Source organism: Pinus tabuliformis, chromosome 6 (genome assembly GCF_031772625.1).
Source record: "Pinus tabuliformis cultivar Carrire ecotype Pingquan chromosome 6, CPIR1, whole genome shotgun sequence".
Lineage (NCBI taxonomy): Eukaryota > Viridiplantae > Streptophyta > Pinopsida > Pinales > Pinaceae > Pinus > Pinus tabuliformis.
This window is the reverse complement of record NC_142292.1, coordinates 1,910,712,572-1,910,784,660: the sequence shown is the minus strand read 5'-3', so window position 1 is coordinate 1,910,784,660 and position 72,089 is coordinate 1,910,712,572.

The following is a 72,089-nucleotide window of genomic DNA, read 5'->3' as shown; positions in this document are numbered from 1 at the left end:
TGTGTGATCAGTGATGCATGAAGCTCACCAACTGAGAAATTTGTGAGATCCTTTGTCTCTTATATGGTGGTGACAATCACATGGAACCTTGAGGGTAGGCACCTCAATAGTTTCTCCACAATCCTCCTTTCTTCAAGTATCTCTCCATGAGATCTTATCTGTGTGACCAGGCCAATTACTTTAGTGAAGAATGAGTCAATATTGTCTGACTCCTTCATGCACAGGTTCTCAAAATCTTTCCTCAGCAACTGCAGTTTAACTGTCTTCACTTTCTCGATGCCTTGATAGGTTGTCTTGAGAGTTTGCCATGCTTCTTTGGATGGCTTAGCTGCTGCTAACCTTGGAAACACACTTCCATGCACTGCCTGATACAAGAAGAAGAGGGATTTTGAGTCCTTCTTCTTGTAGCTCTTTAACAGATCCTTCTCTCCTTGAGTTAATCCATTAAACTCATTTTCATCTGCTGGTTGTTCAAAACCATCCTCAACTATTTCCCATAAGTCTTGGAAAGCAAACAAGGCTTTCATTGTTATTGCCCAATAGTCATAGTCTTTGCCATCAAATAGTGGGAGTTGCATAACAATGCTATTGCTGGTGCTGGTACCAACCATTCTTGCACTACTTGACTGTGCTTCAAATACTTCACTGTGTATTTAAAATAACAAACTGTCTTCAACAGCAACACAAAAAAAACTTGAAAAATACTTTGGATTCTTTTCCCTGAGTCTTCACACTGCTGGAGAAGTTGCTACAGTAAGAATCCTTCCTTCAGCTTCTTTGAACCCTTCAAAGAGCCTGTGCTGGCTCTGATACCAGTTGTTGGAAATTTCAGGTGATTTCAAACTCAAAAGACCATAGAACAACGCTTTGATACCACTGTTGGAAGACTACAACACACAAAAAAAACTTGAGAAATACCTTGGATTCTTCTGCCTGAGTCTTCACACTGCTAGAGAAGTTGCTACAGTAAGAATCCTTCCTTTAGCTTCTTTGAACCCTTCAAAGAGCCTGTACTACCAGTTGTTGGAAATTTCAGGTGATTTCAAACTCAAAAGACCATATAACAATGCTCTCATACCACTCTTGGGAATTTTTCTGGTAAAATTCCAAAAACAAAATCACAGAACAGAGAACAAGGAATCTTTGTTTGAAACACAGGATCTTTAACACAGTGGAAACTTAAAAAAAAATTATTTGCAGCTGACAGAGTTCTCACACACCAACAAATTTCTATTCATTAATAAAGACAATTGTTGCTTACAAACTTCTTCCTCTCTCTTAGAGGGATTCACCAGTAACACTTCAGTTCCAGTTTTCAATAAACACTCATTGTCTCTCCTTTTGAAAAGGATTTACACTGCATTATGATACGTTTTACACTGCGGTGTATATTTTCATAGGCGCTGCATTCTTCCCTCTTCTCACTTCAACACAAAAAAAATATTACATATATATATGACAACAAAAAGAACTTACTTCACGTTTTCACTTGCCATGCTTCCGTAAAAGAAATAATAAAAATTAAATAGTTTTACCAACTTTTTATTGTGCCCATACTCCCGCTGAAATAAAATTAAAATCCTTACCAAAACTTACCAACCCACATTAAATTGCATTTAATGTTCTACTGACATTTACTGGCGGTAAAGAAACTTTTACTTCATGTCAAATTCATTTGATGCTGGCCTATACTTCAACCATTGACTTCAATTGGATCGCATAGAAAAAGGCTATCGGGAGGCTGAGACAAGTTGAGAGATGAGATAAGTTGAGAGATGAGCAATCAGCGATGTGCGATAATATCGCATCGCTAAAACATATAGCATTGTGAGAGACGTAAGGCGAAACTTGTGATCTGCGATTTGCGATCGCATCGCAAGATCGCATCCCAGAAAGGCGGAGGGCTTAGCATATAGGTACTGCAATTTGCCATCTGCGATCTCATCACATCGCAAAGATAAAGAAAAAATTTGCCATCTGCGATCTCATCACATCGCAAAGGTAAAGAAAAATGGTTTGCTGCAGTTGCAATTATATTTCAACACAAGAACCCACGGCCGAATTGATGAATGAAAGAAACAAATGCATCCGTTTAAAGCAAATTCTGATAAACCTAGGATGGCCCTCACTAATAACCACCAGGCCAAGGCCTAGGCCCACCTATTCCGACGGCCCCACTTCATCCATCCATAATTTGGCTTCCTCATCATAACCAGCTTGTTCGTATGCAGAGGCAATTGCTGGTGAATGATGAGACGTTGAACAACTGCAGGACGCTCGCTGGTGAACAAGGAATCATTCGAGCTCGTTCCTGCAAAGATGGCTATTCAGCCTGCTGCAAAGGCCACTATTCGTGGGCGGAGGAGAGGTTCCACATTAACATTAATGTCTAATAACTAATTTTTATTATTTATTAATTAGTCTTTATTTTATATTTTTTTGTAATATTTTTCTGCACTGTAGGGGTTTTTTAGTAATGTTTTTTCTTAACTGTTTTTCTTTAATTTGATGAAGGAGCATTGTTAATTCTTTTACACTGGATCTTACAGTGAACAATAATACAGAGTAGCCGCCAGCGTAATTACCTATATTCAATACATTAATACCTAGTTAATCCTTCAATTTCTCAATTTAACATAATAATAAAACGACTCACTAAACTAAATCAATATGATATATATTTTAATTTTTAATATTTTTCAATCATAAAAAAATCATAATCGTGTGATAAAAATCCCAATTGTACAATGAAAACAATATCAAACACAACTTTGAAAAGCCAATGCTATGTTTGCCAGTTATCTATTTACGGATTAAAAACCCGCAAACCCTAGGCAGCTATAATAAAAAAAATTGTTATGATCTTTTGTTTCTCACAATCTGCTTTTGAACAAATGCCCCTTCAACTTCTTTACAACCAATAGCCCGATGCTGCCCAAGCAAGGGACCTTCAGCATTCCGGATACTTCGCCTTCCAAGGAGATCATTCCGTGGATGATAAAAGATTGCCAAAACCCAAATGGAGACAGAGGCGTTATGTGCATTAGAAGTAGAAGTAGACTATTGACTAATTAGTGCCTCCTGTAAGTCGAACAATCGCTACTCAGAGAGGATTTTTAAAACCACTTCTCTCGGGACAAGTTAAACAATACGAAGGTATAGGCCTGGCTTGTTATCCATGAATTATTTCAGCCGCCTGAAAAATCGAGAGTTGACAGGTAAGATACCAAATAGTAATTGGGATTACTATCTACAACCCTGCCGGTATCAAAGGGATCCTGTAAGCGCATTGGTCATAGCAGATGACAAAATATTTGTCGCTTTTGTTGGGAGGAATAGATGGTACATTATTCCATTCGGCCTACATGAAATCTCACCTCTCAGGCGTAAGGATGGGACATCCATAATATTGAGTTGTGAACTGGAATTTGAATACATATGTTTCAACAGCAATAATAATTCTTTGATAATAGTTCTTGGAGATGAAGGTGAAAATCAATCTCATAAGCTAATGGTTTACAGCATTCCAATTGAACCAATTACAGACGGAAACCCTATAACGTGTACTGAGCTTTTTGCAGAAGACACCAGAATAGTTTCATGTGATTTTGATATTCCAAATTGTAGGGGTATCATTCGTAATCTGCCAGACAATGAATACAAAGTTTTCGAATTAGATGAGTACAGGACGCTGTTTACCATACCAATTGAATCGGGCTATTGGGCCGCTGTTTACCATGCCAATTTGTCTCGGGGACGTACGGATCTTAATCGTGATAGCCTTTTGAATCGAGGATATGGGGATACGGATATGGGGGCCTTTTTGTGTCCGGGACATAGGGATATGGTGATGTGTAACTATGGCAGAATTGATCGGATGGATAAAATTACATTGAAAATTTATTCCAAACACCATCAAAATCTTCGCTGGCAAACTGAGATCCATCTCCGTAGTCGTCATCTTATTGAATTCATTGCTCTCTGTGGCAGTGACAGAATACTTCTGCAACAAGATGGTTTGGGAATAGAAGTGTTCGATGCATCTACTGAAACCCCCCAACTTATAAAATCCACAGAACTTAGGGCAGTGCGGACGCCTTACTATTTGGAAAAACATGATAAGTTCTTGCTAGAGACCAATGACAGAAAGGTTCATGTTTGTGATCGGCAGGGGTGTATTAAGGTCACATTTGACGAGGACCAGATGTGTCTAAAGCACGAGTTTAAGTACTGCCTTGTCCGTGCTGATACAATTCCAGGTGGTATTTTCATTTCTGGTGAACAGCATTATGCCATTTCTGTTTGCCTTTCAAATGAGAATGGCGGTGATCATTGGACGATCAACGTGAGCAACTTAGTTACGGGAAAATTGCTGGCAAAGATTGAACCTAATGCTTACAACGGTTCTGAATTGAGAAAGAGGGTATTGAGATCTCCGATAACGGCACTTACATACAACGAAAACACCGGCGATATTTTAACCGGTAGTAAGAGCGGAATTTGTTGCCTGTGGTCCATGAAATTACCGTTTGACATGAGCGAGTGATGAGTGAACAAATCAAATTATGTATATCCGGAGGAAAACGAGAAACTGTTATATTAAACTTATATTGGGTTATGCTTAAACCCTCCACCAATAATTCTCACAAATGGACAAAAATAATCGTTTCTTGCTTTGATATTTATGAATTGAATTACAAGTTATTTTTCGAAAAATGAGATATATAGTCCAGCAGAAAAATGTCTTGATTCGGCAAAGTATTGTGTTAAATCTCGTTTGGAAAAATAAACTAATTTTTCTTAACAGTTAATTTAAAAATTAACTTTATTTTCATGAAAATCAGTTTCAGTATTGTAATTAATTTGAATTAGATAGACAAAATTGTGGCTGGATGATGTTTCTGATGATTAAGAGATTTGATAAAGTTACATTAAGTGGTCATCTTTATTGTTAATTGATTTTTGCATATTAATTCTAGATAACTGAAGTAGATTTTTTAATTACACCAAGATCTTGAAAAATATTATTTTTAAACAATAGTCATAAATATTGAAAAATATTGTTCTTAAACAATAGTCATAAATATTTTTGTTTTATCTATTTATTTTAGGAAATTGTCATATAAAAATATAAATATTTTGTTTTATCTATTTACTTTACGAAATTATCATATGAAAGTGAATGATTTTTTTTTCTTTTTTCGGGTAAAGAAGAATAAAATCTTTTGTAACTTAAATTTATTTAGTAATTTTTCTTCTCCTTTTTGCCCAACTCTAATAATTTAGTATTTTTTATTTATTTATTTTTGTTTAATTCTATTTTTTCTTTATAAGTTTCTAATCAATCTCCTATACCTAGAAGTATCAACGAATTCTGTATGTTCAAATATTGAAAGTTTCAAATTTAAAAATGTTTACAATCTTCCATAACAAATTCCTTCAACCATTCAACAAATTCCTTCAACCATTCAAGCACATACATCGTGTGATTAAGGAACATTTGATTAATATAACTAATTACTTCAGCTCCAAGATAACAATGAAGTGACACCCATGCTAGCATATTGAAGCCAACCCAAAGTTCTTCCATAACCACTTTGATTCAAAGTTCATTATTTCTGATCATGATTAAATCAACAACGCAGGATACAATTATAACAAACCTATTATGTTACATTCAAAAATATAATCTATTGTTTCATTCACTTGTTCAAAACCTATATGTGGAGCATAAAATTATATTGATTAATCTTTTTGTCACTTTCAAGGTGCTTAACTATTACATTTGTATTAAAGCTTATGATCTTAGTGTTTAGTTGTTTAGCTAGCTCATTCAAGATGTTTAGAAGTTTTTGTTATAATGTTTTTCTAAAAGTTTCTAGATAGTGAAATTTTGAATAGATTGAGTGAAAATGGTGACCTACAAATTAAAATTTCAAGTCCTCTTTTGGTATGAAGCTAGGGTTGGTGACTAATCCTTAAATCACTCTCAAACTAGCCATCTCATCCAAAAAAATGCAACATCCAATAGATCCTAACCAATATCCAACCACATGGTCGCAACAACTCAGCTATCACTAATCCAACCACATGGTCACAACAAGTTTAACGCCAAACCTATATGAAATCACACTCTATTAACAAAATAATTAATCAAACATTACACATAAATTCTCACGAATTTTAAACTTGCTATATCATAAAAATCGAATATACCAAAAATAATCCATAACACGTATAATAAAAAAACCAAACTCATAATACTAACTAAAAAGTCATAACAATAACTAAAATGTCTGTTAACTAAGAGTATAACTCATCCACCAAACAAATAGCAATTCTAAACACTGCATTATTCTAATATAAAAGTCAACTATTTAGTATGCACCTTTCAATCTAATGGGAAGCATCGCAGTCTGCGCAATTTCTCACCGAACCTAATGGGAAGCATAACCATTACAGTCTGCGCATTCTTCTCATCAGATACACCTAGACCTGTTATCGTGTTTCAATAACAACAATCCCGTGTGCTTCAGTAATTGAAGTGTCGGTTAATTCAATTCCCATAATGCTATATTTTATATATATCTTTCGCATTGTCGATAAATTCAATGTTCTGCATCTTCAACTAACCGTCAATGAACTCTGTGTTTGCTTATTGTATTATGCTTTGAGTAACATTGACAGCTACACTGTGATCTAACAAAAGAACTTCATATGAATCTAAAGATCACTCTAACGCTGCCTAATCTCTAATCGGTTGTCGACTGATCATGAATATCGCATCATATTTGGACGCAGCCTCCCATAGAAATTTTTCTTTCGAAAAGTTTTCTTCAGTTGAAATACGCTTTATTTCTCATGTTGCACGTATTATTGAAATATTATTTTCAACTGCAAGGCCAATTCCTTGCCATAAACCTGTACTGATGAATCTGTCGCCATACCTCTCTATTGATAAATCTGCCATTAAACAACTACAGCCCCAGTCCTTGCCTGAATCCACCATCACACAACAACTTATTACGGAATGGTGGTCATTCAAGGAATGATGGTAATTTACTTCGATTGGTAAAAGTAGGTAAAATTTTTAATTTTATTTTTTTAATTCACAGGTGTAGTTTTGTGTTTTTAGGACAAGTAAAACAAGTGGTTCAGTTCTGTTTTTCCAGAATATGGAAATGTAATGTGAAACACAGCAGTGTGTCAATTTTTGTTTTAAAAGAGACAGAGTTCTCTTTGTACAGGTTTAGTTTTGTGTTTTTAGGACAAGTAAAACAAGTGGTTCGGTTCTGTTTTTTTCAAAATATGGAAATGTAATGTGAAACACAGCAGTGTGTCAATTTTTGTTTTAACAAAGACAGAGTTCTCTTTGTAATGCGCAGTAGTGCAGATTTTTTTGTAATACGTATGTATGAATGAAAATTTAGACACAGTAGTGTAAAATTTTTCAAGAAAGAAACAGAGTGTTACAACAGCGTTAATTTTGAGTAAAAACAAAGTGTTTTGTAGATGCACAGGAGTGCAGACACAAAAATCCAAAGTGCAGACACACAGCAGTGCAAAACATTTGTCGATTTTCAGAGGACAGAATATTTTTCTTTCTGTAATGTACAGCAGTGCAGACACAGTAATGTAATTTTTTTTTACAGCATAAAGTTTTTGAACTATCTTTAAAACAGCCCTGTAGTAATCCCTCTGTTAGAGGAAGTATTGTTAATGAATACAAAGTCCCTTTTGTTGTGCGTTGTTGAAACTTTTTTTTCAAAAACTATTTTTTTTGTTACATTGCGTCAAAACAGAGTGTTGCTGAAACACCGTTATTGAAACACTGCATTCAACAATTGACGAAACTACGTTGCTGAAACACCGTATTCCGCAAACGATTTTTAGTTTTCCTCTGTGTAAAACTAGAGCATTTCTCAGTTTTTTTTTCTATTATGGAATTATCATAAATTCTCAACATGGTATCGAAGCTTGTCTAGGCTCTTTGAAGGTGTCAAAGAAGCTAAAGGAAAGATTTCTTACTGCAGCAGCTTCTCCAACAAAGTAAAGACTCAGTCAAAAATCCAAGGTATTTCTCAAGCTAGTTTTCTGTGTTCCTGTTGAAAAAAGTCAGTTATTTTAATATACAGATAAGTATTTTGAAGAGTGCAAGAATGGCTGGAGCCAACACTAGCATGGGTATTTTTAATACTCAGTTCCCACAATTTAATGGGAAAAACTATGACTATTGGGCAATAACCATGAAGGCTTTACTTGCCTCACAAGATTTATGGGAATTTGTTGAGGATGGATTTGAAGAACCAGGAGATGAAGAAGAGCTTAATAACTTAACTCAGAGAGAGAAAGGTCTGTTGAAGAGCTATAAGAAGGATTCAAAAGCCCTCGTATTGTTGTATCAAGTAGTGCATGAGAGTGTGTTTCCAAGGATAACATCAGCCAAGGCATCCCAAGAAGCATGGCAAACTCTCAAGACAGCCTATCAAGGCATGGAGAAAGTGAAGACAGCAAGACTACAGTTGTTGAGGAGAGATTTTGAGAATCTTTGCATGAAGGAGTCAGATAGTATTGACTCATTCTTCGCACATATAATTGGTCTGGTCACACAGATAAGGTCTCATGGAGAGATTCTTGAAGAAAGGAGGATTGTGGAGAAACTATTGAGGGTCCTACCCTCAAAGTTTGATGTGATTGTCACCACCATAGAAGAGACAAAGGATCTCACAAACTTCACGGTTGATGAACTACATGTATCACTGATAACACATGAGCAGAGATTGAGTAGAAATGAAAACTCATCTCTAGAACATGCTTTTAAGACCCAGATGTCCTTTGGAAGAGGAAGAGGTCAAAGTAGAAGAAACAAGAGAGGAAGAGGCAGAAGCCAAAACAGAGGTGGAAGAAGCAGTCCAACAAATGCTCAAGAAAGAGGTAGCAATCTGTTGGGTCCCTATAATACTAGTGATTACCCCATTACTATTTTAGTTATACCCCTTATTTATATTGTTGTGCCCCCATTACCCCCATATTGTTATTAATGTGCCCATAGAATCCCTCTATTGTTATTTTTGTGGCTTTATATTATTATTGTTAGGTCGGCTGGATTATATTGTGACTCCATAGACTCCTATATATAGAAAGGAGGTTTTATTATTTGAATCATCCAAGAATTGTTCATTTATGTAATGTAAAGGAGGTTGCCCCCTCAAAGAGGCTGAATTATAAGGCGTGGATCTCTCATTTATATCTTTTTGTGAGCTGGTTTCATAACATTTGGTATCAGAGCTTTGGATTCTAGGGTTTCGCTGCTCCAAACAGGTCATCGTGGCATTTTCGCTATAACGTTTTTTCTGTGACGTTTCAGAAGTAGCAAAAAAAACCCATTTGAGAAGAAATCGCGCTGACCCTTGGGTCCGAATTTCGGAGCTTTTGGCTTGATATTTTCGGAGATGTGATCTCAGGAAGTTGGTATTTTTGCAGACTCCTGAATTACACTCAAAACAAGTGACCTGGGGAAAATCGTCATAACTTTCTTTCTAAGCATCGGATTGAAATTTCGTAAGAAGGTACAGAAAGAGGACAGAATTTAGTTTTCTTTTATATATTTTTCAGAGTCAAAGGTTGAAACAGTGACACGTGGCACTTCATAAACTTTTGCTCTACTGAACTAGTCTATAATCAGGTCACTGCGGGAGATTGTGCATAACGCTTTCTTGGAGAATCCAATTTGGTTCAAACTAGTGGCATTGGAAAGAGGACACAGAAGGCTACTACAGGTCACAATTTTAAAACTGGAGGATTCTAAATTACAGAGGTACATCATATTCAATATGAGGCTTCTACAAAGTAAAAAAAAGGTGTGTAGTTTTTATTTTTTATTTTTTGCATAAGCTTGGTTTGAAGGAATTCAAAGGGCCTAGTAAAGCATTATTATCAGTAAGTGGTGCCCCGAGGAAAGAAAATGCAAACACCTAGTAAGGAACCTGAGAGCTCTAGCATGACTCATGAAGAATAGGAAGAAATGCTACATGATATATCAAAATTACAAGAACAAGTGCAACAAATGTCACACTCACAAAAGCTAATAGATGTTAAGATAAATGGTGTGGAATCTAAGATAAAGGGCATGGAAGCTAAGATGGATGATTTGAAGATAGATTTGAAGAAAGACATGGCAAGTTTGAAGACAGACATGGCAGATTTGAAGATGGATTTGACAAATTTTCTACAAGAGATACTTACTAATGGTGAAAAGGTTGTAAACGAAACTCATGATGTGAACAAAAGTAATGTTAATCATGATTCCATAGATTCTAATGTCAGATCGAAGACCCACCATATTCCAAAAATCGATATGAGGAAGTTTGATGGCAAGGATCCCGCCACATGGATATTACAGATGGAGCAGTTCTTCGATCTCAATAATGTGAAAAACACACAAAAGGTACGTATGGAAACTTTATATTTGGAACCAAATCAATTTGTATGGTATCAATGGCTTTGCTCTCGTAAACAATTTATCACTTGGGCAATTTTTATGGAAGAATTGATAGCACATTATGAGGATACAAAAAGAAACACTTTTTTTAGCCAATTGATAAGTCTCAAACAAAAGGGTTCAATAATGGAGCACATTGAGGAGTTCCAAAAATTGAACATAAGGGTCAAAGATATTCCAGAGGAGCATAGGATTGATGTGTTCATAGGGTCTTTAAAGGATAATATCCAACATGATGTTCGACTTTGGGAACCTGATTCATTAGAGAAGGCATTCAGGTTAGCAAGAAAAATGGAAAGCAAAATTATGGCAACCAGGAAGCATACCACTCACAACTATAAAGACGGAAGTGCAGTTGCCCCTAGTCTTCCACAACCTATAAGGTTGACACCACAACAATTGGAAGAAAAAAGAGCAAAAGGGCTTTTTTATAGTTGTGATAGCAAATACACTAAAGGTCATAAGTGTGCTGAGAAGAAATTATTCTACATAGATTGTGAAGAGGAAGAAGAAAAGGAGCAAGAAAGGTCAAAAGAAGAAGATATACTCCAGGAACAAAGCCTAGATGAAGAACAAATAAATCCAACCATATCTTGTAATGCATTGGCGGGAATTACCACTCCTCAAACCATCAAGATAGAAGGACAAATCAAGAAGAAAAAGGTGATAGTGTTGATTGATTCAGGAAGCACCCACAATTTTATTCATTGTAGGGTAGCAAAAGAATTGAATTGCTTCCTATATCCAGCACCAGAGTGTCAAGTGATGATTGCAAATGGAGGAACAATAAATTGCTCTGGAAAGTGCCATAATATCAAGCTATCCATGGGAGAATATGTATTGACTAGCCCAATGCTTTCCATTCCAATGGGAGGTGCTGATGTTGTACTAGGAGTCCAATGGCTACAATCCTTGGGTACAATAGCTTTTAATTTTCAAGAAATTTTCATCAAATTTTCTGTGGAAGGAAAGGAAGTTGAATTAAGGGGTATTGCAGGGAAACCAGGAAAGATAATCAGCTCTAATGGTATGACAAAGCTTCTAAAAAAGGAGCAAAGGGGTGTAATTGCACAATTATGTTCGCTAGATGTTTCCACATTAGAATCATCTATTTCTCGAGATCTCCAAAAAGTCCTGGACAAACATTTCAAGGTATTTGAGACTCCCAAAGGTCTCCCACCTATGCGTGATCATGATCATGCTATTCATCTGATTCCAGGAAGTGTTCCTCCAAACATCAGGCCATACAGATATCCCTATGTCCAAAAAAGTGAAATTGAACGTATGGTTGCAGAAATGCTAGAGGCTGGTATAATTCAACCGAGTCAAAGTTCTTTCTCTGCTCCAGTAGTATTGGTGCACAAGAAGGATGGATCATGGTGCATGTGTCCGGATTATAGGGAGCTCAACAAGCTCACTATTAAAGATAAGTTCCCCATTCCTGTCATTGATGAATTACTGGATGAATTGCATGGATCAATTTACTTCACCAAGTTGGATCTTCGTTCAGGATATCATCAAATCAGAATGAAGATTGAAGACATTCCGAAAACGACATTTAGAACTCATGAGGGTCATTATGAATTTTTGGTCATGCCTTTTGGCCTTACCAATGCACCTTCAACATTTCAAGGTTTGATGAATTCAATTTTCAAACCATTCCTTAGAAAATTTGTGTTAGTATTTTTTGATGATATACTTATCTACAGCAAGTCTTGGAAGGATCATGTTGAACATGTTGACAGGGTGCTACAACTATTGGAAGAGAAACAATTATATGCCAAAAGATCCAAATGTTTCTTTGGAGTCCAAGAGGTGGAATATTTGGGTCATATTGTATCTCATGAAGGAGTTAAGGTAGACCCTACCAAAATTAAAGCCATTAAGGAATGGAAAATCCCCACATCCATAAAGCATTTGTGCGGATTTCTTGGGTTGACAGGGTATTATCGCAAGTTTGTTAAGAATTATGGGAGAATAGCAGCACCTCTAACGACATTATTGAAGAAAGATGCATTTTCATGGACTCCGGAAGCAACAAAGGCCTTTGAACATCTTAAAGAGGCAATGTGCCAAGCACCGGTCTTAGCTACACCGGACTTCACAAAAACCTTTATTGTGGAATGTGATGCTTCAGGAAATGGAATTGGTGTTGTTCTAATGCAAGATGAAAGACCCATTGCTTTTGAAAGTCGTCCAATCAAGGGAAAGTTTCTAAGCAAAGCTATTTATGAGAAGGAAATGTTGGCAATACTCCATGCACTTAAGAAATGGCGACCCTACCTAATGGGAAGACACTTCAAGGTAAAAACAGATCATGATAGCCTTAAATACTTTTTAGAACAAAGATTATCCTCTGAAGAGAAACAAAAGTGGGTCACAAAGATGTTGGGTTATGACTTTGAAATCATCTACAAAAAAGGGAAGCAAAATGTGGTGGCAGATGCACTCTCAAGGAAGGATGAGGATGTGGAAGCATTGTTGTGTGCTATTTCTATCATCCAACCAGATTGGATAAATGAAGCAAGGGAGGAATGGAAGAATGACGAAGAAGTGTGGGCACTTATTCGAAAGCTACAACAAGATTCCAGTACGTCTGATACATTTAGCTGGAAAAATGATTCGTTATGGTACAAAGATCGCTTATACCTCTGTAAGAATTCCCAGCTAAAACAAAAGATTCTTATGGAATTACACACTTCTCCCTTAGGAGGGCACTCAGGATTTTTAAAAACCTACCACAGGGTTAAGAAGGAATTTTTTTGGGATGGCCTTAAATCAGATATTCAAAAGTTTGTGGCAGAATGTTTGGTTTGCCAACAAAATAAAGTTGAAACAATTAAGACACCGGGTCTATTACAACCTTTATCCATTCCAAGCCAACGTTGGGAGGAGGTATCAATGGATTTTATCACAAGTTTACCCAAGTCTGAGGGAAAGAGTGTCATCATGGTGGTAGTTGAAAGACTTACCAAGTATGCACACTTTTGTGCATTATCACATCCATTTAAAGCCAGTACAGTTTCTACTGCATTTATGGAAACAATTCAAAAGCTACATGGAAACCCAAAGATTATTGTACAGAGATCCCATTTTCACTGGAAATTTTTGGACACAATTATTTTCTTGTCTTGGTACTCAGTTAGCTCATAGCTCATCTTATCATCCTCAATCTGATGGGCAAACTGAGATAGTAAACAAATGTTTGGAAGGATATCTTCGTTGCTTTGTATCTGATAAACAGACACAATGGGTCAAATGGTTGCCTCTGGCTGAATGGTGGTATAACACTTCCTTTCATACAACAACAAAAATGACCCCATTTATGGCACTTTATGGGTATCAACCACCATCCATCACATCATATTTAAGAGAAAATTCTAAGGTTCAGGCAGTGGAACATCACATCAAACATCAACAACAAGTCCTCCAACTCTTAAAGGATAACCTCATGTTGGCACAGAATAGAATGAAACAACAGGCAGATCAACATCGCAGTGAAAGAAGTTTTGATGTAGGTGATTGGGTATTCCTATGGCTACAACCATATAAGCAAATGTCCCTCAAGCAAGCTAAGAAGGATAATAAATTATCACCAAAGTATTATGGTCCGTACAAGGTGTTGCAAAATATTGCTACTATGGCATACAAATTGGAGCTTCCTGCAGCTTCTCGATTGCAACCAGTTTTCCATGTTTCATGCTTAAAGAAGGTTATAGGCGACAAGCTCCCAGTTCAAACAATATTGCCAAAACTTGACGAGGAAGGAAAAATTATATTGGAACCGGAAGTAGTTATAGAAACAAGAACTCGACAGCTACGAAATCGAACAATTTCAGAGTACCTTATCAAGTGGAAGAACTTATCCGCTGAAGATTCCACATGGGAGGATGAGAATTTTATGCAGAAGTATCCTGAACTACTCAAGCGTTGAGGACAACACTTTTTTGAAGGAGAGGGGCATGTTGGGTCTCTATAATACTAGTGATTACCCCATTACTATTGTAGTTATACCCCTTACTTATATTGTTGTGACCCCATTACCCCCATATTGTTATTAATGTTCCCATAGAATCCCTCTATTGTTATTTTTGTGGCTTTATATTATTATTGTTAGGTCGGCTGGATTATATTGTGACTCCATAGACTCTTATATATAGAAAGGAGGTTTTGTTATTTGAATCATCCAAGAATTTTTCATTTATGTAATGTAAAGGAGGTTGCCCCCTCGAAGAGGCTGAATTCTAAGGCATGGATCTCTCTTTTCTATCTTTTTGTGAGCTGGTTTCATAACACAATCCAAATCAGAACCAAGGCCAAGGTAGTAGCCAACAAAGTGGACAACATCATGCTCAAGGACAAAGGTATGAAAAATCCAATGTCCAATGTTATTATTGTAAAAAATATGGGCATTATGCCAATGAATGTAGAAAGAAGCAGCATGATATGAATAATAGAACTAGTACAAATTTCACTAAAGAAAATATCAGCCAAACCAATTTGTTTTTAGCCTGTAATATTGCTGAAGAAAAGAGTGAAGATGTATGGTTGCTAGACTCTGGTTGCAGCAACCATATGACAGGAAACATAGCCCCGTTTTCTATGTTAGATCGGAATGTGAAGTCACAAGTCGCACTAGGGGCTGATAATAAAGTTTCTGTTATGGGAAAAGGTGAAGTAAAAGTTTTGACAAAGAAAGGAGAAAAGAAAACCATAGCTGATGTTTAGTATGTTCCTGGAATGAAATGTAACCTCTTAAGTATTGGACAGCTTGTTCAAAAGGGTTATAATGTTTTCTTTGTGAATGATGTATGTACCATCATGGATAGAGCACCCAGCAAACAATGTATTGCTGAAGTAAAGATGACAAGGAATAGGATGTTCCCTCTCAGAATGAAGGCAGATTTGAAAAATAAAGAAGTGATTGCAGCAGTGACTCAAGAGGCTTTCCAAAGCGAACCAAAGGATGAAAATTGGTTGTGGCACTTGAGATTTGGACATCTCAACTTTGGAGGTCTTAATTTGTTGAGTAGAAAAGGAATGGTAAGAGGATTACCATTGATAGAGAAACCAGACACCCTTTGTAAAGGTTGTGTCTTGGGGAAACAACAAAGAGAAAGTTTTTCATCAGGGAAAAGCATAAGGGCAAAAGCACCCTTAGAAATTGTCCACTCAGATTTATGTGGACTGATGCAAACTCCATCACTTGCAGGCAGCCACTATATTCTAACATTTATTGATTATTTTACTATAAAAATTTGGGTTTATTTTTTGAAGAATAAAAGTGAAGTGTTTGAAAAATTTTGAAATTTTAAGGCACTTGTGGAAAACCAAAGCGGGCTGCATATCAAAGTTCTGAGAACTGATAGAGGAGGTGAGTATATCTCCAAGGAATTTCTACGTTTTTATAGAGAAAATGGAATTCATATGCAGTTTACAGCTAGGTACACCCCATAGCAAAATGGAGTTGCTGAAAGGAAGAACAGGACAATCATGGATATGGCGAGGAGCATGTTGAAGGCAAAGCATTTGCCAAATGATTATTGGGTTGAAGCTGTACACTATGCAACATACATTTTGAATAAATGCCCTACAAAAGCAGTCATGAACAGAGTGTCGGAAGAAGAATGGAGTGGGAGAAAGCAAGGAGTAACCCACATGAAAGTTTTTGGATGTGTGGCTTATGCACACATTCCAGATCAGCTAAGGAAGAAGTTGGACAGCAAAGGGGATAAATGTATTTTCATTGGATACAGTGAAGAATCCAAAGCTTACAGGTTGTATAACCCATCCACCAAGAAGCTTTTTGTGAGTAAATATGTTCAGTTCATTGAGGAGGAAGCTTGGGATGGAAGCATAGAGAAAACAGTTAATGTTAAAAACTATTTGTCTCATGATGAAGATGATGAGGAGATGGCTGAAACACTCCAAACAGTAGCACCAACACAAGGACAACAAGGGACACCCTTGAGGAGAAATGAAAGTGCTTCTCCAAGCACACCACAAGGAGGAAATTCAAGTGCTTCTTCAAGCACTTGTACACCAAATGAAAGAGGTAAGAAGTTCAAAAATTTAAATGACATTTATGAACAAGAAGCAGCAAATGAAGGTATGAATTATTTATTTGCTTTATATTTTCATGTTGAAGACCCTATTCATTTCGAAGATGCAATTAAGGATAGGAAATGGATAGAAGCTATGGATGAGGAGATTAATGCCATAGAAAGAAACAAGACATGGGATTTAGTTGAACTACCAAAGGGAAAAGAAGTCATTGGAGTTAAATAGGTTTAAAGACCAAGAGTAATGCTGAAGGCAAAATAGAAAGACACAAGGCAAGACTAGTTGTCAAAGGATAGAAGCAGCAGTATGGGAGAGACTATGAGGAAACTTTTGCACTGGTTGCTAGAATGGAAACAATGAGAAAGGTGTTGTCCATAGCAGCACAAAACAAGTGGAAAGATTACCAAATGGACGTGAAGTCATCATTCCTAAATGGAGTGTTAATGGAAGAGGTTTACATTGAACAACCTCTAGGCTATGTGAAGAAAGGCCAAGAGCAAAAAGTGTGTAGATTGAATAAAGCTCTTTATGGGCTGAAGCAAGAACCAAGGGCATGATACAGTAGGATAGATTCCTATCTACTAGAAAATGGATTTGAAAGGTGTGAAGGAGAACCCACCCTCTACATGAGAGAAAAGGATGGTAAAATACTAATTGTTGTGTTATATGTTGATGATGTTATTTTCACAGGTAATGATGATTACCTTATTGAAAATTTCAAAACAATCATGAAAGAAGAATTTGAAATGACTGACATGGGTTTGCTGAGATACTTCTTAAGAATAGAAGTAGAGTGAAATAAAAATAGGATTTTTAACTCACAGGAAAAATATGTTAATGAAGTGTTGGAAAGATTTAATATGCAGGAGAGCAAAGAAGCAATCACTCCCACAGTGATGGAATTAAAACTCAGCAAAGAGGACAACAGCAAGGATTTTGATCCTAGTTTGTACAAGAGCATAGTTGGCAACCTCATGTATTTGACTGCAACTAGGCCGGACATAATGTATGCTATTAGTCTAATTTCCAGATTCATGGAGAGGCCAAAAAAAGCACATTGGCAGACAGCAAAAAGATTTTTGAGGTATGTTAAAGGTACTAAAAGGTTTGGCATTTTATATACTACTTCAAAATGTTCAGATTTAATTGGATACACTGATAGTGATTGGGCTGGAAGTGTAGATGATCAGAAAAGCACATCCGGTTATGTTTTTCACATGGGTTCAGGAGCCATTTCATGGGCTTCTAAAAAACAGCCTATTGTAGCATTGTCTACAACAGAGGCAGAATATGTGGCAGCTACAGCAACAACATTTCAAGCAGTTTGGATGAGAAGGATGTTAAGGAGCTTAGGCCAAGAGCAAGCAAAAGGAACTTTGATTTATTGTGACAATAGCTCAGCTATTGCATTATCCAAGAATTCTGTGTTTCATAAGAGAATGAAACACATTGACACAAGGTTTCATTACATCAGAGAGTTGGTAAACAATGGAGAAATTGTATTAGTACATTGCAGAACTCAGGAGCAGGTTGCAAACATTCTAACCAAGCCTTTGGGATAGAAAAGTTTTGAGTTTTTGAGGAAATGTCTGGGTATGACTGATAACTAAGTAGTTGAAACTAAAGGAGAGTGTTGAAATATTATTTTCAACTGCAAGGTTAGTTCCTTGCCATACCCCTGTACTGATGAATCTGCCACCATACCTCTGCATTGATGAATCTGCCATTAAACAACTGCAGCCCCAGTCCTTGCCTGAATCTGCCATCACGCAGAAATTTATTATGAAATGGTGGTCATTCACGGAATGATGGTAATTTACTTCGATTGGTAAAAGTAGGTAAAATTTTAATTTTATTTTTTTTAATTCACAAGTGTAGTTTTGTGTTTTTACGGCAAGTAAAACAAGTTGTTTGGTTCTGTTTTTTCAGAATATGGAAATGTAATGTGAAACACAGCAACGTGTCAATTTTCGTTTTAACAGACACAGAGTTATCTTTGTAATGCATAGCAATGCAGAAGTTTTTTTTTTTTGTAATACGCAGCAGCGCATATGTATGAATGAAAATTTACACACAGTAGTGTAAAATTTTTCAAGAAATAAAAAGAGTGTTTTGTAGATGCACAGGAGTGCAGACACAGCAATCCAAAGTGTAGACACAGCAGTGCAAAAACAATGTGTTAGATGCACAGGAGTGCAGACACAGCAATCCAAAGTGTAGACAAAGCAGTGCAAAAACAGTGTGTTGATTTTCAGATGAGACAGAATATTTTGCTTTCTGTAATGTACAACAGTGCAGACACAGTAATGTAATTTTTTTTACAGCGTGAAGTTTTTGAACTGTCTTTAAAGCAGCCTTGAGGTAATCCCTCTCTTAGAGGAAGTATCGTTAATGAATACAAAGTCCCTTTTGTTGTGCGTTGTTGAAACTCTGTTTTCAGAAAATATTTTTCTTGTTACACTGTGTCAAAATAGAGTGTTGCTGAAACACCATTTCTGAAACACTGCATTCAGCAATTGACGAAACTGCGTTGCTGAAAGACTGTATTCTGCAAACGATTTTTAGTTTTCTGCTATGTAAAAATAGAGCATTTCTCTCTGTTTTTTTTCTGTTCTGGAATTATCAGAAATTCCCAACAAGTATTGAGGATCTTGATGGACGGTTAGTTTTCAAGTGATGATGGAGAGTGAAAGTTGCGAGTTTAATATTGTAGCAGGGATCGATGGAAGGGAGAACACCATGCATATGGTCGTGAATTTGAAGATTGTTTAAAGGTCAAATAATCATACAGTCTGCCCGAGAGCGAGGGAGAATTGAGAGCAGCATGAAGGACTGAATCACCAACCTAATTGTGGATTTGTTTGATTATTTAAAAATGGTTAATAAACGTTCAACAAATTCACATTCCAACCAATGTTAGAATATGGTTGGTGTTCTCAACTTCATGAAATATTGTGGGGTTTACTGTCGACCTAATTTCGGATTTGTTTGATTATTTAAGAAATGGCTAATAAACATTCAACAAATTCACATTCCAACTAATCTTAGATTCTGGTAAATATTATTGGGTTTATTTCCGGCTCCGTTTATTTGAAAAAGGAACCAAAAAACAAGTTGAGAATAATGGAGAATGTGTTAAGAGAGTGTTTGTTTCACAATTGTGTTTTATTAGTTGTTATTTTTTAGAGTTAGTTCTAATCTATTTAAAATGATGTAAATTTATATATTTTTAAATTTTATGATTAATTGAAGAGAGAAGAAGGTGCACTTGGTGCATTTCTGCTCACTTTTGAGCTGATAATTTCATAACATAAATGGTATCTTTTATTTTTTAACATGGTGCAAGAGTTGGTGAGCCTTAGTAGATGAAGTGAATGCTTTAGTGACAGAAGTGAGTCATGATGGTTCGAGAGACCCAGTGGCAATGCGGAGCTTTGGTGGCTAGATTCGAAAGCCTTAATGGCTTAATGGTGTGCCTTGAGTGGCTTAATGGTAAGCTGAGTGGCAGTGCAGAGCCTTGATGACTTGAGTGCCTTGAAAGCATTGATGGCTCAAAAGCCTTAGTGGCTGCAATGGAGCCTTGCCTTAGTTGCTGTAGTGGAGCCTTTGTGACTTTTTCGAGAGCCTGGGTGGTTAGTTGTGTAGTGAGCCTTGGTGGGTGAAGCATGGAACCTTTCTTCTCTTGTGCAGAGGTGGAACAACGTGGAATGGAGCCCTAATCTATATGTTGGTCAACGCAACAAACAATTTGGAACAATGTGGCATTTAGCCTCGTCCCGGTGCGTTGATGGCTCCTTTCCTTAAGCAAATCACTTCCAGCGTAGTCAAAAGCATGGATTCGATATTTAATTTCTGCGTTGGTGCTCCTGTCGTGTTTTTGTTCGAAGCTGAATGTGCCAAGTGGATTGTCGATGTGTTTTGAGAGTCATGCATGCTCATGTTTGATGCGACTTCAAGTCAGAGCTGAGAGATCATTGCGTATGGTAGATTTCTAGAGATTATAACCTACAAATCGTGTTTTTTCGTTGATTGGAATTGTAGTGGTTTGGTATCACATAGAATGTTACGTGTATCGCTGATCTTCCATTTTCTTAACATGATCTTCCACTTTTAACCATCACTGCCTCATTTCTTGTGGTCGGAAGTGGAGGCCGAGGAGGATCCGCCCTTCTTCCCTATAGAAACTCTTTCGGATGAGGGAGGACGAGCGTTTCTGCTTTCCATTTCGGATAATGGGGTAGAGGCGATGATTTGTGCGCCGAGGTGTATTGAAACCTGATATTTCTTCGTATAGGCTGATGTGCACTGAAGAAATGCTAATCTATTGGAGAGTTTGAAGCTGAGATCACTCATTTGGTGAGTTTTGTTTTTGGTGCAGTAAGATCACCAAGATCGTAGTAAGATTGCTCCTGTGTTGTTTTTTTCTATCATTGAAAGCATCTCTATCAATTGCTGGAGATTGTGGATTATGCGGTGGATCCATAGCCTGATCCTATCACAAGGAATAACCATATGGTAGAAGAATACGTGAATGAGAGCAATAAGTTCTGTTGAAATTATAATTTGCAACTACCGCATTTATTTCCAGAAAAACCGCCAGTACACTTCCCCACAATGCTTTTGTTGAACGACGGTATTCCTTGGAGGGGCAGTGAGCAGTGTGATCTGCCGACACGTGGCCACAACACTGTTTCAAAACCACCATTTCCCCGACACATAATGTTCGTGTGATTTTGACCTCCGGGGGATTGCCGTCAACCGTCCGATTAAATCAATGGGCCTGCACCATTTGAACTTGACGTGAAGTAAATTCTCATTGACTGCCAATTTTTTGTCCGTAAAACAATTATGAAATTTATTATGGTTGTAGAATGATTGGTAGAGTTTTTAATTTTAATGTTTTTAATTTTAACAAATGTAATTTTTTTTTACGGCACAAGTCAAACAAAACGATATGTTTTTGCCCTATTTTGAAATATATCGCAACGTAAGGGAAGCATATTGGTGTGCGACTGTAATTGTTTTTTTTTTGTTGAAAAAAAAAGGCGAATGTACAATAAGCAGTGTGAATGAAATGTGTATTGCAATATAAGGGGAAACACACAAAAGCGTGACTGCAAGTTTTTTTTTGTTTATTTTTTGAATGTGAATCAAATGCGCAGGAGAGCGAGGTTTTTTTTTTATTGTTGAATTGAAATCTCCAGCAGTGTGAATGAATGTAAGGTGTGAAGGAGAATAGTTTTACTGCAGTGAATGTAAAGAAAATATTTACACACACAGTAGTGTAAAATTTTCAGAAAATACAGAGTAATTTGTTTTGTGGAAGTTCTTTGTGAATCCCTCTGGCAGAGGAAGAAACTTGTAACTGGCAATTTTGATTAATGAATACAAGTTTATTTTGGTGTGTGAAACTCTGTTCTTCATCTCCAGCAAACAATTTTTTTGCTTCCATGTGCTAAAACAGAGTATTATTTTCTGGGCAAAAAACAGAGCATTTTCTCTGTTCAGATTTTGTTTGAAATTACCAGAAATTTCCAACATGGTATCAGAGCTTGTCCAGGCTCTTTGAAGGTGTCAAAGAAGCTGAAGGAATGTCTTTTTTGTTGCAGCAGCTTCTCCAACAGAGTGAAGACTCAGTCAAGAAAGATTCAAAGGTATTTCTTAAAAAAAAAAATTGTTGCTGCTGAAGAAACAGTCAGTTATTTTAAATACACAGTCAAGTATTTGAAGCATAGATAAGAGTGCAAGAATGGTTGGCTCCAACACTAGCACTATCATGGGTATCTTTAATACTCAACTCTCACTGTTTAATGGGAAACACTATGACTATTGGGCAATAACCATGAGAGCTTTGCTTGCCTCACAAGACTTATGGGAATCTGTTGAGGATGGATTTGAAGAGCCAACAGATGAAAAAGAATTTAATAACTTGACACAGGCAGAGAAAGATCTGTTGAAGAGATATAAGGAGAAGGACTAAAAATCCCTCTGTTTTTTGTATCATGCAGTGCATGAGAGTGTGTTTCCAAGGATAGCAGCAACTAAGACATCCAAAGAAGCATGGCAAACTCTCAAGACATCCTATCAAGGCATGGAGAACGTGAAGACAACAAAAGTACAGTTGTTGAGGAGAGATTTTGAGAATCTATGCATGAAGGAGTCAGATAATATTGACTCATTCTTCACACATGTGATTGGTCTGGTCACATAGATGAGGTCTCATGGAGAAATTCTTGAAGAAAGGAGGATTGTGGAGAAATTGTTGAGGGTCCTACCCTCAAAGTTCGATGTGATTGTCACCACCATAGAAGAGAGAAAGGATCTCACAAACTTTTTAGTTGATAAACTACATGCATCCTTGATAACACATGAGCAGAGATTGAGTAGGAATGAAAACTCATCTCTAGAACATGCTTTTAAGACCCAGATGTCTTTTGGAAGAGGAAGAGGTCAAGGCAGAGGAAACAAGAGAGGAAGATGCAGAAGCCAAAACAAAGGTGGAAGAAATAGTCCAGCAAACACTCAAGGAAAAGGTAGCAATCCAAATTAGAACCAAGGCCAAGGCAGCAACCAACAAAGTGGACAACCTCATGCTCAAGGACAAAGGTATGATAAAACCAACGTCCAATGTTATTATTGTAAAAAATATGGGCATTATGTAAATGAATGTAGGAAGAAACAGCATGATATGAACAATAGAACTAGTGCAAATTTCACTAGAGAAAATATCAGCCAAAATAATTTGCTTTTAGCTTGTAATATTGCTGAAGAAAAGAGTGAAGATGTATGGTTTGTACACTCCGGTTGCAGCAACCATATGACAAGAAACATAGCCCTGTTTTCCATGTTAGATCAAAATGTGAAGTCACAAGTCACACTAGGGACTCATAATAAAGTTTCTGTTATGGGAAAAGGAAAAGTAAAAGTTTCAACAATGAAAGGAGAAAAGAAAACCATAGCAGATGTTTATTATGTTCCTGGAATGAAATGTAATCTCTTAAGTATTGGACAGCTTGTTCAAAAGGGTTACAATGTTTTCTTTTTGAATGATGTATGGACCATCATGGATAGAGCACCCAGCAAACAATGTATTGCTGAAGTGAAGATGACGAGCAACAGGATGTTCCCTCTCAAAATGAAGGCAGATTTGAAAAATAAAGAAGTAATAGCAGCAGTGACACAAGAGGCTTTCCAAAGCAAACTGAAAGATGAAAATTGGTTGTCGCATTTGAGATTTGGACATCTCAACTTTGGAGGTCTTAATTTTTTGAGTAGAAAAGGAATGGTAAGAGGATTACCATTGATAGAGAAGCCAGACAACCTTTGTGAAGGTTGCATATTGGGAAAACAACACAGAAAAAGTTTTCCATCTAGGAAAAGCATAAGGGCAAAAGCACCCTTAGAAATTGTTCAGTCATATTTATGTGGACCGATGCAAACTCCATCACTAGCAGGCAGCCACTACATATTAACATTCATTGATGATTTTACAAGAAAAACTTGGGTTTATTTCTTGAAGAACAAAAGTGAAGTGTTTGAAATATTTTGCAATTTCAAGGCACTTGTGGAAAACCAAAGCGGGCTACATATCAAAGTTCTAAGAACTGATAGAGGAGGTGAGTATATTTCCAAGGAATTTCTACGTTTTTGTAGAGAAAATGGAATTCATAAGCAATTTATAGCTAGGTACACCCCACAGCAAAATGGAGCTGCTGAAAGGAAGAATAGAACAATCATAGACATGGCAAGGAGTATGTTAAAGGCAAAGCATTTGCTAAATGATTATTGGGCTAAAGCTATACATTGTGCAGCATACATTTTGAATAGATGCCCTACAAAAGTAGTGATGAACAAAGTGCCGGAAGAAGCATGGAGTGGGAGAAAGCAAGGAGTCACCCACATGAAAGTTTTTGGATGTGTGGCTTATGCACACATTCCAGATCAGCTAAGGAAGAAGTTGGAAAACAAAGGGGAGAAATGTATTTTCATTGGATACAGTGAGGAATCTAAAGCATACAGGTTGTATAACCCATCCACCAAGAAGATTATTGTGAGTAGAGACGTTCAGTTCATTGAGGATGAAGCTTGGGATGGAAGCATAGAGAAAACAGTGAATGTTAAAAGCTCTTTGTCACATGATGAACATGATGAGGAGATGGTTGAAATACATCCCCAAACAGCAGCACCGAAATAAGGACAGCAAGGGACACCCTTGAGGAGAAATCAATGTGCCTCTACAAGCACACCACAAGGAGGAAATTCAAGTGCTTCTTCAAGCACTTGCACACCAAATGAAAGCGGTAAGAAGTTCATAAATTCAAATGACATTTATGAACAAGAGGCAAGAAATGAAGGTATGAATTCTTTGTTTCATTATGTTGTCATGTTGATGACCCTATTCATTTCGAAGAAGAAATTAAGGATAAGAAATGGATAAAAGCTATGGATGAGGACATCAATGCCATAGAAAGAAACAATACATGGGATTTAGTTGAACTACCAAAAGGAAAAGAAGTCATTGGAGTTAAATGGGTCTACAAGAGTAAGAGTAATGCTGAAGGCAAAATAGAAAGACAGAAGGCAAGACTGGTTGTCAAAGGATATAAGCAGCAGTATGGAAGAGACTATGAAGAAACTTTTGCACCAGTTACTAGAATGGAAACAGTGAGAGCAGTGCTATCTATAGAAGCACAAAACAAGTGGAAAGTTTACCAAATGGACTTGAAGTCAGCATTCCTAAATGGAGTGTTAATGGAAGAGGTTTACATTGAACAACCTCTAGGCTATGAAAAGAAAGGCCATGAGCACAAAGTGTGCATATTGAAGAAAGCTCTTTATGGGCTGAAGCAAGCACCAAGAGCATGGTACAGTAGGATAGATTCCTATCTACTGGAAAATGGATTTGAAAAGTGTGAGGGAAAACCCACCCTCTGCGTCATAGAAAAGGATGGTAAATTACTAATTGTTGTGTTGTATGTTGATGATGTTATTTTCACAGGCAATGATGTTTATCTTATTGAAAATTTCGAAACAGTCATGAAAGAAGAATTTGAAATGACTTACATGGGTTTGATAAGATACTTCTTAGGAATAGAAGTAGAATAAAATGAAAATGGGATTTTTATCTTACAGGCAAAATATGTTAATGAAGTGTTGGAAAGATTTAACATGGAAGAGAGCAAGGCAGCAATCACTCCCATAGTGATGGGATTAAAACTCATCAAAGAGGATAGCAGCAAGGATTTCGATCCTAGTTTGTACAAGAGCATAGTTGGCAGCCTCATGTATTTGACTGCAACTAGGCTAGATATAATGTATGTTGTTAGTTTAATTTCCAGATTCATGGAGAGGCCAAAGCAAGCACAATGGCAGGCAGCAAAAAGGATTCTGAGGTATGTTAAAGGTACTAAAAGGTTTGGCATTTTATATACTACTTCAGAATGTTTAGATTTAATTGGATACACTGATAGTGATTGGGTTGGAAGTGTAGATGATCGGAAAATCACATCTGTTTATGTTTTTCACATGGGTTCAAGAGCCATTTCATGGGCTTCTAAAAAACAACCTATTGTAACATTGTCTATAGTAGAAGCAGAGTATGTGGCAGCTACAACAACAACATGTCAAGCAATTTGGATGAGAAGGATGTTAAGGAGCTTATACCAAGAGCAAGCAAAAAGAACTGTGATTTTTTGTGACAATAGCTCAGCTATTGCATTATCCAAGAATTCTGTGTTTCATAAGAGAACGAAACACATTGACACAAAGTTTCATTACATCAGGGAATTGGTAAACAATGGAGAAATTGTATTAAAACATTGCAGTACTCAGGAGCAGGTTGCAGACATTCTGACCAAACCATTGGGACATAAAAGCTTTGAATTTTTGAGGAAATTTCTGGGTATGACTCATAACCCAGCAGTTGAAATTAAAGGGGAGTGTTGAAATTATAATTTGCAACTGCCGCATTTATTTCCAGCAAAACTGCTAGTACACTTCCCCGCACCGCTTTTGTTGAATGTCGATATTCCTTGGAGGGGAAGCAAGTAGTGCGATCTGCCGACATGTGGCCACAATACTGTTTCAAAACCACCATTTCCCCAACACATAATGTTCGTGTGATTTTTACCTCCGGAAGATTGCCGTCAATCGTTCGATTAATTCAACAGGCCTGCACCATTTGAACTTGACGTGAAGTAAATTCTCATTGACCGCCAGTTTTTGTCCGTAAAACAATTAATGAAATTTATTATGGTCATAGAATGATTGGTATATTTTTTAATTTTAATGTTTTTTATTTTCACGGATGTAATTTTTGTTTTACGGCACAAGTCAAACAAAACAATATGTGTGTGCCCTGTTTTGAAATATATGGCAATGTAAGGGAAGCACGCTGGTGTGCGACTGTAATTTTTTTTGTTTTTGTTGAAAACAAAAAGGGGAATGTGCGATCAGCAGCGTGAGTGAAATTTGTATTGAAATATAAGGGGAAGCACGCAGAAGCGTGGCTACAAGTTTTTTTTGTTGATTTGTTCAATGTCAATCAAATGCGCAACAGCGCAAGGGTTTTTTTTTATTGTTAAAATGCAATCTCCAGTAGTGTGAATGAATATAAGATGTGTAGGAGAATATTTTTACTGTAGTGAATGTAAAGAAAATATTTACACACACAGTAGTGTAAAATTTTCAGAAAATACAGAGTAATTTGTTTTGTGGAGGTTCTTTGTGAATCCCTCTGGCAGAGAAAGAAACTTGTAACTGGAAATTTTGATTAATAAATACAAGTTTATTTTGGTGTGTGAAACTCTGTTCTTCATCTCCAGCAAACAATTTTTTTCTTCCCTGTGCTAAAACAGAGTATTACTTTCTGGGCAAAAAACAAAGCATTTTCTCTATTCAGATTTTGTTTGAAATTACCAAAAATTTCCAACAAGTTCGATTGGTTGAATTATACAAATTGTAAATTTAAATTGTTTGGGAGAAGAGGAAAACAAAGTGAAAGTGTTGTTGAAGATGTGAGTGAAAGATATCATCATCCCTCACATCAGAGAGTGGAAATATGTTAATGGTATTTTGGTGACTGGCAAGGATCTCTATGAGATGAAGAATACAAATCATCTATTTTTCCTTAAGAGTAAGAATCTTTTTATCACAATTACCTTGAATGGTATGAGTAATAATTATTGGATAGGGGTGGCATCCAAGGAGAAATCTCCCACTTTCAAAGAATCGACATGCATCTTGATGCAGGAAGAAGAAAGGTGCATGAATTCGAACCCTGAGAATGCAGATCTAGCATTGATAGTGAAGAGAAAAAGCCATTTCAATGTATGATTCTGGAACCAACTATTTTTACTGTGGTAAATATGGTCACATTGCTAGAAAGTGTTATAAGAAAAATAATGATGAAGCTCGACGCAGACATAAGAGACATACAGGGAACTTTGTTGACAAAGATGAGAATCATGATCTCAAACTATTTTTGTCTCATTCTTCTCTCACTGCTAAAATTGATGAGGGCAAAACGTGGTTTTTGAATTCTAGAGCTTCAAGTCACATGACATGTAATAAGTACTAGTTTGAAAGTATTAAAGACACCAACAGTGGTGCTAATATCTACCTTGGTGATGATAGAGCTTACGAGATTAAAGGGTATGGAGATATTCCTATGATATTGCCCGATGGTAATATTAAGCGCATCAAGAATGTCATGTATTTACCCGGAATTAAAAATAATTTGATCTCTGCTTCCATGATTGTAGATTAGAACTTGAAGTTAGAAGTTTTCAAACCCTGTTGTGTCATAAAGGATTTGTTGGATCATCAGAAGTCGGTTGCATCTGGAATACAAGTTGGATGCCTGTATAATTTTAATGTTGCAAGCATGCCATAACAAGCTTTAACTTCAACAACTTTGACATCAGAGAATAGTCGGCATAAAATATTTGGACAAATCAGTCTTCATGACATATTATTGTTATAAAAACAAGGTATGGTTAATGGACTTTCTATTTAAAAAAATGTTGATTGTGAACGATGTGCACTTGGAAAAATGCATAGGGATGAATTTCATCACATGTAAATAGAAGAAAGAGAGATGTACTCGAACTTGTGCACAATGATATATGTGTACCAATGCACACAAGATCATTAGGATGAGATTATTATTTGTTGATGATTGCAGAAGATATACATGGGTATGTTTTATCACAAAGAAATGTCATACTTTTCAATATTTTAAAGAATTCAGAAGTATGGTTGAAAAGCACACAAGGAAGGCCAAAAAATTTCGCGCTTACAACATGGGTGAGAATACAAGTTTGGAAACTTCATCAAATATTGCAGGTACCATGGAATAGTTCAGCAGTTTATAACACCCTACACCCCACAATAAAACATTGTGGAGAGAAAGAACATAACTCTCGTGGAGTGTGCACGCAACATGTTGAAAGCTAAGAACATATTTAATGGTTTTTCTACATAAGCTGTTAATACTACAGTCTATTTAAAGAATAAGAGTCCAATGAAGAGCCTTGATATTAAGACTCCATTCAAGGCTTTTTATGTTTATAAGCTTTTAGTTAGTCATTTAAGAGTATTTGGTTCGAAGTCATTTACAAATATTCCTAAGGACAATAGGAAAAAATTGGATGCTAAGGACATACAATGCATATTTTTGTAGGGTATTGTTTTGATTTTAAAGCATGCAAACTATTTAATCCATCTACTCATAAGGTATTTGTGAGTAGATATGTTATATTCCATGAACATGTTGATGAAGGGAACAAAGAAAAAGGTTATGAGGAGTGGCACATGCCTTTGCTAATTGAATATATAAATGATGAAGCTAAAGAGAACCATGTGCAACAACAACAACAAAAATAATAATCCAATGATCCAGGTACAATTAGCAATCCAAGTCCACTAAGGGGTGAGAAAGGAAGATTTGAGGCAATTCCACTACCAAGGAGATCAGGTAGGCAAACTCATTGACGAGGAAGGTATATAGACTATGCTATAATGACGAGTATTTTAAATTTTCTTGAGCCCTTAAATTATAATGAAGCAAGTCAATATGATGAAAGGAGGGAAACTATGAAAGGAGAATATTTGTCAATAATTAAAAATAGAACCTAGGAATTAGTTGAACTGCTAGAAGGGAAACAACCCATAGGTTGTAAATTGTTATATAAACTAAGTTCAAAGTAGATGGTAGTATAAAAAAATATAAATCTAGGCTATTAGGTAAATGGTACTCGGAAAAAGAAGGTATTGGTTATGAAGGGACCTTTTCTCCTGTAGCTAAGTTAAACACTGCTAGAACATTAATAGCCTTAGCTACAAAACATCATTGGAGGGTACACAAACTAGATGTGAAAACTCCTTTTTTAAGAGCAAAATTGAAAGAAAAGGTATATTTGACATAATTTGAAGGGTTTATTGAAGAGGGGCAAGAACATATGGTCTGTAGATTAAAGAAGGAATTGTATGGATTAAAACGGGCACCCAGATCATAATATGAAAAAATAGACTCTTTTTTCCTGTAGAATGGTTATAAGAGGAGTCAAAATGGCCCAAATTTATATACTTTGTTTGATTTAAAGGGGCATATTGTCCTGATTTCTTTATATGTTTATGATCTGGTCGTTACTAGAAATGTTGATGACTTCATTAAATAAATCAAACTACAAATATCAGTTTTTTAAGATTAAAGAGCTTGGAGAACTACATTATTGTTTGGGTCTTGAAGTCTTGAGGGATTCTTGCTAGAGTTTTCTCACTCAAGGAAAGTATGTTAGGGGATTATTGAAGAAATTCATAATGGGTTAGTGTAAACTTGCCTCAATGCCTTTACAAAAGAATGTTAAACTACAAAATGATGATGGTTCTAAAAATGTGAATGCTACACTGTATAGATAGCTAGTTCGAAGTCTGATTTATTTGACTACAACTAGACCGCACTTAGATATTTCACTCAGTGTCTTGAGCTAATTTATGTCAAACCTCTTGAGAATAATTAGGTGTTGTTGTAGAGGTTACAATCACCATCCAAAACTTTTCCTTAGCTTCATTTTGGAGTGTCGTTACCAACCATCATCAAGCACATAGGCCTCATCTATTTCATAGAGTCTTGTGACTGTGTTCATGAAAAATTGTTCCACCTCCTTCACAAGTTTCTTTCCAAATTAGTATCAGTCGTTGGTTGAGCATCTCCCTCTAAGAATTGCACAATTATGGAGGGGAACCAACCTTCCCTCCAGAAATTGCAAAAACCTCGTTGGACACGCAACTAGGCTCTAGAATTGTGCAATTCTTACTGATAGTCTTCCTCTCGAAAATTTTGGAATTCATCCCAGGACAGCTGCTTAGCCCAGGAATTACACATTTTTGGGAAACAATCACCTATTACTCCCAGAAATTACACATTTCCTTTGGGAGAACCAGCCCATCAACTAGCTGAAATTGCGCAAATCAACCATGGGGCTTGTTGGGCTCAGAAATTGTGAAATGTAGTCAAATAGGCATCCTGGAGGAAATTATGCAATATTGGGAGACAATCACCTATTCCTCCAAGAAATTACACAATCCCCTTGGGACAGCCAGCTCTACTCAGCCTAGGAACAAAGCCGATTTTCATCTTAGGCTCACATACTGATGCATGTGCCTTCATGTTGATTGGTTCTCTCCTGGACTGACCAAGATTAATTTTCATGCATGTACTACTTTTCCAAAGGTAACGTGCAAAGGTATCCCTAGATTTAGGAATATATTTTTAGCAGCTAGAGGTTACACATAAGCATCATTTCCGAAACCTCCCACTAAGTGTTTCTTTTCCTAGATTTGTGGCATGTGTGTCATAATGTGGATTTTATCAAAACTTAAGAACTGGACATTGCGAAGCTCATTCCTTGCATCTTTGGCATCCCACATCGCATCTCAGAGTCATTGGCACATTCAGCTCAGTTGTTTCGGGGTAAGCCCAATTCGCATGTCTTGCAATGCATTTTTGTCTCTTTTTATGTTTCCGCTTGTGTGAATGTTGTCTGCTTGATTTCCATGAATGACTTCTTTGTTTGCATGCATGTTAGCTTGTACAAGAATCATTTTAGTTTCCATTCGCATCTCACTGTTGTCACATGCATGACATTGTCTTCACACCGACAGTCACCGTCACGACAACCCACTTCACACACATGCATGTGTCCCATGTTCTAAATCCTAAACTTACTTTTTGTATGCATAATCATTCAGTCCTGTTTTCTCTCATCTCATCATGCATTCAGGCTTCTCATGTTTTCAGTCACCCATCGATGTGTTTGGACTGCCTTGGCATGGACCGTGCCTTGCCCAACTAACATTACGCATTTCTGGAAGCGAAGGCTCTTCCTTCCCTCCATAAATTGCACAAGTCTGGCCCAACACTGACCTCTAGGCTTGCATTACACAATTATTGGAGACAATATCCTCCTGGCCCGAGAAACCGCACAATGCAATTTGCTGGTTGCATGTCAATGCTGACTGAAATTTCACATTGCAGAGTTTTAGTCGTTAGCAAGCTACGGTGGACTATCAATTGTGGAGTTACAAAAATCAGTCAGCCTCTCGCTAGCTTGAGATACATGTCATCTGCAATCTTGACAGTTAGTCTCCCAGCCTCTCAACCAAATTTGCTCATTCTTCACATATAATAACCAAATGTGTTGCATGTCAATCTTCTAGTTTGTTTTGGTTTTCAACTAGCAGATTGCTTGCCATGAATATTTCTACATCTCCAGGTATCATAGGTATCTCCTGCATCTTAGCAGCATAGGTGCAATGGCTTCTACGAGAGAAGAGACATTGTTAAGAGTGCAATTGGGGTTGAAGTCGATGAAGTGTCTATGAACTTTCCTATCCATGGAGACATCAAGTTGTTGATGGACAAGGATATTAGGATGAATGGAAATGACATCACAGTGAGCAACACCGTCAGCAATAGTAGGAGTCAGCACACCTGCATGTAATGAATGCAAGAGGAAGGTTGTTGATAGCATAGAGGTGGAGAAAAGCTAAAATTTCAAAGCACACCCACTCATGATGAAAGCAGCTTTTGAGATTGAGGCTATGAGGTGATGATGCGACATGAAGATCACGAGAAGGCAGAGAGAGAAATAGAGAAGTAGTTTCATGCGTTGAAGTAGCAACTCAAGAAAGAATAGGAGTTGCACAAACGAGAGAATGAGTTATAGTAGAAACTGGTACAACAGGAAGTGCAACATGCATAGACAAATGAAACTCTACCCATACAAGCTATAAATCCATCCCAACAGCTAGCATGGAGAAAACAAGGTGTGTAGTGTTGTTGATATCATGCAAGGGTATTTAGGAGCATGGATTTGGCACACTCACTAAGGCAAAGACAAGAAGCGAGTTTGACTGGAGCTCATCATGTATTTTGACAAGTTGATGTGCATGGTCACTCGCACACACTTGGAGATGAACATACACCCTATGCATCAGTGTGTTGCTGGTCGAGGTGCACTCAAGATGATGATGAGCATGTTATCAGACGAGTTGGACAAAGGATCCATATCAATGTACCCATATACAATAGAGACAAGAGTTCTCTCTTAGCAGGATGTCACCATTGAATGCATAGGCACCATCACAGACAACCAAGCTTCTCATTAGTGTGCCACTGTTGATCATCACAAGTATGTCAAAGAGTTGGTCTTACCACAACTTTCCGAGTGTTAGTGATATCTTGCATGGCTTACTCAAGCCTATCTTGTCTAACGTGCGTACATGTGTAGATTGTATGTAACATGTTGTCATGTGGAAGTTCAAGTGTTGATAGTTGAATGTAACAATCATAGAGGAGTTGTAGAATCATGAGGGTAGGTGAACAGTCACAAACGGGAATGTTAAGGGTCACCCAACCCTTTTCTATATATAGTACCCCATAACTCAATGTAGAGGCTTTTGGTCAGCCGAACTTCTGATACGAGTATCTTAGAGAAAGCTTGGAGAGTATTGTAACGAGCCTTGGCTTCTCGACTATGCATATCTAGTATATCTCATTAGAAGAGTAGGTGGTAGAGACTGTAACGTTTCACTGTCGGAACTAGTGGCTGGTTATGCTTGTATTGTATGATTATAAATTTGACTTCTTAATATAATAGAGCTAGCATGTTTCATACATATGTTGTATTTTATTTTAGCTATCTTGTGTACTATAAATAATATGTGTATATGTTTTCTTACACATGCATGTATGGATTTCCTATATAAATATGTATGAATCCTACTAAAATATGTTCTTGGTTTAACCATCACTTTGGATTCCTAGCTCACTTTCCTTCCAATTTGTGATGCATCTTTTCTTGTGTGTTCCCTTCTTAACTCCATGCTTTCACAAGGTTTCCAAGGGGCGCACTCACATCACCCTCCATGTGTTAGAACCGTTCATGCACCTTCCTTGACTTGTTGCATATGTCACACCCTTGCTACCAACAGGGACATATTACTAGCCCCTGCATGCAACTACGGTCAAGGCAATACCATATGACCCAGTGCTAGGAATCCTACCCCAAACTGTCAGAGGTCTAGTTGGGACTTCTTACTAGGCATATCCCCTGACATATTGGCGGGTCAAGCACCGTCAACATTTTGGGTCTAGAAGGAGGGCCAAATGACAAGCTGAGTCCTCACATATGTTTTGAATCTCTACATATCTACCATAACTAACTACAGTCTTTCTCTTCCAAAGTGTATGTCTTGTGGAAACAACTTCATTATCTCAGAAACGATCTCGGATAAATTGTCACATAAAACATATGATGGTGGAGGCTATATAGCCTTGTTTAGGCACGCAATTAGTGTTGTAGGCTCATGCAAAAGACAATAAATATTTGATGTAATAGACCTCTTTTTCCTACCTGGAAATTTCTCCTTTAGGCTCCACACAATTAACAAATTTTTCATTTACAACTGGGTTTTTAATGGCCATCACGAATGTATTAAATCAAACATTACAGGTACAGTGATCACAATACTCTTTACATAAACCCTTAGTGATTAAGACACAACTAGGAAAAGGGTTAATTTATAGCATACAATTAATATAACTCTTTGATATCCCTATCTCATAATATTTGGAATAAATGTTTGAGTTTTTCTGTAGCTAAATAGGCTAAGAATAATGATTAAAAATCCAAATACGCAAGACATGAAATCATCAGTTCTTTAAGCAAAATGCAACAATCATCAACAATTCTATGGGAGACATCTCTTCATGACACTTTCACATACATAAACCTTCAAATATAAAGACGATCATAATATCTTTGGCATGCATATGCATTCACATCTGAGTCACACGCATTACTCTAACCATCATTTCATAAGAGAGGGAATTAAGCAATCCATAATGATTTAACATCATATCAAGTAAGGATTTAAACATGATAACCTACCATGCAAGAAAATCTTATTTGAATAGAGGGAACATCATTAAATCCATTAATGTCCAAGCATATGTAATTTCTCAAATATTCTCAGAACTAAGAAAAATACTCATAAGGAAATTGGAACAGTAATAGAGAGAGAGAGAGAGTAAGAATCAACATACAACCATTACATGTAAATGACAGCAAATAAATCTCACTTAGAGGTAGGAGCACCACCACCTATCCATAAATCACTTATGATTCCACTCGAGCCAAAGTTCTTTCCAAGGATCAACTGCCCTCAGTTGATCGATGCACTGGGTGTTTAATACCCTCTCATGATTGAGTTACCACTAGCGGCGTCCCACTTTATGGATTTTTCCATTTGCCTAGGACTTGTCTAGAAAGGCTTGTCTTTATCTTCACAACACGTTTCCACTTAAAAGCTTGCCTTTATCTCCCACGAAGCTTTTATGTCTGATGGATCTTTATCTCCCATCCATCTGATGGATATCCAATCCATCCAAGCTTATCTAGAATCACATCTAGAAGCTTATCATGAAAGATTCATCTCTATCTCATTCCTCATGGGATTTTATAATCATCTCCTCTCTCTTCGTGCTCCAACATCTAATTGATTTATTTTATAATTTATTTGATAATACATTTTATTTTCACATTACATATCACCTATCTTCCTCATATTAGGTGTAGAATAGTTTAATCCACAAAGGAGGGTAACAAACCTATCTCTCCCCAGCTTAGGTCTACAGCCTTTAACACACAAGGGAGGATATCATATCTAGCTTTAACATAGCTTAGGTTTACAATAATTTAGTACACATGGGAGGGGCATTACATAATCCCCCCCTTAAATTTAACACCATCCTCGGTGTATCACTCCATCATATCCTCGTTCACATGTAGTTAGTTTCCAAATCAACAGCTTTCATGGCTCTGCCATCTGATGCAAATTTTTCGATTTGAAACTGCCAAGAGGAGTGCTCTCAACATCTCTCCTTCCATAGATACATCAGTCTCAAGGAGTCCTATAGCTACCTGTCACACATTTTTTTCAAATCATTTGTGAGAATTTACCGATGCAAAGTTTAACTATGATAAATATCATAATCTGTTACTATTAAAGAAACTATTTCTTATCGTTTATTTTATCTAAAGAATGCATGTCCTCTGTGTGCATTCTTTCAAGCCTTTGTGTTCTTGTTGAACACCTGATTGTTTTAGTTTCCCTGCATACAATACATGAGTTAGCATATTTTCCACATTAATATGCCTGCAAGGTCATAATAGATTATTTCATATCACAATATACTTTCATATATATATATATGTATTCATTGTAATTGTATGTATGTTAGACTGTGATAAACCATAGTTACCTATACCAAACTTACTTTCCTTCTTTAGGGAAATCTCCTGGTTTGTTTACCTGGCAAGACATCCAGCTAATGACTAGTGCATACCTGCACACAAGGTATGTTATACACACCAATAAACATTTCATTTTTCAAACTTGTAACATATGTAGTCATATGGTCCTATATGTATTGTTATACATTGTTTAGCTATGGTACAACCTATAATACCATCCTCATGGTATCACCTGCATGACATAAACTTTATCAACATTTTTCAACCATGTTAGTATCTTACCAACATTCATTTATCATGTTTCATCTATGTAATTAAGAAAGTTTCATGTCATGTGTAAATCAATTCCAGATGTCATGTAATAATAGTATCATAACAGTCATCATGCACACTATAACTCAATCATACCCATAACTTTTAGTTTTGGGATTAAATCTGTCACTTGTACCAGGTTTTAACAACAATGAAATGTACCATAAGGCAGACTATTGACTATGATACTCAGTCTATCATAGATATTTGAAGTCTCGTGATCATCAAAACAAATTTGGTTAGTTCTTAACAATTATTCCACACTTAAACAAATTATGTCATAGGATTGACCATTTTCCCTTTTTATACCTCTACATCTTGTTGGTCATGCATACTTCAGTGTAGGTATGACCTCATTCAATAAACATTATGCATCTGCATAAATCTCCAATATAGAAGTTATAAGTGAAATCTATACTATTCATCACTTCACACCCTTTAAATTTTTATGCGAGGTGTGACCCAAGGGTATTTACACATTAGTGCCTTAAATCACCCTTAAATCAACATATCAGTTATGAATTCATGGTTTATGAAACAATCATTAGGCCACCCTGAATTTTTCTAATGCATCAACCCCATAATGTTCAATTAAGTATACCTTACTTGGTTAAAAAGATGTTGATCATTATTAATGCATGATGACCTTTTTAATACATATACAACATATTGTATTACATCTATGCACCCACTTGACAATCTCATCCTATGAATTGGTATTTTATTTATGCCTCTTTCATATCTTGGTTAAGATATTAACTTACTTAACTAAAATCCCTCAGGTTCCAACCTATGCATGCTTATTTACTTATGCATAATGTCCTGATAAGGTTTTGTTTCCTCAAACAATGTGTAATTGGAACATCTTCTTACTAAAATAAATCCTATATTTACAAACCATATAGAGAGTAATTTACATCATTACTTTGCATGTGAGTTGATCAACACAGCCACATTAAATTTGAAAGACAACTTTGGGGTATTTAGTCTTATAAAAGACTTGTCTTTCACATCCTCTATCCCTTCTTGGGATATTTTAAGCACAAATTAATTTCTTTAAGCTATGTTCTTAACTAGAAACCATACAAATCATCATTTTATTTTGAATGCGATTAGAATGAGGTGATGATATTACTAATTTAGCTCAATGAATTTGTATTGTATTACCCTTTTCCCTTGCATAGCATTCATGCCATCTCAAAACAAATATGAGTAAAATGTTGACCATATTCACTCATTAACCATAGCATTAACATAAGTGTAATGATTAAATCTCCACTTTGCCTTTATACATAGGCATCTATTTTAGAGGTTTGTTTAATGATTTTGAAGATAAACATAATTTACTATTTGACCTCAATTACACCACTTCTTTAAGCATATCCATGCAATGCATTGCACCCCCACAATGAGGTCTACATGTAAGGCATCCATGTATTTGTGTACTTAAATACTCATTTATTTTTGTACATGTATTATCTGTTATCAAGATTTAGTATGTATTAATATGATGGCCATGTCTTATCATGGTTTCCAATTGTTTAATTATTCTCTATGCATATCTGCAATCATCACTTCCCAATCATGACATATAGTTATCGTGTCCTCATAGGAACGCTCAACTATAGCCTAAGCTTTAAACTTTCACAATATACGATAAAATTTTAAGCTCCTTATCTTAGAAATGGTCTTAATAAAGGTAATTTATTAACCATAATAACATGTTAATCCTTCAATTAGCAATGTTTTATGCATGTAAACATACCAAAACAACTTCTGGTAAATGTGTTATGTATACCAAAACAACTTCTCGTAACCATATACTAGATAGGCTCCCCTTTGGGCATCATTTGATCATTACTTATAATCAAAACCTATTTTCTAAATAGTCTATATGATAGCAGTGAAATATCAACAATATTATATGTGATACTCCATTGTTGTCTCAATTATCATCCTTCTGATTCAAGGAAACCATTACGCATTCTAAACCAACAAATCAATGATTTTATCCTTTAATACCATAAACATAAAAACATGGTCCTTCATTTTTTTTTTCACATGTTTAAAAACATAAGAACGTGTTATAGCATATTAAATAACATATTTAATATGATGATACTTTACCCGAGAATTTTGTGAATAGTCACACTCCTTATGTGGGTTTCGTCTTCTGGACAAATTGTAAGAAAGCTTTTCAAAGCTTAATTTCTGACCACTTATATACTAAAATAAACTAGTCATCTCTTTAATATGGTGCGCACATATGCACAAAGTCACATAACCTCAGGACATAAGATATGTGCACTTGTGATCATTTACAAATTACAATACAGAAATAAAATGTAGACATAAGGATCCAATTCTTTTTGGAAAATACAATGTTCTCAAAACAATTGGAAATCATTAAAAACCGTTCTCGTTATAAATCATACCTCTGCAATTTGTAATACCAAATACCAAAAATTGTTTTCTTCTTGTCGAAAGAGTTCTCTTTGCTTTGGACATTGTCCTCCTGTGATAGATGCAATGTCAAGCTAAAGCGTTCTAAGCTTAGACATTCCTTCGACTATCAAATAAACGATATGGGTTGGTAAAGTTTCCAATTTATATAAAAAAAGAAAAATCAAGCTCCTGCGGTTACTTGAGTGGACAAATCTCAGTTGATAGAAATGATATCGAGAAGTGATAATTGAGAGACACGTGAATGAAGGATCTCCAACTCGAAATCTCGTTGTGAATATTAAAGACAGAAGAGTGTGAAATAGCAAAAACAAAATGACAGTGTCATTTGCATGAATCTTCCAACTACAAGTAGAGATACAAGGGAGTGGTGTTACAATTTTCTTTGAACAGGTCGTGAACAAGCAATGCGAAATTTCGACATGGATATAACATTCTGAGTAGTGGGTAGTGACCAGCCCGATACTAGTGTTGAACATCAATCGTGGTTGAAGAAAGGATGCAATATGTGCTTTGACAATGTGAATGTGAATGTGATGCACAAAAAATGTTTTGTCATCATAGGTATTGTTTTCGATGTTTGGATCTATACATAAGGCCATGATGGCTCATTATGGTGGTCTGCCTAAGTGCCTAGATCGCATGTGTAATTCCAAACTCACAATAGATGATTGCGAGAAATTCTTGTCATCTAAATGGCTAGAAATTTTAATAAAGAGGTCCGAAGAGGAAAAAACTTGCAAATACAGAGAAAGTATATTGTCCATATACTGATTGCTCCTTTTTTATGGCTTTATTGGAATTAAATAATTGCCTACAAGTTCCTTCCCCCTTTCTTTCCTTGTCACATTCTTCTCTAATAATAATGAAAAAAAAATTCCAGAAATGATACCGCTCGTTTTTTATTAAGTGTAAGGTTCCTTGGCACACAGACATGTCTTGCGAAGAATATGCCCCTCAGTTAGGCATTGTAAATGCAAAGTTGAATTTCTTTGTAGAGAACAAAAAGTGGAAGAGGTATCTGAACTCCAAACATATTATTGAAGGCACGGACAGTTGCATGCACATAATTTGTAGGTACGCGATACAAGGGGCCCAACACAAGCATGCCATAGCTCTGAATTAAGATTTCTCCTTTCCGCTTTTTCATGCTGCTAAGAGAAGCCCGAGGAGCACAACCTTGTTATGTGTATCGACTCTCAATCTCTTCCCAACAAAAGACAAAAAATCCTTCAAGAGAATCTACTCTTCAGATTTCCTTCCTTAATTCCTTACTTGCATGCTTAATTATATCAAAGAATCAACCTACACTATGCTTTATTGAGCAAACCCTTAAGGTAGGGCAACACCATACATTCACTCCTTAAGGAAGGAGAACACTCCACAAGCCATATGCCTGTTCATACAATAATAATTCTCTTCATCTTCATATCCCTCCATGTGGAGTCTCTAGCCTCTATATAGGCCTCATACATACAATACCATGCATCATTACCATGGTTTCCTCATACCATCAACTAATACCATGGGCCCATTACATTATTATTAACTACTTGTGGTCACTTACATGACATGGGTTAACCACCTTATTTATTACTATGGCCCATCCCATTATTACATTGTTACCTTGGGTACCTCCCTTGGTACCCCATATTATCCCCCCTAGGTATATAACATTCCACCCCCCTAAGCATGTTTCGTCCCCGAAACATGGGAAGAACATAAATAATAAGATATACTCAAAAGAGTAGTCCACTGATACCATGCACGTGCATCTAGCCATCCAAGAGAAAGGTGAACCCTCGTTCTCGCTAGTGCCTCGCTCGCTTGAGATGGAAGTTGACCGTGGCAGCTCTTCTGTGTTGATGTGCAGTGGGTGGATCTTCTCTCCTCGTGATCCGTCATGTGACGACTTGGTTTCCATCTTGATGGTTGTCTCGTTGGGTGATGTGGGTGATGATATGTTGAAGTATTAACCCACGATGGTTGTTTCTTTACTTCACCCTACTATGGTGCCCGTTGTGGTGTCTTCTTTTTCAATATGACTTCAACCACTGAGCCCTCGTCTGATGTATCATCACCTGTAACGTTTTCTTCTGCAGCCTCTGTTTGTGTTTGATTGTTGATCATCAAAGGCTCATCATCTGATGTGTCAGTCCCTTGAACGTCTTCTGCTTTAGCCTCTTTGGACTCTACCTACTTATTAATGGAAATATCTTGTAATGTAATTTTCTTCTTTTTATACCAGAGCTTCAGGAATTTCTTCTGCACATTAATATTTATGGTACCCACTGATTTCATCCAAGGGTATCCCAAAACAACATCCATGTTATCCATATCTGAAGCATAAAAATCACCAAGCAACACATATTTATCCATAGAAATCTTCAAATCCTTGTACACTTGAACATCCTCATTATCAACTTGTGCAGTTTCAATGAGTTTTTCTGGAACTTGCAATCTTTTTGCCAAATTAACACTTATAAGATTTTGCTTGCAACTAGGATTTATAGTCACAACGATTTTCTCCTTTTGAATCAATCCATGCACCTGCAATAAAGATATACCAGTAGGAAATAACCCTTTACGTGGTTCATTCTCCTTTTTTCTAGCATGAGACCATTTGTCTAAAAGGACTTTTTCAAATTCTGCATCTGATAGTTTGGTCAATTGTTTGTTATCAAGTGAGAGATACCATTTGTAAGCCTCATCTTTGAAACCAAACCCCCATGAATTCCTCCAATTTTTTTCCCATGCTGACTTTTGTTGTTTTATGTATTCTTCAATAGTAGGACCATCATCTTTTCCTGTAAAGTATAGAACCTTGCTAGAAGCCATGAATGGTTTGGGAAAAATTCAGTTACTTGGCGAAAATTTGAAAATGTCACAGTTTCGTCAATATTGCTCAGAATCTCTATTATAACCTATTTTTGGAAATGGAACAACCATTCTGCATCTGCGCATGTGATAGAAATCCTGATTCAGACACTGGAATTTCAGATCTGTGCTGCTATTCTCCCGCCGTCACCCAAAATTTCTGAAAAAAGAGCTGATTTTAAATCAGCGATATCTCCCTCATCCGGACTCCGATTCGACTGATTTTTTTTTTTAAGTTGGGTATTTTTTCCCAAAGAATCCAGATCTGCAATTAGATTTTGCAGATCGTGTACCAAGACGTCTATATTGGCGCCGCAAAATTGCTGCCCTGAAAATTGTCTACCACCCCACTGATTTTTAGATCAGTGATATCTCCTTCATCCGGACTCCGATTCAACTGATTTTTTTTTTGAATTTGGGTATTTTTTCACAAGGAATACAGATATGTAATTAGATTCTGCATATCTAGCACCAAAACATACAGATCTGATCTGCAATTTCGCCACCCAAAAATCCCTGCAAAACTAAAAAAAAAAATTCCACGGTTTGCCCAAGAAAGTGCTCTGATACCAATTGTTGTAGATCTAACCCAAGAATATTATAGATCTGATATGAAATAGCTCTGATACCAATTGTTGTAGCTCTGATACCAATTGTTGTAGATCTGATCCAAAAGATATATGATAACAGAAATAACCCAATAAATAACAATATAGAAATAGATAGAAAGGCTTCTTTATTGATCAAACCCTTAAGGTAGGGCAACACCATACATTCACTCCTTAAGGAAGGAGAACACTCCACAAGCCATATGCCTGTTCATACAATAATACTTCTCTTCATCTTCATATCCCTCCATGTGGAGTCTCTAGCCTCTATATAGGCCTCATACATACAATACCATGCATCATTACCATGGTTTCCTCATACCATCAACTAATACCATGGGCCCATTACATTATTATTAACTAATTGTGGTCCTTTACATGACATGGGTTAACCACCTTATTTATTACTATGGCCCATCCCATTATTACATTATTACCTTGGGTACCTCCCTTGGTACCCCATATTATCCCCCCTAGGTATATAACACACACAGACATGTCTTGCGAAGAATATGCCCCTCAGTTAGGCATTGTAAATGCAAAGTTGAATTTCTTTGTAGAGAACAAAAAGTGGAAGAGGTATCTGAAATCCAAACATATTATTGAAGGCATGGATGGTTGCATGCACATAATTTGTAGGTACGCGATACTAGGGGCCCAACACAGGCATGCCACAGCTCTGAATTAAGATTTCTCCTTTCTGGTTTTTCATGCTGCTAAGAGAAGCCCGAGGAGCACAACCTTGTTATGTGTATAGACTCTCAATCTCTTCCCAACAAAAGACAAAAAATCCTTCAAGAGAATCTCCTCTTCAGATTTCCTTCCTTAATTCCTTACTTGCATGCTTAATTATATCAAAGAATCAAACTACACTATGCTCATAATCATCTCTAGATATCCTCTTAAGTGACGAGGTTTCTGGAAGTTTCTAATTCCCACAAATAGCTTTCACTGCGTCCCTCTGACTGTGTAGACAACAAGAAGTAAGGAGTAGGGTGTACATTCTAGCATTTTGGTGTATCCTAAAGCCACAACACCTAAATGTGTTGAATTCCTTCACAAATCTATTGTGTCTTTGTATCTGTTAATATAAACCAGTCCAAAATGATTATTATTATAAAGGTAGATGATTTTTGGTGTTTTTTCCTAGAGATTAGAGTGGAGAGGGAGTCGAACCACCACTACCAAGCCCAAAGAGTGCATGCATGAGCTACATCACTTCAAAAAACATGCCTTTTTTCAGTTTACCATGAAAGAGTATGTGTTGTGTGATTTCCCCTTCACCAGATGGGCCAAATTGACAAAAACATTAAAAGCCCCTACCAAGATGCCACTACTGCATAATCTGCTACCCCATGCCCATCACAATGATGGTGCTGAAGAAGTGCTTCAGTGACCTTTCTGTGACACTTCCATTTTCTGGACTCATTCATAAAAGAACCAGAAAAGCCCCCATCAAGAAAAAAGGCGTATCCAACATTCACTCTTTAATTTCTTTCATTTTGTTCTACTTACTGATATATTAGTGTAGCACTCACTACCTAGAGTACAATATTATGACCTAGACTTAGACTTGTTACCCATCAAGTGTGACGGTAGTTGACAACCATTCGGGTAAATTCTTGGCATTACACATGTACACAATCCAGCCATGGCCACCAGCCAGATCATTCCCAACCATCCATCGCCGTCGTTTCCTGCTCATATTTTTAAACCAAAATTTCCTCTCTGCCAACTCTACAAAACAACCACAACCTTTATATTATTATTTACTCCTGCAATGTGACCCATAAAATTCCTTTTTCTCCATCTGTGGCCCTGCCCATGGTGGCTACAGTTGAATCTTCCACTTTGTAACATAGATACAGTTTAATTGGACCTAAAATTGTTGGATCCTTCGTAACATACAGAACTAAAATTACTAATAAATGAAAATAGTAATGTATATGGTATTGCTTCTCAAACAAAATCCATTATTGTATTAGCGTTCTACAATATAGGCATGCATTTGCACTGGGTAATAGCATGAAACCCAACCATTCTTGCCTTCTACACTTCACGGATAACCACCATCAAAATGGAAACAATTGAGTTGCAGATTTACTTTCAACATCTATGTTTATTTTAGGATAAGGTTATAACCCACTATGGTATAGATGCCTCGGTTAGACAGCCTTACTACTGTTTTCCTTGATTGCTTTATGTAAATGGTTTCAGTTGGATTTGTTGCCAATTTACCACCTCAAACCTGTAATAAATATACAAAAAGCAGCGTTTCAAAAAGGAAACAAGGAAATAATAGTCTTATCCTTTATTTAAATTATAGAAATGCATTATGACACATTACCTCTTTTTCCAGTGTTTTAATGGATAGCCTCACTCTATCCATAAGCCAAAAAGGTTGTCTTTTGGAATCTAAAAATTTCGTTGAACTCCATATTACTAGAAAAGTTTGAGTTTTTTCGCTTTTTCCTAAATAAGAAGGTCTTCTTTTGTAATCAAATCCCTCCAAATCATTGGATGAGTTCAAGCAATCTTCGATGTTTCCCATGATTTGGATGCGCTCGGACCTATCCTAAACACTACGTTTTAACTGTGAATGGGGAATAAAGTATTCCATATATGAGGACAGCTGACGCATCCAGTGCCCAGTCACAAGGAAGGAATACTCGTCATCTATTTTAATTGATTTTCAACTCTTAACTCTCTCGTTGGCCAAGATTCACACCACTGCATGAACTTATAACTATGAAACTTGGATGCAGCCAACTTCATCTTCATCTAGCTGTATTTGCATCAAGCCTTTATGAAAGTTTATGCCTCCTCTCGATTAGTTCCCAATATAATATAAGGAATCATAACACCAAGTATTTATTCATGAAGTGTCCCTACTAATAGTTCTTGGTGGTTTCTGATTTCCATAACCCTCATTTTCACACGAACGGCAAGTGTGGAAGGCTATTATACCAGGAAAGATACCATAGTAGAGTATTCCAGAAACCACTATATATTTGAAGCATGCCCTTAGAGTATTAGCAGTGTTGAAATGAATGGGGTTGTGGTCATGGCTAATCTATGAATAATTCAACACATAGTGTCCCATTCCTTTAACTCGGTAATCAACAAGGTTGAGAAAAACAAAACTACTCAAGCAACTGATATTGTGGTGGGTGGGGAAATGCAGAGAGGTGTATTCCAAATTGACTTCAAACACATCGTAAAAAGAAGGATTGGTGTACTCTATTGATTTTCTATTTAGATAAATAGACACGAATTTACAATAGCTTGAATTATCTCATAGTTTTATCAATGCAGTATAAAGGGAAAGTAGCTTGTTCCTCTAGATTCTTATGTGATCCTTTGACAAGTATTAGAAAAAACAATTTTGGGAAATCATATTATAACAAGAAAGAATTTATGTCTTTAACTTTCTATTAACACTATGTTTTCACATTAGCTCTTTCTGTTTAACTACCAATTTGAAAATGTCAAAGAAGACGAGAATCGCTTTCGTCCATAGTTGAATCAAATTTTACCACTGTAATTTTACTATAAGAGTGCTTGATTCGATTATTCAGTTATTAGATTTCTGCAAATTGGAATAATGACAAGTTTGAGAAGAAAAATGAATGATATAGTTTCCCTTACCACTCCTTCATTTTCACAATTCATATGAAAATATTTTAATATTCAATTCATCCTTAAGGAAATCTAACTTTCTTTAAGAAGTTAATGTGGTACTCACATGTTTTACTTTACTCCCCTTATGGATGTGGGTTATTTTCTTTCCTTGTAATTTTTTTCTATAACAAACCTCGTTATGTAATTAGTTTCCTGGCAGCTTAACAAATAAATTTAAGATCTCTCTCTCCTCATTAAAATATTGTTCTTTAGCTCATAACTTTCCCTTAGCTCATGACATGGGATTTAGGACAAAGGTGGATTGGTCCATAGGCCTTAGTGTTCGAACCTATTACTTTGATACCATTTGTAAGGAACCTCTTTTGAATAGCCATAAATTTCAACTTTAGGCTGCGTACAATTAACGAATTCTTAATTTATAGCTGGGTTTTTACTGGACATCACGAATGTATTAAATGAAAAATTACAGATACAATGATTACAATACTCTTTACATCAACCCTTAGTCATTAAGACGCAACTAGGGCAAGGGTTAATTTATAGCATACAATTAATATAACTCTTTGATATCCCTAACTCATCATATTTGGAACAAATGTTTGAGTTTTGTTGTAGCTAAATAGGCTAAGAACAATTATTAAGAATCCCAATACTAATGGGAGACATGACATCATAAGTTATTTAAGCAACATGCAAGAATCATCGGTAATTCTATAGGAGACATCTCTGCATAACTCTTTCACATGCATAAACCTTCGAATATAAATATGATCATAGTATCTTTGACATGAATATGCATTCACATGTGAGTCACATGCATTACTCTAACCATCATTTCATAAGAGAGGGAATTAAGCAAGCCATAATGATTTAACATCCTATCAAGTAAGGATTTAGACATGATCACCTACCATGCAAGAAAATTTCATCTCAATAGAGGGAACATCATTAAATCCATTAATATCCAAGCATAGGTAATATCTCGAATACTCTCAGAACTAAGAAAACTACTCATAAGGAAATTTGAATAGTAACACAGAGAGAGAGTAAGAATCAACATACAACCATTACATGTAAATGACACCAAATAAATATCACTTAGAGGGAGGAGCACCACCACCCAGTCATGAATCACCTCTGATTCCCCCCAAGCCAAAGATCTTTCCAAGGATCAACTGTCCTCAATTAATCAACGCACTGGGTATTTAATGTCCTCTTTCATGATTTAGTTACCATTAGCGGCGTCCCACTTTATGGATTTTTCCATTTGCCTAGGTCTTACCCGAAAAAGCTCGTCTTTATCTCCACAACACTTTTCCACATAAAAGCTTGCGTTTATCACCCTAAAAGCTTTTATTTCCGATGGATATCTATCTCCCATCGATCTGATGGATATCCAATCCATCGAAGCTTATATAGAATCACACCTACAAGTTTATCATGAACGATACATCTCAATCCCATTCCTCATGGGATTTGGAAATCATCTCCTCTCTCTTGGTGCTCCACCCTCCAAGTGATTTATTTTATTAGTTTATTTAATAATACATTTTCTTTTCACATTACATGTCACCTAGCTTTCCTCAGCTTAGGTGTATAATAGTTTAACCCACAAAGGAGGTTATGAAACCTAGCTTTCCTCAGCTTAGGTCTACAACCTTTAACACACAAGGGAGGATATCATATCTAGCTTTAACTTATCATATATTAGGTTTAACTTATCTTAGGTTTAAAATAACTTAGTACACAAGGGAGGGGTGCTACATTTGAAGATTACATGGCCTACGCGTTGTTCATATACACACTTTAAGGGTACCCAATGCACTGGTGTTCCACACTTCTCAAAAAATCTATTCGTTCTCTTTCTCATATGCTTACAGAAATAGATTTTGCTTTCAATCACGACTGCAAAGCACTCAACAAATAAATTGTGGGATTAGAAAAAGCACTCGATTAATCTGTTGAATAGTTTTACACATGCTTTTGGAATCTGGAATACCGATTCCACGAAGATGAAATTGATTGGTAATTTCTCGATGGAAGACTTGAGTATCTTATTTACATATCTGAAGATATGCAATTCTTGAAATAACTCTGAACCCCACTCGGCACACTTTAGTGATGGAGTTGTGCAATGATAAGCAGACACAGTTGTTGTCACAAGTGACCGTCTACCTTCACCTCATCAAGCAACTCCACCACCACGAAGAGATGTGGGAGATTATGCACACACATCTTTTGAACTATCTCTTCCTCTCACACCATCTTCTCTTGATATCTGCACAAATTTGTCTTTAAAACCTATTGGTTGTCACGTGGATTCATTCCCTCAACCTTCGTTCCTGCGTTCTATTGATCCTCTTGATTGTAGTCTATTTTGTTCTTCCATTCCACACTCCTCACCTATTGTGAACATGGATTAAGCTATTAACAGAGTTAGCATTGTGTATCGAAACTGCGTCATCTTTCATGATGAGTATGTGCATGAATCTAAAGAAGAAATTGCGGTGAAGGATGACTCCCTTCTAGCCACACCTCATTCTCTTTATCCTGACATCCCTTGTGATTCTACCACTACTAATTTCCCCTGTGAAAACTCATTTCTCAATGATTTTAGTTCTAATCGTTCAAAGGACACATTGGATGTCAATCTGTCATTTCATAGCGGAGAGGACATATCTTCTTCTGAAAATCTCTCCAATCTGTCATTTGTCATTTTTAAAAACAAAGAGGGTGAACATCCTTGTTTCTCATCTACCCCTCAACATGATTATTCAAATCATGAGGATGCTGACAAAGATCGTGAATTTTCTGATCTTGGTTGTCATGATCTCTCTACTTCTTCATCCAATCGCGATGTTCATTCACTCATTGTTAATTTGTCTAAGCCATAGGTCTATGATGATATATCTATCGAAGAAGTCAAAACCCTGCATACTATTGAGGCACTTGAGCTTGACCTGATGGTTATGTCAAGCCCTTGCTGTCCCAAGGTTGGTTTTTCTTCTGATCAGGATGTTGTTTAAACACAAAAGGCTCCTCATCACTCTCTTCTTTTCATTCAAGATCAATCTAACACTTAGATTTCACTTCCTCCACTCAAACTACATGATCCCATTGCTCATGCATTGGAGGAATCTTACAAAACAATAAAACTTGCACAACGTAAGTGGTATACCTTTCTCAAGTTTGCTTTCATGTCACAATCAAGAAAATGCATACACCCAACATTCGCACATGGTGTAGCACAACACCATGGCAAGTCCCTAGAGTGCATGTCATGTGTTTTCACTAATTTCGTTTTTGTGGATTCTTGTAAGCTTGGAGTGTGTATGTCTTCATCGTAATATATTTCATGCTTACTCGTTTGCACAACTGCAATGTTCGTGAACCATGGCTTCACCAACATGGGTCAACCAATGTGTCGATGGCTGCATTGAAAGTATCACTTCACGTGAGACGACCCATGCACTGTTATATTAGGTGTAGGAGTAGCTTTTTCTTTGATTTTTTTTCTTGCATTCATTTTTTTTCTTTATTTGGTTGTTTTCTTTCTTTCTTGTTTTTTTTCTTACTCGCTTCGCATACGCATTTCCTTCTCCTTCTTTCTTCTCTTTTTGTTTTGTTTTCTTGTTTTCATCTGTAGGATAGTTTTGTGTGGACCGTGTGCGACTCTTTAAACAAGCCTAGGTAAAGTACAAGAGGACTTGTACAACTATTCACATTTGGTTATCTGTTGTCCACTCTCTCATTAAGATCATGTTACTTTCAGTCCATGATACATCAACAGAAAGTATGTACTCTTCGAAGTGAACCGTGTTGAAAGCACGACACATGGTGTGCAAACTAGTATCACCTACTCTAGTCAGTTGTTTTTGGGTTAATCCTTGTCAGCTCAGTCAAGTAGAGTAAGGTGAGGGGGGGAAATTACAAGCACGCCAGAGGTATATATAAACTACTTCTCTGAAGGAACAGCCTCTTATTCTCTTAATAAGTCGGGATCCCTCTTCCACCTCTAAAATGAATAAGTTTTGTGCACGATTATGAAAAAAAATAAAAAATGAATAATGAATAAGATGAAAGAAGAGAAAAGATTCTTGCACAAAGATGTGATACAAGTAACTCCACATTACTGACCAGGCTCACTGGCGGCGGAGCAATGCTTGTGTTCCGACATGACTCTGCTGAGGAACTATCTAGGCCTATTGGCAGTGGAACAACACCAGAGATGAAACTTAAACTCTGACGACCAATATGCTTGTGCACCAATATACCCCTCGTCCCCAATTGAAACACCTGTGTTGGGTTGGCTTGGAATGTGTGTCAATCGACTAAGAGCTTGGCAGATGCTACATATTACAATCAAGCAAGTGTGGAAAGCTAGACAAATAGAGAACTGAAGAGTACTTCCGAAGGTGTTAGACTTGCCTTTCATTAACAAGGTCCATTCAGAGAGCTGTAGTTCTACCATGTTATATCCAAGTGTTGTAGCAGCTACAAGAACCCTCCAAAATTTTTCCTTAGCTTTGTTTTGGATCGTCCCTACCAACCATCCTTAGTGACATGTCCTGCATCATCAAGCACATAGGCTTCAGCCATTTCATAAAGTCTTGTCAACCTATGCACATAGGCTTCAGCCATTTCATAAAGTCTTGTCACCCTATGCATCAAATTTGTTCCATCTCCTTCACATGCTGCTTTCCAGACTTAGTGTTAGTTGTTGGTTGAGTAGTTCCCTTTGCAAATTGCACAATTATGGAGGGGAACCAACCTTCCCTCTAGAAATTACACAAACCCAGCTAGACACCCAACTTGGCTCCAGAATTATGTAATTCTTCCTAGCAATTTTCCTCTAATAAATTGTGCAATTCATCCCAGGACAACTTCTCAGTCTAGGAATTACGCAATTCTAGGAAGCAGTCACCTGCTGCTCCAAGAAATTGTGCAATCGATTTTGGACAAACAACCCAAACACTAGGTAGAATTACGTAAATCAGTTAGGTAACCTCCTGGGCTCGGAAATTGTGCAATGCAGTTAGAGAGGCTTCCTTGAGAAAATTCCGCAATGGGACACAAGATAGTTGCTCAGCCCATAAATTGTGCAATCTTGGGAGATAGTCACTTGTTCCTCCTAGAAGTTGTGGGAAAATAAGCTCTGCTCAACCTAGGAACAACACAAATTTTCATCCCAGACTCGTAGATAGATGCATGTACGTTTATGTTGATCAGTTTCCTCCGGGACCGAGCAAGACTAATTTGCATGCATGGACTTATTTTACCAAGGAAACACACAAAGGCATTTGTAGATTTAGGAATCTATTTTTAGCAACTGAAGGTTACATTCAAGGATCATTTCTAAAACCTCCCACTAAGTGTCGATTTTCCTAGATTTCTAGCATGCGCATCATAACCTCAACTTTATCAAAACTTATGAAAGGGATGCTACAGAGCTCATTCATAGCATTGATCTTACAGTTCTTACATCCCACATTATATATAGGAGTCGTCAAAATATTCATCTCAGTTGTTTCAAGGTAAGCTTGCTTCGTATGTCTTGCAATGTGTTTCTCTTGTTTTTTGTGTTTTGGCTTGTGTGAATGTTGTCTTCTTCATTTATGTGAAAGCTTGCTATCATTTTCATGCATGTTTTCTGGTACAAGTTCCATTTCAGTTATCGTTTGCGTCTCACTGATGTTGCATGCATGACACTATTTTTGCACCGATAGTCACCGTTGAGGCGACCCTCTTCCCATGCATGAATGTGTCCCATCTTCTAAATCTTGTACTTATTTTTTGCATGCATAATCATTCGCTCTTGTTTTCACTCGTCTCATCATGCATTCAAACTTCTCATGTGTTCAGTCACTCGTTGGTTGGTCTGGGCCACCTTGGCCCAAAATGTTCCTTGCATTTCTAGAAGTGAAAGCTAGGCCTTCCCTCCAGAAATTGTGTAAGTGTGGCCCAACACTAACTTCCATGCTTACATTATGAAATTCTTGAAGGCGGCATCTTGCTAGCCCCAAAAACTGTGCAATCCAATTTGTTGGTTGCATGTCAGTACTAATTGAAATTATGCATTATGCAATTTTAGTCCTCAGCAGGTTAGGTTGGACTATCAATTGCACAGTTCCAATAGTCAATCAACCTCGTGGTAGCCCGAACTGTGTCATCCGTAGTTAGTCTCCCAGCCTCCCATTGAAAATTACACAATCTTCATGGATAATCACCAAGTATATTGCATGTTACTCCTCTACTTTGTTTTTGTTTTCAACTGATAGATTCCTTTCCATGACTGTTGCTATGTTTCTAGGTATCATAGGTGTCACCTGCCTCCAAACATCATAGGTACAATGGATTCTAGGAGAGAAGAGTCAAAGACACCATTAAGAGTGCAACTGGGGATGCAATCGATCAAGTGTCTATGAACATTCCTATCCATGAGCACATCAAGTTGTTCATGGACAATGATGTTAAGATGAATGTCAATGGAATTTCAATGAGTAGCACCATCAGTAGCAACAGGAGGGAGCACACCAACACGAGAATAATGCAAGAGGAAGGTTGTTGACCACATAGAGGTGAAGCAAACTTGCAAGTTCAAAGGAGATCTACTCATGACGAAAGAAGCTTTGGAGATTAAGGCTATGAGGTGATGGTACGACACAAAGATTGTGCAAAGGCAGAGAGAGAAACAAAGAAGGAGTTGTATGTGCTGCAGCAGCAACTCAAGGAAGAACATGAGTTTCACAAAAGAGAGAATGAGTTACAATAGGAACGGGTACAATAGGGGACACAACATCCACAGACAAACGAAACTATGCCCATACAAGTTATAGATACATCCCAGTATCTGGCATGGAGCTGACAAGGTGAGAAGTGTTGTCAATTGCATGTAAGGGTATTCAGGAGCATGGATGTCATTATTCACATGCATGCAATCCCACCCATTTGGAAAACTCATTGAGGTGAAGAGAGGAAGTAACTACGATTGGAGATGAAGATGTATTTTGACAATTTGATGCTCATCGTCACCAACACACACTTAAAGATCAATACAGAGACTACGCATTAGTGTGTTGCTGGTCCAGGTGCACTCAAGACAATGATGCACATGTTATAAGGAAATTTGGATAGAGGAGCCATATCAGTGTACCCAGATGCAATAGAGGCAAGAGTTCTCTTTCAAGAGGATATCACCATTGAATGCACAGGCACCATCATGGACAACTAGGCTTGGCATCAATTCGCCACCATTAATCAACACAAGGATGTCAAAGAGTTGGTCTTACCACAATTGTCTGAGTGTTATTGATGACTTGCATGGCTTGCTCAAGCCTATTTTTTCTCACATGGGTACATGTGCACATTGTATGTAACATCTTGTCAAGAGTAAGTTCAAGTGTCGATAGTTGAATGTAACAGTCATAGAGTAACTAAAGAGTCATGAGGGTAGCCGAATAGTCACAAAGGGGAATGTCAAGGGCCACTGCACCCTTTCCTATATATAGTACCTCCTAACTCATTGTAGAGGCTTTTGGTCAGCCAAGCTTCCAATATGAGTATCTTAGAGAAATCTTGGAGAGTATTATAATGAGCCTTGGCTTCTCCATTGTGCAGAGCTAGTATATCTCTTTGTAGGTGCAGGTGGTAGTGACTGTAACATTCCATTGTCAAAACTAGTGGCTGGTCATGGTTGTATTGTATGATTGCAACTTTCACTTCATAATAAAATAGAGCTAGCATGTTTCATAAATATGTCATATTGTATTTCAGCTATCTTGTTTACTCTAAATGATATATGTATCTATTTTCTTATGCATACATGTATGGCTTTCCAATATAAGTATTTATAAATCTTACTGAAATGTGATATTGATTTAACCATCAATTTGGATTGCTAGCTCACTTTCCTTCCAACTTGCGATGCATCTTTTCTCATGAGTTCCCTTCTTAACTTCGTGCTTTCATAGTTTTCAAGGGGTGCACTCACCTCACCCTCCACGTGTTAGAACCATTCATGGACCTTCCTTGACTTGTTGCATATGTCACACCCTTGCCACCAATAGGGACATATTAGTTACCTCTGCATGCAACCGCAGTCAAGGTGATACTGTGTGACCCACTAGAGGGACTCCTACACCAAACGGTCTCAGGTCTAGTTGGGACTTCTTACTAGGGAGATCCCTTGATATGTTGGTGGATACAACATCATCAATAAGTGGAAGAAAAAGGTGTCTTAAGGTATCTTCAAGGAACCTTAAACTTTGACATTAAATATACTGACTCTTCTGATGTTAAATTGACAGGTTTTTCAAATTCAGACTAGGATGGAAATCTAGATGATAGAAGATCCATAATAAGTTATGCTTTCGGCATTGGGTCTGGGGTCATTTCTTGGAGTAGCAAGAAGCAGAGTACTATATCCTTCTCTTTAGTAGAAGCAAAGTATCAAAAAATATGCCCAGCCACTTGTGAAGCAATTTGGTTAAGGATACCTTTTCATGATGCTAGAGAAGAATAAAAGGATGCTACAATGATTAAATGTGACAGCCGAAGTTCAATCAAGCTGGAAAATAACTCTGTGTTTCATAAAAATACAAAACATATTTATATTCAGTTTCACTTTGTTAGATAAAAAGTTTAGTCTAAAGAATTTCTTATTGAATATTGTAATACCTATGAGAATGCAACAAATATCTTCACCAAGCACCTTGGGAGGTTTAAATTTTAAATTGTTAGGGAGATGCTAGGTGTGCAAGTGAACCCTTTTGCCATTAATGGGGAGAGTTAAAAATAATGGGCAATGTGTATTATTGGAGAGAGTTTGTTTCACAATTGTCTGTGTGTCCTAGATTAGGATTGGTTCCTATTTTATAGGAGTTAGTTCTAATATACCTAAAATGATGTAAACTCAAATATTTCTGATTTTTATGATTTCTACTTAAAAAGTTTCCAAATGCAACTTTCTCACTTGTGAACTACTAGTTTTAAAATACAAATTATATCATCTTTTTTTAACAAAGGACACTATTACGTATGGCTAATGACTTAGTTGGGCATACCCATCCCCACTACAAAGGGTATTGTTATACATAGTTTTTAAATTTATTAAAAAGTAATAAAAAGAGCAAATATGTTAGTAATTTCGAGTCAAAAAAATTGTCTTGCTCCCTTTTAGTTGATAAATCCACTTTGCACAAGAAAAAACTCGTTCTCTTCTAGGATAACGTTCAAAATTTCCATGAGATGCTTGAGATAATCCCTTTTTATATTCCAATTAATTTCTTGTTTTGGATATGGATTGTGCCTCGAGATCTTGGCTCGGGTCTACAGATTCTAGGGTTATCAAAACCTGCGGCAAGGAGCTTCAATGGCGACGGCATGTATTGTCAAAGATTTTTCACCTCACGATTTCGTCAGGGCTTACGCCGCCCATCTTAAGGTTTCGGGAAAGATTGAGCTTCCCCACTGGACCGATCTTGCTCAATATGATTCTGAATGGCATCATGACAGCGTAGCTTCTATGGCACGTAAGATTTACCTGAGAAATGGAATCGGGTTTGGTCCTTTCCGCAAGATCTATGGTGGCAGTCAGAGAAATGGGTCTCGTCCACCACATTTCTGTAAGAGCAGTGGTTCTGCATGCCATACATTGCAGCAACTGGAGAAAATAAACATTACTGAGAGGGATCCCAATGGAGCGCAGGTCAGATCTCGCAGGAGGCTCTGCGGTTCTATGAGCAGCGCTACTGGGATTCCCGGGCACAACGGGATCTTTGCAAAGGACTGCGCGCGCAGATATTCTTTTGTGCAGAGGACTTCTGGTAGGATGAGATCGAAACCCGTTGGCGGCCAAACGGGGCCCAAATTTCTCAGATCCGAGGGTTTTGTGCTCAGATCCGGCCTGGATCTACATGATCAGGCCAACACTCGAGAACAGTCAGAACCCAGGAAGCAGATCAGCGGCAATAAGCAAAGATCGAGCAGAGGGTTGGTGGATCCAGGCATGCACAAGGAAAAACGACCCGATACGAGGCCAGATCCAGAAGATGGTTTACAGATGGAACAGGTAATAACAACTCCTTTTCAGATTTTTATTAAAACCCCTGTGGGGAAAACCTGCTTAGTGTGGGTACATGCAGAAAGTACTATCTTGCAGCTGAAAAAACAAATATGGGCAGTAACGGGATACCCGGTTCAGATCCAACATTTGGTCAGCGGTAGGTGGTCCCTCCAGGATAGTAGATCGCTGAAAAGCTATGAGATAAGTCTAGGATCAATCATTGCTTTAAACCTCAGGCTGAGAGGAGGGGCTATGCCTCAGGGACAGCCAAGCTCCTTAGGAGGAGACAAGGGGAAAAAGACAGCACCTCAGCATCAACCCAAGGGAGGTTCCTCCTATAAAAACATTTTACAGGGCAATAGAGATTCAACGTTCTCTCCAGATCAAGGTGGATATACACCTTGGCCATACATAGTAGATCAGCTAGGGCAAACTCCAGCCCTTAACTTTGATTCTACAGGGCTTGATGATTTCGGTAAGTCTTATGAAACGCAGGCCCTAATCTGTCATTTTAACAGTTTCTGGCCAAAACCAATGGACCTATTCCACTGGATCTTGATGAGACGGACCATGGATTGTGATATACATCTATGCTCCAATGGGTTTTTTATAGTAAGATTTGCATCCAAGGAGGTTAGAGATACAATCATCAGCGCTGGGCCTTGGTTTTGGGGAACATCGGGGTTGTTTATGACCCCATGGTTCTCAGATTTCGATCCAAACAAAATGATGGTATCCAGAGTGTCGGTATGGGTCCGCCTATACAACCTTCCCCTTCACTTTTGGAGTGAACGAGTACTGGAAGGCATCGAGAACAGTATAGGGAAATATCTCAAAACAGATCTGGAAAGGATTGATGAAGGGGTCTATACTTTCGCACGTATTTGTGTGGAAGTAGATCTAAGTAAAGGGTTGCCAGACAACATCAGGCTGATCTACAAACAACAAAATTGGTTGCAAACACTAGACTACAAAAACACTGCATTCAGATGTAGGCTCTATAGGCAGACAGGACATTTGCAAAGCACATGTCCAGAAGCAAACAAAGTAAACAGCAAAAAGAAGCAGAAAGGGAAGCAGAGGAAGGGATGGCAATTTCCACCCCCCGTCTCAGAGGACGAAGAATCAGAAGCAGAAGAGGAAGATACCCCCACAGAGAATGCCGAGGTCTCTCAAGGAATGGAGACTCAGAAGGGAACCACATCAGATAACAAGGCCTCACAGTTCCACACAAATCAGGGAGAGAAGGCAAACGAGGATCTGAATATGGGAGGGACCAAAAGGCATCATCACTCAGACACTTCAGATTCAGACAAGGAAACAGCTACACAGAAAGTAGAAACACAGTTAGTCATAGCTTCGATCGAGCCAACTCAAGGTGAGTGGCGCAAGGTCGAAAAGAAAAAGGGGAGAAAAACTTGAAGGGTGAGTCCATTACTCACTACCGGTTTCTAGTTTTTCTGCCTTTCCCCCTTATTCTCTCTTTCTCTTTTTCTTCTTCTAGTGCACGTTAATTTTTTAACGTTGCATGGGGTGCGAAAGCACTTGAGCCCTATGGGCATAATATAGAAATGCTTAATGCATCTGCTAGTGTAACTTTTCATTTTTTAAATAAAAAGTTACCGTTTTTTTCCTTGGAAAAAAAAAATTTCTTGTTTTGGATACAATTTTTTCCTCTATTGGATAAGGTTGTTTCTGACAAGCTCAGCTAAATTGTTTTTACTCTTAAATCGTTGATATTTTTCTAGTATCATAATTATGTAAATTAAATTGTTGATATCCTTTTAGCAAATTGGTGTAACTATCAAAGTTTTGTAAATTAAATTATTGATATCCTTTTAAAATATAAATCAATATTAAATATTAAAATATTTTATTAATATATATAAGTGAAAATAATTTAATTTAATTATTATTTTATTTTAAATAAAATTATTATAAATTATAAAGGAATTTATATATATATGAAACATAAAAACATTTTTGATCATAAAGATTTCAATCATTTTATTATGGAGATTTTTAATTAGTGAAAGACTTCTTATTTCAACTTAAGGTGTGTGAGGATTTATGGATATTTTTTATATTCTTTTAATTGACATCCTAAATTGATTATCAAGGGAATATGCTCAGCATATGCATGTATATTTACGGTTGCAGTGTGTTATAAAATTTGTTATCTTGCATTGACTTATAACAAAAATAAATCCATTTTAAATATGAATCGAAAGATCCAATTTTTTGACGTGCAACAAATTAAATGAAAAAAATTTCAAATTTCGTGACTTACAAACACCCTTGCGCATATTACTGAATTATAAGATTTGTCTTGCGCATATTACTGAATTCGAGATAATCCTTTTCTATATTCAAATCAAATTCTTGTTTCCGAGACAGTTTTTTTTGTCGGTTGGATAATCCTTTTCTCACAATCTTAGCTTATTAGTGTTTACTCTTAAATCATTGATTTTGTTTTATATTTTCTCCTCTCGTTTTGTAAGGTTTTCATTTTTCATTCCTTGTTGCACACGGTTGTAACTATCATATTAATTATAAAAGAATATATATATGAAATATAAATATTATTTATAATTATAAATATTTAAAGAAATTTATGATGGATATCTTTAATTAGTTAAACGTTTCTTATTTTTATTTAAGGTGGATGAGCATTTATTGAATTTTTTAATATTTTTTAATTGATACTCTAGATTGATTTTCAAGGGAATATGCTTAGCATATGCATACTTATGGACAGTTGTAGTGTGTTACATAGTTTGGTAGATTGCATTGAGTTTTAACAAGCATAGCACTATTTTAAATACGGATCTAATCTAAGACAAGATGGATCCGATTTTTTGACGTGTAAAATGAGCCAACATTACTTAAATGTTTTGTATAGTTAATTAATTTTTTTAATTTTAGCCGATATGAGCAAAACTTCAACTTTCATGCGAACGAACATACTTACACATGATACTAGGCTTTAGAATGAGCCTCTCAACTCAATAAATTTAAAGAATTATATTCCTACCACGTGGCTCCCGCCCATCAATTTCTTAAGGATTTTCAAAGCAAGCCTAATTTTAGAAAAATTGTGTTATATATTGATTATAAAGGATATAAACTCTTTTAACACTTTCTCTTTTTTATCATGGCCTGGGATTCTTAATGGTTAAGTAGAGCCAAAGTTAATAAAATATTTTTGTTGCGATAGTTAATAATAATATATTTGTTGCAATAGTTTTTTTGTTATATATTTATAAATTCTTTGACTATATCAGACACATTAATATTTTTAAGGTTAATAATAATATTTTGTTGCAATAGTTTTTTTGTTATAAGTCTTTGGCTATATCAACCACATTAATATTTTTAATGTGGTTCTACTATGTAAATAAGCTATCTTAACTCACTTCATATGACACTTGTTCATGTTAGATCATGTAACTCCCACTTGCATTAATGTGTGTTAATGGGTTTGTTCCTATTATCTGGGAAATTGTTTAGGCCTAGTTGATTGACTATGTGATTCCCTCCAAATAGTAGTTCTATATTGGTTTTCGGTTGAGATTTTTCTCAATTATATGATTATGTGTGAAAATTAGTTTTTCTATCTTTAGAAGATGCTTTTCATATTTATTGGGTATAGTTTAACTTATAGACGAAACGAGGTTTTTCACTACCATTTTTATGGTTAGTTTTAATCAAAATCCGACATACATTTTTTAAAAATTGAGTTTCAATTGCTTAATTTTCATAATTCGTGTTGTCCAAAGGATTTCAAGGGTGTTGAATTCATTTATGAATTCAAAAAATTATTTTAGACAAAAAATCTTGAAATTGTATTTCTTGATTTTGTTGAATTCCAATGAAAAATGATACCTTATCTATAAGTTAGACTACATCATTTATATATACCATCATTTGACAAATCTGAACTATATTGTGTGTGTTTTGTAACTTCCTTTGAGCAATGTGAACTATATTGTGTTTTTTGTAACTTTGTTGATACCATAGCCTAAGCTTGGCCTACCCGTTCATGCAAGAGTTGAGGGGCATAGGAAGCAATGTCTTGTGTGACGATGTTTTTTGGTTTTTCCATCATTTAAACATTAGATGAGATCACTTCTCAGTAATTCTATTTAACTACTAACATAGCCTCGTTGGTAGGAACCATCACTATATGAACACCCATTGTACTCTAAGGCTTATTATGCACTAGTTGCATTTAGAGTGAAGTTATTTCAACAATTGAAAAATTAAAGGCAAGAGAGAGAAAGATGTCTCAGCAAAGAGCTATGAAGGGGTCATAGAAACAAAGGCTCTTATTGTGACAGTTTTGTTCTTAGTTAACAAGAAATTAGAACCAACTAATGTGATCCATTATCAAGACGGAGGTGAGGAATCTAATTTACCTGAGATTTTAATAATAAAAATACACAATATTCAAATATTAACATTGGAAATAGTAAAAAATACTTTATAAAATGTAATATTTATTACAATAAATTAAAAGTTAACATATGATTATTTCTTAGAAGATATTTAACCAAATAAATAATAAAATAATATTTAAAATTTCATATTTTATCATATATAACTAATTATTAAAATTATATACTTATTAAAATATACTTTATTAAAATATACTTTATAAATTAGGAATACTAATTATTAGTAACCAATTTAATATATAATAAACACTCTACCACCTAACTAATCATATACATATATATATATATTAAAAAAACGTATCTATATCTAAATTTATTATTTATTATATTATAAATAATATTTAATAATACTATAAACTATATTTATGTAATATTAGTTATTGAAAATATATATTTAAATCTATGTTTGCAAATCACATTTAAAACAAATATATCCAATGGTTATATATTCTTATATCCAATGTTTATAAAGATATATTGTAATGCTTAATATATTCTAAAAGCCCATATAATATATATATTATTAATTAAAAGTATATTTCATATTATATATTAAAGAATAATATTTTTTAATTGCGAAAATATTTTTAAAATATGAATTATGTTTTATAATACTTGGGTAGAATATAAAAAAGAAAGGTGGGAAAAACTAAAGTTGATTACGAAGGAAGAGAAGGAATCCAATTGCTATTTAATTTCTAATCATCGTTTTTTTTAAGATTATCCACCTTCTTTTATTTTGGATGACCTCTCTCAACTTCATATGATGGAAGTGATTAATATTAGCAATGATCAAGGAATCCTGAATACAGGTTTGGTGTTTTGGTTTCTTAACATTTTGAGGAGAAGGACCGATTATTCTTAATGTCAGTATGATGCTCTTGAATTCCTTGACTGTTAGAGTGGTCAATCTCCCCAGTGTAGGGCATCCCATAGGAGCAAGGGATTAAGTAAACATATTTCATGTTTTTAATGTCCACTAGGTCTTTGACAAAGCCAAAGGAGATCTAAATGGTGTTAAGTAGCTTGATGGTGGTTAATACCTTATTCTTATTCAAAATACGAGGAATATTATTAGTGGTAATGTGGTTCAAGGGAAGTTGAAAATTGGTAACCTATTCCTTCGGTTCATTTTTAATTGTAGGTCCTTTACTAGGTTTTTGAAAATATCTTAGAACTTGGTGCTTTCTATAGTGATTATTTTGGAAAAATTTCACGAGATCGATTTTCTCATTATCAAAGTGACTCTCATCATAAATAACCAAAGCGCGAATAGCCAGTGTATTAAGAACTATGAATATTTGCACCAAATAATGATAAGAACTAACATGAAGATTTTTTTTTAAGTGAGTCTTTTTATAAAAAAATTGGTGCAACATGGAAACATCTCTCATCATAGAAAAAAGAACATCAAGGAAAGGATAGCTACCATCTACCTCATTTTTGTTTTTGAATTTAATGGAATCAGATTAAGAATTAAGATGTTGAACAAAGAATTCTAACTTGTCCTAACCATGGGGCCAAATGACACAGGTATTATCAATCAACCTCTTCCAAAGCTTAGGGTGGAAATGTGAAAAATTCAAAGCCTTCGTTTCAAAATCTTCGATGAAAAAGTTAGCAACTTTAGTGGAGAGGGGAGAACCCATGGGAACTCTACACGTTTGCTCATAGAATTCATCCTTGAAGCTGAAAAAGGTATAGGTTAGGTAGATACCAACCCATTTGGGAGTGTGAGGTTCAATAATGTGATTCATAACCTCTATAGCCTTATTATTAGCTATTTTTGTATAAAGAGAGACAATGTTCAAGCTCATGAAAATATCCCCATGATCAAACTTAATATGTTTTTGCTCGTTCATAATGGATGCAGAGTCCTCAATGTTGGATTCTGTGAGACCAACAAGGGGCTTGAGTCTCTAGGCTAAGCATTCAGTGAGAAGATAAGTGGCCCTGCATTTTGTATTGAAAATGGAACTTAGTAGGGACCCATACTTATGTATCTTGGGAATCCCATAGATCATGGTATGAGTGGGTTGATCTCAAAAATATTTTTTCTAATGGGTTTAAGGGAACTACTAGATCTAATATCACAAAAGACCTCTTTCAAGACTTTTTTTTATTAGGATTATTATTAATATTTTTTCGCTACTACTATTAGACAGTTGATTTATCATTTTTCTCACATATTAAACTTTATATTGTTCTTTAGCTCATAATTTTCTCTTATCTGTGAAAATACTTGTAATATCTACATGACATGGGATTTAGAACAGAGGTGGATTGGTCCATAGGCCTTAGTGTTCGAACCTATTACTTTGATACCATTTGTAAGGAACCTCTTTTTCATAGCCAGAAATTTCAACTTTAGGCTGTGTACAATTAACGAATTCTTAATTTATAGTTGGGTTTTTACTGGCCATCACGAATGTATTAAATGAAAAATTATAGATAGAGTGATTATAATACTCTTTACATCAACCCTTAGTCATTAAGACGCAACTAGGGCAAGGGTTAATTTATAGCATACAATTAATCTGACTCTTTGATATCCCTAACTCATGATATTTGGAACAAATGTTTGAGTTTTGTTGTAGCTAAATAGGCTAAGAACAATTATTAAGAATCCCAATACTAGTGGGAGACATGACATCATAAATTCTTTAAGCAACATGCAAAAATCATCGGTAATTCTATAGGAGACATCTCTGCATAACTCTTTCACATGCATAAACCTTCGAATATAAATACGATCATAGTATCTTTGACATGAATATGCATTCACATGTGAGTCACATGCATTACTCTAACCATCATTTCCATAAGAGAGGGAATTAAGCAAGCCATAATGATTTAACATCCTATCAAGTAAGGATTTAAACATGATCAACTACCATGCAAGAAAATTTCATCTGAATAGAGGGAACATCATTAAATCCATTAATATCCAAGCATAAGTAATTTATCGAATGCTCTCATAACTAAGAAAACTACTCATAAGGAAATTCGAACAGTCACAGAGAGAGAGAGAGTAAGAATCAACATACAACCATTACATGTAAATGACACCAAATAAATATCACGTAGAGGGAGGAGCACCACCACCCAATCATGAATCACCTCTGATTCCCCTCGAGCCGAAGATCTTTCCAAGGATCAACTATCCTCAATTAATCAATGCACTGGGTATTTAATATCCTCTTTCATGATTTAGTTACCATCAACGGCGTCCCACTTTATGGATTTTTTCGTTTGCCTAGGTCTTACCTGGAAAAGCTCGTCTTTATCTCCACAACACTTTTCCACATAAAAGCTTGTGTTTATCTCCCTCAAAGTTTTTATTTCCGATGGATATTTATCTCCCATCCATCTGATGGATATCCAATCCATCGAAGCTTATATAGAATCACACCTAGAAGTTTATCATGAAAGATACATCTTAATCCCATTCCTCATGGGATTTGGAAATCATCTCCTCTCTCTTGGTGCTCCACCCACCAAGTGATTTATTTTATTAATTTATTTAATAATACATTTTATTTTCACATTACATATCACCTAGCTTTCCTCAGCTTAGGTGTAGAATAGTTTAACCCACAAAGGAGGGTATGAAACCTAGCTTTCCTCAGCTTAGGTCTACAACCTTTAACACACAAGGGAGGATATCATATCTAGCTTTAACTTATCATATCTTAGGTTTAACTTATCTTAAGTTTAAAATAACTTAGTACACGAGGGAGGGGTGCTACATTTGAAGATTACATGGCCCACGCGTTGTTCATCTACACACTTTAAGGGCACCCAATGCACTGTTGTTCCACACTTCTCGAAAAATCTATTTGTTCTCTTTCTCATCTGCTTACAGAAATAGATTGTGCTTTCAATCACTTCGACTGTAAAGAACTCAACAAATAAATTGTGGGATTACAAAAAGCACCCGATTAATCTGTTGAACAGTTTTACACATGCTTTTGGAATTTGGAATACCAAGTCCACGAAGATGAAATTAATTGGTAATTTCTCGATGGAAGGCTTGAGTATCTTCTTTACATATCCAAAGATATGCAATTCTTGAAATAACTCTGCACCCCACTCAGCACACTTCAGTGATGGAGTTGTGCAATTATAAGCAGACACAGTTGTTGTCACAAGTGACTATCTACCTTCACCTCATCAAACAACTCCACCACCACAAACAGATGTGGGAGATTATGCACACACATCTGTTGAACTATCACGTCCTCCCACACCATATTCTCTTGATATCTGCACAAATTTTTCTTTAAAACCTATTGGTTGTCACGTGGATTCATTCCCTCAACCTCTGTTCCTACGTTCTATTGATCCTCTGGATTGTAGTCTATTTTGTTCTTCCATTCCACACTCCTCACCTATTGTGAACATGGATTAAGCTATTAACAGAGTTAGTGTTGTGTAGCCAAACTGTGTCATCATTCATGATGAGTATGTGCATGAATCTAAAGAAGAAATTGCGATGAAGGATGACTCCCTTCTAGCCACACCTCATTCACTTTATCCTGACATCCCTTGTGATTCTACCACTACTAATTTCCCCTGTGAAAACTCATTTCTCAATGATTTTAGTTCTGATCATTCAAAGGACACATTGGATGTCAATCTGTCATTACATAGCAGAGAGTACATATCTTCTTCTGAAAATCTCTCCAATCTGTCATCTGTCATTTTTAAAAACAAAGAGGTTGAACATCCTTGATTCTCATCTACCCCTCAACATGATTATTCAAATCATGAGGATGCTGACAAAGATCGTGAATTTTTTTTATCTTGGTTGTCATGATCTCTCTACTTCTTCATCCAATCGCGATGTTCATTCACTCATTGTTAATTTGTCTAAGCCGTAGGTCTATGATGATATATCTATCGAAGAAGTCAAAACCCCGCATACTATCGAGGCACTTGAGCTTGACCTGATGGTTATGTCAAGCCCTTGCTATCCCGAGGTTGGTTTTTCTTCTGATCAAGATGTTTTTTAAACACAAAAGGCTCCTCATCACTCTCTTCTTTTCATTCAAGATCAATCTAACACTCAGATTTCACTTCCTCCACTCAAACTACATGATCCCATTGCTCATGCATTGGAGGAATCTTACAAAACAATAAAACTTGCACAACGTAAGTGGTATACCTTTCTCAAGTTTGCTTTCATGTCACAATCAAGAAAATGCAAACACTCAACATTCACACATGGTGTAGCACAACACCATGGCAAGTCCCTAGAGTGCATGTCATGTGTTTTCACTAATTTCTTTTCTGTGGATTCTTGTAAGCTTGGAGTGTGTATGTCTTCATCATAATATATTTCATGCTTACTCGTTTGCACAACTGCAATGTTCGTGAACCATGGCTTCACCAACATGGGTCAATGAATGCGCCGATGGCTGCATTGGAAGTATCACTTCACGTGAGATGACCCATGCACTGTTAGCTTAGGTGTAGGAGTAGTTTTTTCTTTGAGTTTTTTGCTTGCATTCATGTTTTCTTCTTTCTTTGGTTGTTTTCTTTCTTTCTTGTTTTTTTTCTTACTCGCTTCGCATACGCATTTCCTTCTCCTTCTTTCTTCTCCTTTTGTTTTGCTTTCTTTTTTTCATTCATAGGATAGTTTTGTGTGGACCATGTGCAACTCTTGAAACAAGCCTAGGTAAAGTACAAGAGGACCTGTACAACTATTCACATTTGGTTATCTGTTGTCCACTCTCTCATGAAGATCATGTTACTTTCAGTCCATGATACATCAACGAAAAGTATGTACTGTTCGAAGTGAACCTTGTTGAAAGCACGACACCTATGTGCAAACTAGTATCACCTACTCTAGTCAGTTGTTTTTGGGCTAATCCTTGTCAGCTTAGTCAAGTAGAGTAAGGTGAGGGGGGGAAATTACAAGCACGCCAGAGGTATATATAAACTACTTCTGTGAAGGAACAACCTATTCTTCTCTTAATAAGTCGGGATCCCTCTTCCACCTCTAAAATGAATAAGTGTTGTGCACAATTATGAAAAAAATAAAAAATGAAAAATGAATAAGGTGAAAGAAGAGAAAAGATTCTTGCACAAGGAGGTGATACAAGTAACTCCACATTACTGACCAGGCTCACTGGCAGCGAAGCAATGCTTGTGTTCCGACATGACTCTGCTGAGGTACTATCTAGGCCTATTCGCAGCGGAACAACACTAGAGATGAAACTTAAACTCTGACGACCAATATGCTTGTGCACCAATATACCCCTCGTCCCCAATTGAAACACCTGTGTTGGTTTGGCTTGGAATGTGTGTCGACTAACTAAGACCTTGGCAGATGCTACATCTTACAATCAAGCAAGTGTGGAAAGCTAGACAAATAGAGAACTAAACAGTACTTCCAAAGGTGTTAGACTTGCCTTTCATTAACAAGGTCCATTCAGAGAGCTGTAGTTCTACCAGTTTATCTCCAAGTGTTGTAGCAGCTACAAGAACCCTCCAAAAATTTTCCTTAGCTTTGTTTTGGATCGTCCCTACCAACCATCCTCAGTGACATGTCTTACATCATCAAGCACATAGGCTTCAGCCATTTCATAAAGTCTTGTCAGCCTATGCACATAGGCTTCAGCCATTTCATAAAGTCTTGCCAGCCTATGCACATAGGCTTCATCCATTTCATAAAGTCTTGTCAGCCTATGCATTAAATTTGTTCCATCTCTTTCACATGCTGCTTTCCAGACTTAGTGTTAGTTGCTAGTTGAGTAGTTCCCTTTGTGAATTGCACAATTATGGAGGGGAACCAACCTTCCCTCTAGAAATTACACAAACCCAGCTAGACACCCAACTTGGCTCCAGAATTATGTAATTCTTCCTAACAGTATTCCTCTAATAAATTGTGCAATTCATCTCAAGACAACTGCTCAGCCTAGGAATTATGAAATTCTAGGAAGCAGTCACCTGCTGCTCCAAGAAATTGTGTAATCCATTTTGGACAGACAACCCAAACACTAGTTAGAATTGTATAAATTAGTTAGGTAACCTCCTGGGCTCGGAAATTGTGGAATGAAGTTAGAGAGGCTTCCTTGAGAAAATTGCGCAATGGGACACAAGATAGTTTCTCATCCCATAAATTGTGCAATATTGGGAGATAGTCACTTTTTCCTCCTAAAAGTTGTCAGAAAACAAGCTCTGCTCAGCCTAGGAGCAACAAAAATTTTCATCCCAGACTCGTAGATAGATGCATGTACATTTATGTTGATCAGTTTCCTCCGAGACCGAGCAAGACTAATTTGCATGCATGGACTGCTTTTACCAAGGAAACACGCAAAGGCATCTGTAGATTTGGGAATCTATTTTTAGCAACTTAAGGTTACATTCAAGGATCATTTCTAAAACCTCCCGCTAAGTGTCGATTTTCCTAGATTTTTGGCATGCGCATCATAACCTCAACTTTATCAAAACTTATGAAAGGGATGCTATAGAGCTCATTCCTAGCATTGATCTTACAATTCTGACATCCCACATTGTATATAGGAGTCGTCAAAATATTCATCTCAGTTGTTTCGAGGTAAGCTTGCTTCGTATGTCTTGCGATGTGTTTCTGTTGCTTTTTGTGTTTTGGCTTGTGTGAATGTTGTCTTCTTCATTTATGTGAAAGCTTGCTATCATTTTCATGCATGTTATCTTGTACAAGTTCCATTTTAGTTTTCGTTTGGATCTCACTGATGTTGCATGCATGACACTATTTTTTCACCGACAATCACCGTTGAGGCGACCCTCTTCCCATGCATGAATGCATCCCATCTTCTAAATCTTGTACTTATTTTTTGCATGCATAATCATTCGCTCTTGTTTGCACTCGTCTCATCATGCATTCAAACTTCTCATGTTTTCAGTCACCCGTTGGCTGGTCTGGGCCACCTTGGCCCGAACCGTTCCTTGTGCGGCTAGAAGTATGCATTTCTGGAAGTGAAATCTATGCCTTCCCTGCAGAAATTGTGTGTGGCCCAACACTAACTTCCATGCTTGCATTGTGAAATTCTTGAAGGTGGCATCTTGTTAGCCCCAAAAACTCTGCAATGCAATTTGTTGGTTGCATGTCAGTACTAATTGAAATTGCGAATTACGCAATTTTAGTCCTCAGCAAGCTAGGTTGGACTATCGATTGCACAGTTCCAATAGTCAATCAACCTCGTGGTAGCCTGAACTGTGTCATCCGTAGTTAGTATCCCAGCCTCCCATTGAAAATTACACAATCTTCATGGATAATCACCAAGTATATTGCATGTTAGTCCTCTACTTTGTTTTTGTTTTCAACTGATAGATTACTTTCCATGAGTGTTGTTATGTTTCCAGGTATCATAGGTGTCACCTGCCTCCAAACATCATAGGTACAATGGATTCTAGGAGAGAAGAGTCAAAGACACTGTTAAGAGTGCAACTGGAGATGCAATTGATCAAGTGTCTATGAACATGCCTATCCATGAGCACATCAAGTTGTTCATGGACAATGATGTTAAGATGAATGTCAATGGAATTTCAATGAGTAGCACCATCAGTAGCAACAGGAGGGAGCACAACTACACGAGAATAATGCAAGAGGAAGGTTGTTGACCACATAGAGGTGAAGCAAACTTGCAAGTTCAAAGGAGATCTACTCATGACGAAAGTAGCTTTGGAGATTAAGGCTATGAGGTGATGCTACGACACAAAGATCATGCAAAGGCAGAGAGAGAAACAAAGAAGGAGTTGTATGTGTTGAAGCAGCAACTCAAGGAAGAACATGAGTTGCAGAAAAGAGAGAATGAGTTACAACATGAACAGGTACAATAGGGGACGCAACATCCACAGACAAATGAAACTATGCCCATACAAGTTATAGATCCATCCCAGTAGCTGGCATGGAAATGAAAAGGTGAGAAGTGTTGTCAATTGCATGCAAGGGTATTCAGGAGCATGGATGTCATTGTGCACATGCATGCAATCCCACCCATTTTGAAAACTCATTGAGGCGAAGAGCGGAAGTAAGTATGATTGGAGATGAAGATGTATTTTGACAAGTTGATGCTCATCGTCACCAACACACACTTAAAGATCAATACAGACACTACGCATTAGTGTGTTGTTGGTCTAAGTGCACTCAAGACAATGATGCACATGTTATAAGGCAATTTGGATAGAGGAGCCATATCAGTTTACCCAGATGCAATAGAGGCAAGAGTTCTCTTTCAAGAGGATCTCACCATTAAATGCACAGGCACCATCATGGACAACCAGGCTTGGCATCAGTTCGCCACCATTGATCAACACAAGGATGTCAAAGAGTTGGTCTTACCGCAACTGTCTGAGTGTTATTGATGACTTGCATGGCTTGCTCAAGCCTATTTTTTCTCGCATGGGTACAAGTGCACATTGTATGTAACATCTTGTCAAGAGTAAGCTCAAATGTCGATAGTTGAATGTAGCAGTCATAGAGCAATTGAAGAGTCATGAGGGTAGCCGAATAGTCACAAAGGGGAATGTCAAGGGCCACTGCACCCTTTCCTATATATAGTACCTCCTAACTCATTGTAGAGGCTTTTGGTCAGCCAAGCTTCCAATATGAGTATCTTAGACAAATCTTGGAGAGTATTATAATGAGCCTTGGCTTCTCCACTGTGCAGAGCTAGTATATCTCTTTGGAGGAGTAGGTGGTATGACTGTAACATTCCATTGTCGGAACTAGTGGCCGGTCATGGTTGTATTGTATGATTGGAACTTTCACTTCATAATAAAATAGAGCTAGCATGTTTCATACATATGTCATATTGTATTTCAGCTATCTTGTTTACTCTAAATGATATATGTATCTATTTTCTTACACATGCATATATGGCTTTCCAATATAAGTATTTATGAATCTTACTGAAATGTGATATTGATTTAACCATCACTTTGGATTGCTAGCTCACTTTCCTTCCAGCTTGTGATGCATCTTTTCTCATGAGTTCCCTTCTTAACTTCGTGCTTTCATAGGTTTTCAAGGGGTGCACTCACCTCACCCTCCACGTGTTAGAACCATTCATGGACCTTCCTTGACTTGCTACATATGTCACACCCTTGCCACCAATAGGGACATATTAGTTACCTCTGCCTGCAACCGTAGTCAAGGTGATACTGTGTGACCCACTAAAGGGACTCCTACACCAAACGGTCTCAGGTCTAGTTGGGACTTCTTACTGGGGAGATCCCCTGATATGTTGGTGGATACAACATCATCAATAAGTGGGAGAAAAAGGTGTCTTAAGGTATCTTCAAGGAACCTTAAACTTTGACATTAAATATACTGACTCTTTTGATGTTAAATTGATAGGTTTTTCAGATTCAGACTAGGATGGAAATCTAGATGATAGAGGATCCATAATAAGTTATGCTTTCGGCATTGGGTCCGGGGTCATTTCTTGGAGTAGCCAGAAGCAGAGTACTATATCCTTCTCTTCACTAGAAGCAGAGTATCAAAAAATATGCCCAGCCACTTGTGAAGCAATTTGGTTAAGGATACTTTTTCATGATGCTAGAGAAGAATAAAAGGATGCTACAGTGATTAAATGTGACAACCAACGTTCAATCAAGCTGGAAAATAACTCTGTGTTTCATAAAAATACAAAACATATTTATATTCAGTTTCACTTTGTTAGATAAAAGGTTTAGTCTAAAGAATTTCTTATTGAATATTGCAATACCTATGAGAATGCACCAAATATCTTCACCAAACACCTTGGGAGGTTTAAATTTTAAATTGTTAGGGAGATGTTAGGTGTGCAAGTGAACCCTTTTGCCATTAATGGGGATAGTTGAAAATAGTGGACAATATTTATTACTGGAGAGAGTTTGTTTCACAATTGTTTGTGTGTCCTAGATTAGGATTAGTTCTTATTTTATAGGAGTTAGTTCTAATATACCTAAAATGATGTAAACTCAAATATTTCTGATTTTTATGATTAATTGAATAGATCGTTCTACTTAAGAAGTTTCCAAGTACAACTTTCTCACTTGTGAACCACTGGTTTTAAAATATATATTATATCTTTTTTTTTAACAAAGTACACTATTGCGTATGGCTAAAGACTTAGTTCGGCATACCCATCCCCACTACAAACGGTATGGTTATACATAGTTTTTAAATTTATTAAAAAGTAATAAAAAGAGCAAATATGTTAGTAATTTCGAGTCAAAAAAATTGTATTGCTCCCTTTTAGTTGATAAATCCACTTTGCACAAGAAAATCCTCGTTCTCTACGTTCAAAA